The following is a 72,089-nucleotide window of genomic DNA, read 5'->3' as shown; positions in this document are numbered from 1 at the left end:
TCCAAACTTCCTGTTAAGTTATTATTGAGTCTGAGGGTGCTAAACATTGAACAGCTCAAACGTTCCCTGCAAAATGGAAAGTGCTATTGTCTGGGGCCAAAGCAGAGCTATCTGATGGGATTCCTGTCCAACATACATGCAAGCTCCTAGTTCTGCCACTTGCTTACTCCTTTTGATTTGGCATAGTCTCATTAAAGAGAGCCTGGGAAAAAATAATGTAGTTATTTAGAATTTCAGAGTATACATTCCCTGCTAAGAATTGTATTTAACACTGAGAAATTAAAGATGTAATCTAATTATAATATCTTTCAAAAATGAACCTAGACCTTCCCCCTACTAAGATGTTGGTAAATCTGTACTGAAGTACATTGCTGTCAGTGATATGGAGTACCCATAAGTCTACAAGGAAGAACAGTTATTATGACTACTATTGAAATCTATTCACCAAAAATTAAAGCCAACAATGAAGCCATTGACTATTTCTGCCATCTGAAGTTCATCAAACAAGCAATAGAGATGCGATGGTAATTACTGGGATTGGAATGTAAAAGCTGGAAACAAAGAGAATGGATGAGTGTTTAAAAACAACACTAGAGATTGCGTGACAGAATTTTGCAGGACCAACAACTTATTCAGTGCAAATCCTTATTTTCAACAATATGAACAGCAACTATACACATCGATCTCACTACACAGAATACACAACAATGACATCACTACATCTGTGGACAGCTTGAACAAAAAACAAAGTATTATAACAAAAGATACAAATACCTGAAGTCCTGAAAACCCAAATGAAAAAACACGCTTAGCATGTCTCAAACTCGAAAAACAAAACAAACAATGAAAACTTCCATTAGCAATAGTGAAGGATTCATTTGGCAAACCATTGAATGTTGCAGGTAGTAGCAAAAGAAAATAGAAGCAAAGTCTGTACCAAAAATAATCGGTAGATGTTCAAACATTTCAGTAGGTAAGACATCATTTTTAAAATCTGATAATATTGAAAGAAATCTAAGGTGTACTGAAGGCATTGGCAAAAGACAAGTTTCCAGGAATTGACAAAATACTCCAGAAATAGTTCAATAAATGGAGGCAACATTGAAGGTGGTCATTTGTCTGTGTCAAGAAATTTGGGAAAGAGACACTTTACTAACTGATGGGAAGAGGTCGATACCCCTGCCCATCCCAAAGAAAGGTGACCCATCAGGTGGAGAAATTATAGAAAATATCGTATCCAAGTAAACAGCATTTTCAGCAATACATTGATAGGGAGATGACACTAACTGAAACCAAATTCAGATGAGGATATGGAATGAGGGATATCATTGCTGATGTGAGACGGACCTTGGCAGAAATCAGAGGATGCCAGAATGAGATTTCCTGCTCATTGGCGATGCCAAGATCTTCATGTTATGACCTGTGTGGGTCATAACAACTTACGTACAGATAGCATCTCAAAGAAGAAAATTCTGGAACACTGAATCATGCTAGAGAGAAATCTATACATAGACCAAGAGACAAAAAACAAACAATACTGAGTGATTTAAATCAGGAAAAGTATGTATCAGGTTTAAATATATCCACTAAATGTGCTTACTTAGTCTGTGTGTTAAACCAATAATCTAAGAAGCTGGACTACATGCAGGCAAATGCAGCATCATTAACACAATGCAGATGGCTTGTTGACAGTGAAGAGCACTTGACGAAGATCAAAGACTATAGTTGTCAGAATGGATTACACCTCAATGTAGGACAACAACCACACGCCTCACTGCTGTACCACGGAGCCAGATCAGGAAGCACAGAGATCATATAGAAGTTGTCAAGGATTTCATCAAGCTCATGGTAGCAGCGTCAAGAAATAATATAGTTCACAGAGCAAATCTGCAAAAGACCTCTTTAAGGTGTTAATGACCAAAAATGCCACTTTGAAGACTAAGATGTACCCGATCAAAGTCAGGTTATGTTCAATGGCTTCAAACACCTTTAGGAGCTGGGCAACAAATAAGGAAGACTGGATAAATTGACGTCTTTGCATTAGGGTGTTTAGGAGGAATTTTGAATGTACCATAGGCTGCCGGAGATAGAACACACCTGCTGTGGAAGAAGGGTAGCCAGAGGTGGACGTGGTGTCAATAGTGATCAGCCCCTGGAGAGGGGCTTCACGACTGGTGAAGTAGACGGTCAGCAAAGGACCCTCATGGTGTTTGACCCAGTGGCTGAGACAGTGAGTGAAATATAGGAATGAAAGGCAGGTTGTCACAGGATCTGGCCGCATTGCATTCTGTTGAGCACAGGGTCATTATGAATGGAAAATGTCTCAATGGTACCTGTCAAGAGCACAACACTAGTTTGAGGTGAACTTTAAACTAAATATACTAGAATTAAGTTAGTGTGTCTGAGATTGGTTTGAAAGACAGGAATTCATTCCCCCCCCTCCCCTTTCAGTCCCCCCCCCTCGGCCTGTCTATTCCCTGAGATGTTTACTTCTTCAGAAACTACACAGGGTTGTTACGAGCCAAAAATGATTCAATGGCAGCTTGATTTGTTTGTGGTGGGCAGTTAAGAGAATGAAGCATACCTAATAAAACTATAGGTTGTGTGACCAGTTGGTTCCAACAGGAAATAAATCTGTGTACAACAGAGTGAAGCCCTGCTCAGTCCTACACCATCCTCACAACTGATGTTTGACTTCAATTGTTATGTTTGTTGCCGTGTTGAGAATCTTCCTCATTTTCTTTTCTTCTTTTTAATTAAAAGATCATTTTATTGGGGGCTCTTACAGCTCTTATAACAATCCATAACTCAATTGTATCAAGCACCTTTGTACATATGTTGCCCTCATTTTCTAAACATTTACTTTCTATTGAGCCCTTAGTATCAGCTCCTCTTGTTTTCCTTCCTTTGCCCCACCCTGACCCTCATGACCACTTGATAAATTATAAATTCTTATTATTTTCATATCTTACACAGACTTCTATCTCCCTTCCCTCACAGTTTCTGTTGTTGGCCCCCCATGGTGTGAGGTGAGGGGCTGGTTTTCAATGACCCCTCTACTTTACCAAGCATAATGTGCTTTTCTAACTGTGGTCCCTATTGATAACATGTCCTAACTGTACGATACAGTTTCATTATCTCTGCTTCTAAGAAGAATTCTGGCTGTACTTCTTTCCAGATAGCTTTTGAAAAAGTTTGAAATCTTGTGAGAATCCACAAAATGTGACCCAGTGAGCACAGGCTGCTGTGAGTATGGTACTTACATGGGTGGCCACCATTTATAATGTATATATTATACATTACATATATATATTGTCTATATAACATCTGTGAAGTATAATTAAGAAAACAATCATAAAATGAGTTATGTCTGTAATTTTAGGATTATTTTGAGGAATAAATAAATGATTGGTGAAATATATTGCCTGGTCACTGGTTAATGACTTGATTGCTTGTTTTACAGTAATTTCATGTGCTATATTCTGTTATGGATTGAATTGTGTCTCCCCCAAATATGACCTGGGCTCCTAACCTCTGTACCAATGATTGCAAGCCTGTTTGACAATAGGTGTGCCTTCGTATATGAATAAGAACTGTTGTTGTTTCCCTTGGAGTGTTGACTCTTCTCAACCCCATGGGATAGAGTAGACCAGCAGCCTGGGGTTTCCTGGGCTGTAATCTTTTTGGCACCACATCACCAAGTCTCTTCTTCACTGATGAGTTTAAACCACTGACCTTGTATTTAGCAACTGAACACTGAGCAGGGTGGGGTGGGTCCCAAATCAAATCACTCCTGAGTTACGAGACGCAGTGTTGACAAAGAGACAGTGGAGCGCAAACACAGGGAAATGGATCCCATAGGAAGATCCTCAAAAAGCTGAGGAACACCCTGAACAGAAACTCAGGCAGACAAGGATCTTTTCCCAGAAGGGACACAGGGAGACGTTTCCTAGGAACAAGGCCCTGAATCCAGCTCCTAGGCTCCTAGGTTTCAGGAAAATCAATATCTCTGATTGAAAGCCACTCCCTAGTAGTATTTCTGTTGTGACCAGCACGAAGAACCTAGAGAGACATCATCTCTCTTGGCTCCCTCAAACTAAACTCAGGGCCATGGAGTCAATGCGGACTCAGTGACACCCCACCTCACCCCTGAGCTTCCGAGATGGTAACTCTTTTTCAGGATTAGAAAGCCCAGTCTTTCTCCACGGAGCTGCTGGTGGTTTCATATTGCTGTCATGTGGTTTACAGCCCAATGAGCAATGAGGGCTTTTCTTGGATCCCAGACAGCAGTAAATTTTTGTCTTAATAATAACAATAAACCACTTATTGAGCTACTATTATGTGTCATGGAATGCTAGGCTTCTACATACATTAATTTATTATCTCATTGATCTTGTGAGGAAGTAACTTTAATCCCTGTGCTGAAGTGAAATTGCTTAAATATGGCTCTTTTATCTATAATTTTGTAACTCTCACCAAAGAATTGGCCAGGGCCAGGCAAATATAGTGTAGAAACATTAACATGAAACACTATCCCTAACCCTAGCCCCAGTCCCAAACCCACACTTAACCCTAACCCAAACCCTAACCCCACCCCTAGCCTCAGGCCCCTCTGCAGCCCTCATCTCTAGCCCTGACCCCAGTCCCAGCCTCAGCCCCAAGCACAACCCTAACACTAACCCTAATCCCAATCCTAAAACTAACACTAATCCTAGCCCTAGCCCTAGCCCTAGCCCTAGTTCTATCCCTGCCCCAACCCCAGCTTCAGCCACAATCCTAATCCTAATCCTAACCACAGCCCCATCATTAGCACCAGTCCCAGCTCTAGCCCCACCCCAGCCCCCAAACCAGCCCTAATCTTAGCTCCAAACCCGAACCCAACCACAACCACCGCCTAGCCCTAAACCTAACCCAAATTCTAAAGCTAAACCTAATTGTAGCCCTAAACACATGCCTAGCCCCAGCCCCAAGCTCAGCGCCAACCCCAACCCTAACCCTAACACTAGCCCCTGCTCTAGACCCAGTCCCAACCCCATGCTGAAATACAATGCATTTCTTGAGAAATGAATGTGAATTTTCACATACAGAGTTTGTACACATAAAGGTTGTGTGCAATGAATGTCACGCATTTCTTGAAAAGAAGTAAAATTCACTGTGGTTTGAGTGCTGTCATTGAGGAGGGTGTACTACACTTTCCGCTTCTCAGTGTGTATTTGAGACACACCCAGTCTTCCCACCCTTCCTCTACTTCATTCACCCAATGTTTGGAGAAGTGGGGTCTTTCAGTTTTCTGTTTTTGTTTTTTGAGAACAGAAAGTTGTTTCTTGTTTTCTGTGTTTTTTTCTAACTCATCTCCAGATAATTTTTTAAAATCATTTTATGAGGGGCTCATACAATTCATCACAATCCATACATCCATTGTGTAAAGCACATTTGTACATTCATTGCCCTCATCATTCTCAAAACATTTGCTCTCCATATAAGCCCCTGGCATCAGCTCCTGATTTTACCCCTCCCTGCATCACCCTACCCTCATGAACCCTTGATAATTCATAAATTATTTTGTCATATCTTACACTATCCGACATCTCCCTTCACACATTTTTCTGCTGTCCGTCCCCCAGGGAGAAGTTTATATGTAGAGCTGTGTAATGGGTTCCCCCTTTCCACCCCACCCTCCCTTTACCCTCCCAGTATTGCCACTCACACCACTGGTCCTGAAGGGATCATCTGCCCTGGAATCCCTGTGTTTCCAGTTCCTATCTCTACCACTGTACATCCTCTGGTCTAGCCAGATTTGTAAGGTAGAATTGGGATCATGATAGGGCATGATAGGAGAGTGGGGGGGGGGGGGAGAATTTAGGAACTAGAGGAAAGTTGTATGTTTTATCGTTGCTACTTTACACCCTGACTGGCTCATCTCCCCAAGACCCTTCCATAACGGAATGTCCAATTGCCTACAGATGGGCTTTGGGTCTCCACTCCGCACCCAATGCATTCCCAATGATATTTTTGTTCTGATGCTGCCTGATACCTGATCCCTTTGACATCTCCTGGTCACGCAGGCTGGTGTGCTTCTTCCATGTGGGCTTTGTTGCTTCTCAGCTAGAAGGCTGCTTATTTACTTTTAAACCTTTAAGACCCCAGATGCTATATCTTTTGATAGCCGGGCACCATCAGCTTTCTTCACCACATTTGCTTATGCACCCATTTGTCTTCAGTGATCATATCATGGAGATGAGCACACAATGATATGAGTTTTTGTTCTTTGATGCCTGATAACTGATCCCTTCAGCACCTCATAATCACACAGGGTGGTGTGCTTCTTCCATGTGGACTTTGTTTCTTCTGAGTTACATGGCTGCTGGTTTACCTTCAAGCATTTATGACCCCAGACACTATATCTTTTGATAGCCAGCACCATCAGCTTTCTTCACCACATTTGCTTATGCACCCACTTTGTCTTCAGCAATTTTGTCGGGAAGATGAGATCATGGAATGTCAGTTTAATAGAACAAAATATTCTTACACTGAAGGAGTACTTGAGTGGAGGCCCAATGTCCTTCGGCTACCTTAATACTAAACCTATACATATATGCACATAGATCTATATCCCCATCTTCAAAAATAAATATATTTACATATGTACATGCCTTTATTTAGACCTCTATAAATGCCCTTTGCCTCCTAGTCCTTTCCTCTATTTCCTTTGACTTTCTTCTTGTCCCACTAATTTGTTCAGGCTTCATTTGAGTGTCAGCAATTCCTCTTTGTTACTTTACCATTGGTCATGACCTGCCAGGCCTCCTACACCCCCCTCAACACCGATTTAGATCACTTGTTGTTCCCTTGTCCCTGGACACCACTTCCTTTCCCCTCACCTCCCCCTCTCCCATGCCCCCCTGGTACCATCGGTCCCATTGTTTTCTCCTCCAGATTATTCATCCAGCCTACCTTATACAGACAAACCTGAAGAGATAATAACATGCAAAAAACAAGACCGAGCAAAATCAAGCAACAATATACAACAAAAACAATAACATACTGTGGCTGTATACAATGTGCTAAAGTCAGGTAAAGCAAGCCCTCTCACTGTGTCCTTTTTCTTGATGAGTCTCTGCTAATTCTGGGCTTCTTCCCTCTCCATATGAAGTTGGTAATCAATTTTTCCATTTCTTTGAAGAAAGATGAGGGTAATTGTATCAGAATTGCATTAAACTTATATAGTGCTTTTGGCAGAACTGACATCTGTGCAGTATTGAGTCTTCCAATCCAGGAGCATGGGATATTCTTCCATTTGTTGAGGTTACTCTTGGTTTCTTGTAATATTGTTCTGTTGTTTTCCCCGTACAGATCTTTTGTTCTTTTAGTCAGGTATATCCCTAGATATTTAAATTAGTGCTTGGCTCTTGTGAAGGCTACTACATTTTTTATCTCCACGTCTGTGGTCTCAACTGATGTGTATAACAGTCCAATGGACTTCTGTTTGTTGATCTTATATCCTGCCACTCTGCGAAACTCCATTTTTGCTTTCAGTACTCCCCTAGTAGTACCTTTGGGAGTTTCCATATATAAAATCATATCATGTGCAAATAACGATAGTTTCACCTCTTCCTTCCCCAAACAAATACCTTTGATGTCTTTTCTTTGCCTTCTGCTGTTAGCTAAAACTTCCAGTACGATATTAAATAAGCATAGGAACAAGCGGCATCCTTGTCTGTTCCCCTTTTTCAGTGGGATTGTGTTAGTCTTTTCTCCATTGGCTACCAGGTTGGCTGTTGGTTTTTCATATATACCTTGTAGTGTCTTGAGGAATTTTCCTTCCATTCCTAGCTCCTCAAGTGTCTTAAACAGGAATTGGTGTTGGATGTTGTCGAATGCTTTTTCTGCATCTATTGATATTATCACGTGGTTCTTGTAGTTTTTCATGTCAATGTGGCAAATGATATTAATGGTCCTTCATATGTTGAACCATCCCTACATCCCTGGTATGAATCCCACTTGGTCATGGTGAATTATTTGTTTTGTATACGTTTGTATTCTATTGGCCAGTATTTTGTTACGGATTTTTACATTGATGTTCATTATGGATATTGGTCTGTAGTTCTCAATTCTCGTGGGATCCTTGCCCCGTTTGGGTATCAGAGTTATACTTGTGTCATAGGAGGCTTTTGCTCTCTTTTTCTGTGTTGTAGAAGAGTTTGCATAGGAATGGTGATAGTTCTTCCCTAAATGCTTAGTAGAATTCTCCTGTGAAGCCATCTGATCCAGGAGATTTTTTTGTTGCTAATATATTTCTTCTATTGCTATGGGTGTGTTGAGATTCTTGATGTCCTTTAGAGATAGTCTAGGGAGAAATTATTTTTCCAAGAATTTGTCCATGTCTTCCAAGTTGTTGAATTCATTGGAGTAGTACTGTGTAATTATTCTTTTTATTTCATTAGGGTCTATTGCAATGTGCCCTCTTTCATCCCTCATTCTTGTAATTGAAATTCATTTCCTCCTTTCTTTGGTTAGGTTTGCCAGCAGTCTGTTGATTTTGTTTATCTTTTCAAAGAACCAACTTTTAGCAGCATTAATTTTTTCCATAGTTTTCTTATTTTCCCTCTCCTGAATCTCAGCCTTGATTTTTAATATTTATTTTCTTTTTCTATTAGTGGAATTGTCCTGCTGACTCTGCTCTACTTGTTGTAAAGTTTGTGCCAGCATATCAATCACAAGTCTCTCTTTCTTTTTCAGCTGCGTATATATTGCTATGAAACTTCCTCTAATAACGTCCTTTGCTGTGTCCCTTAAGGTTCGGTACTTCGTGTTCTCATTCTCTTTGGTTTCTAGAAATTTCCTAATTTCATCTCTGACCTGTGCCAGTACGCACTCCTTTTGCAGTAGAGAGTTATTCGTCCTCCAATTGTTTGCTCTTGCTTTCTTCGTCTTCCTTTTGTTGATTTCCAGCCTTATGGCACAGTGGTCAGAGAAAGAGGTCTGCCTGATATCAATGTGTTTTAATTTATGTAGGTTCACCTTATGCCCCAGCATGTGGTCTGTCTTCAGATATGTGCCTCGCGGGCTTGAAAAGAATGTGATTTTTTTTGTGTGTATTTGGATGAAAAGCTCTGTAAATATCTATCAGGTCAAATTGTCTAATTGTAGTGTTTAGATCTCTAGCCGCCTTGTTGAGTTTCTTTCCCTGTGATCTATCTTTCTCAGCGAGCCGTGTATTGAAGTCACCCACTATAATTGTTGAGGTTGTGATTTCTTTTTTCATCTTTTGGCAGGTTTGGTGCTTGTAGTCAGTGGGTCTCTCATTCAGAGAATATATGCTTACAATGCTTATGGTTCTTTGTTCCCTTGAGCATTATATTGTGTCCCTCCTTATCTCTTTTTATGGGTTGCACTTTGAAGTCAATTTTATCCAAAATTGCAACCGCTGCTTTTTTTTAATTGCTGTTTGCTTGGTATGACTTTCTCCAGCCTTTTATTCTCAGCCTATTTTTGTCTGTAGCCTTGAGATGTGTCTTCTGTAGGCAGCAGATTGATGCATAGTATTTTCTAAGCCAGTCTGTTAGCCTCAGTCTTTTAATGCCTGAGTTCAGGCCATTGATATTCAGAGTTATTATCTCCATTTGTGGACTCTGTGATACCATTTTTTCTGGTTGTTTTCCTACCTTCTTATCAGTGTGTTGTGCTTGTGTGTGTGTGTCATTCTTGACTTCTTTCCACCCTTATGCTAATGCCATCTTGGGGTCTGTTTTCTCCTTGTTGCCCTTTGGGTGAGATTGTTTTATGTGGCGGTCTCTTATTTATGCTTGGTGAGTGTTGTTCTTCTTTCCATACTGGGTCAGCAAGGATGTTTTGTAGGGTTCCTTCTAACATATTCTTTGAGTTTTTCCTTGTCTGGGAAGACTCTTACTTCTCCATCTATCTTTATCAATAATTTGTCTGGGTAGAGTATTCTTGAGTTTGCTTTGTTTTCCTTCAATTTTTGGAATGTTACTCCACTCTCTCCGCTTCATAGATTCTGCTGATAGGTTTGAGCATATTCTTATTTTTGGAACCTTTATATGTAATTGCTTATTTTTCCCTAGCTGCTCTCATGATTTTCTCCTTTTCCTCAAAGTTGGATTGTTTAACTATTGAGGTAGTTACTTTATTGTGCCAACCTGGCTGATAAATACATGTGGGGTTAATTGTAGGTGGAGGGATAAATGGCTCATTGACTCTTGCCTTTCTAGTTCTCGAGTCTCTTGTTTTGTAGTGGCCGGACCAAGGTGCAACTGCCTTAGCCAGTTCCCTGCTTTAGCTGGCAAGGCTCACTTCCTACAAGACATCCCTGAGAGAAGCCACATGGACCTACCCTGATGCAGCCCTGGATGCTGGAGCAGCCATATGGAGACCCCTGCCAGTGCTGAGATGCAGTGTAGTTCACTGATTCAGCTTTCCTCCTGCAGGCAGCATCATAGTGTGTCTTTTGTGAGATGAAGGAGGACTTTGTGGATTGATGTCGGACATATGGGTTAATGGGTTAATGTTGGACTTGTGGGCTTGGGAAGCACTGGGCTGGGATGTTTTCTTGACGTGCACTTAACTTTTATATAAAACTCTCTCTTACACATGAGTTTATGTGGATTTGTTTCTCTAAAGTACCCAGACTGGCACTACTATTATGTGTGTTGGTGACTTCTTGTGATTCAGTCTAGCTGGTGTTCTTTCAGACTCCTGAATGGTTGCCTGGTTTTCATTCATTAAGCCGGGGAATTTTTCCTGCAAGAATTTTCTCATATTGTTGCACAACTATTGTTGTGTCTTCCTCTGTTAATCTAACTATTCTGATGTCTTCCTCTTCATAGCATTAAACATAGCTCTTAGGTTTTTTTTTTTTCAGCCTCTCTGATGATCTTATTAGATTTTTGTTCACATTAGTTAAAGTCTGCTTGACTGTCCGCCAAGTTACTGGTGCGGTTCTCTGATTCCTTCGGTCAATTCTTGAGGCCCGTGAGTCTGCTACTGGTTTTTGTTATCTCCTCCATAATCTCTTCTATTTCTCTCTGGTATATGGACTTTATCTCCTCTATCATTTCCTCCTTTTTCTGTATTATTTCCCTCATACCCTGTATGACTCCAAGCAGCATTCTGAAAATTTCTTTTTCTATGCATGTTGTTAGGTTCAGGACATCTTCTGCCATTGTCTTTTGTTTCTCCTGTTTTTTCATTGAGGTCATTGGGGCTGATGGCTGTTTGTGTTGCATTGTTTTAGAGGATCAAGGTGCCATTTTCCAGGGAATTGAAGAGCGCTGGACTCATAGGAATGCTTCTTCAAACTGCCTGTAGCTAATTTCACTATGGAATTAGCCTACCACTTTATCCTCCTGTGGCTTCACTCTCAAGGGAAGTGGCCCAGAAGGCTGGTGGGTTGCCTGCTTTGGTAAAGAACACTGTGAATTATGGAAAGAATTTCCCTGGTCAGTTAGATCACTGCAGAGGTTGGGCAGAGGTTCCTGTAGCAACTTGGAACATTGGTGAGTGTTGGCCAAGATGCCTTAGGCCGTGTGAGGCACTAAGGTAGATGGGAGGAAGTTCCCTCAGTCACGTGGGGCCACAGAGGACAAATAAGAGCTCCTCCAGCCACACAGGCAGAAATTCTCTGGGAATAAGTTGGGCATAATATCTCCTGGTGGAAGGTGGGTGGGCTTTCCCCAGCCTCAGGCTATGCTGCACAGGGTGTAGCTCACCTAACTGGGTGGAGTTCAGTCATAAATGGCCTAGGCTAAGGGGAGTGGTCTGGAGGTCAGCAGTGGCATGTGAGAGAACAGGGAATAGACAAAGAAGGGAAAAAACTAAGCCCGTGGAAACTCGGGGGGGGGGGGGGAGGTAAAGAGAAGAGAGAGAGGGCGGGGGGGTGGAATTAACAATATAACTGACCCCTGATTCATGCCCATGGGGCTGCCAGGGTTTAATACCAGCCCCGAAGCAGCATCAAACTGTGGCTGTGTTGAGATAGAGTCCCTGCGTTGCCTCCAAATGGTCCTGGCTCCAGGCGAGACAGTGGTGGGGCTAAGGTCAAACTCTAGCTGACCTCCACTGTGGTAAGACGAAAGCCCCCAGCCCCTAAAAATCTTGTGGATCTGTTGCTATTTATCTTTTGGCTGCTCTTCCTGTGATCCAGCAGTGTTGAATTTCCCTCTTAGTAACTCTCCTGGGCTGACTTCTGGGGAGTCCCTCTGGTATGTGTTAATCAGTCGTCATCTTCCCAGAAGTCAACCGGAAAGTTGTCTCTTTAAAAGAAGCAAAATGTGTTGTTCTTTAAATGCTGTCCTCGCTCACAGGGTGAGCTGGAAAGGTTACAGTGCAAGTGACATCAAGTGTCTGAGTTCCTTCACTGAAAGTAAATCAGAGTCTCTGGGGATTGGATAAAACATTTTAACCCTTGTGTTCCTTAAACTGAGAATGCCATGGATTTTTTCAACTTTGGTACACAAACTCTAAGCTTAAACATCTCATGACCTTACTCCTTTTTGATTCAAAGGATGTTTCCTTATCTATGTGAAAGTTTCTTGAAATATGTGAGGAAGCCAATTTTTTCAAAGAAGTACAATTTATTTTTCTTGGATGTGTTAGTCCTGGTAGTCTAGAGAAACAAATCCATAGAAACTCATATGTGTATAAGAGAGAGTTTTATATAATGGGTAGTTGAATATTGAGGGAAAAAACCCCAGTCCAGTTCAAGCCCACCAGTCTGATCCTAGCCCATATGTCCAATACCAATCTCTAAAGTCCTCTTCAGACTCACAAAACCCATGCAATGACGCTGAATGCAGGACAATCACAGCCTAGTAGCTAGAAAGGCATAAGATCCAATGACATGAGCATCTCAGCACAGGCAGAGGTCTCTACATGGCTCTCTGGCTTCAAAGGTCTGGTTGCATCAGGGTAGATCCATGTGGCGTCTCCAGCTCAGGGGACTAGCATAGTTCCATGTGTCTTGTCAGCTGCAATGTCTCTCAGGGAGTGAGCAGAGAGAGTGAGGTGTCTCCCACCTCCAAGGAAGAATTCTCAGGAGAAGACCATGCCCTCACAGAGGCCAATTGGCTATGACTTGATTGACAAACTAGACCCCACCCCTGCACTCTTAGTCCTTTTAAGTCCCAAATTGATGCCAGATTATGTAACTACCACATTGGAAGATACTGTGTTCTCAATAAGTATGTATTGCAACATTCCCAAGGTGCTCCATTGTTCTATCAGTACAACACAATGTATATTATTTTAACATGTAGCCTCATTTCAACTTAATGTGCTTGAAAACAATAGTTTTCCCACACTCGAATGTGTTGGGCACATTCTCAACTTTGAAACTGCAAGTACGCACTGACCTCTTCATTGACATCACAGGATATGTACAGAATGGTAACGTGTGGAATCAAATGCATTTCTGGAAGGGTACGTGACATGGTACTTTAACTAGTGTCATGGAAAGGATGCACATTATTTTCCCCTTCGCAGTATACATTTGGGAACATTAGGGTGGAGATCACTGATGGTGCTGTGATAGTAAATCCAGTGTCTTTGAAGAAATAACATTTTGTATCTTCGTGTTTTTGAAAAGGATCACTGGCTCAACAGGCTAACTTGTGCACTTAGCCGAGTTTCTATCATAAAGTAGACCCTTAAATGCCTTTAGACATCGCTCCTTCCTTATTCAAAGGATGTATTGATAAGAATCGGTGTGAAGAAAGCAATGTGTTTCTTCAGAAATGTAACTGATAGTTTTCTCATTCAGGGTTTGTCTGGATAACTATTACTTATGAGGAAGGAAATGCATTTCTTGGAAAGAATTAAAGCTCCTTGTGCCTATAGTGTCTTCCTTGAGGAAAAGACACAGTGCTCTCTCTTTCTTAGTGTGGTTTGGGATCATAGCTGTGCCTGTCAACACAAAGTGCTTCTGTTTTATTTCCATGATACGAAAACAAAGTGTGTTTGGATAACATACAAAATCCTAGTAACTTGATATGTTTGAATGGGAGGAACACAAGATTGTTTTCTCGAATCAGGAAAGTTTTCCAAATCTTCTCAGCCCTGTGTGTGTGCGCACACAGCGAGTTCTCCTGGCGCTCCTCCTTTTCAGTCACACAATGTTGGGAGAACTGCTATTTGTGGAGAACTTTTGAAAGGCGTTTCTTGAAAAGAAGCAGAACGCATAGGCCTTTAATTACTGTCCTTACTCACAGAATGTACTGGGTACATTGCAGTGTGAGCAACACTAGATTCCTCTTGAGTTCCCTCACTGACAGGGAGTCAAAGGGCCTTTGAAGAGCATGTAAAACGTGTTGACCATTACATTCTTTAAACTGAGAAGGTGTGCTGGATTTGTTCAACTGTGCACTCAAGCTCAATGGTTTAATATCAGATGACATCATTCCTTTCTGATTGTAAGGGGGTTTTCATAACTGGAACGTTTCTTGGACTCTGGGAGGAATCCACTTCTTGCAAGGAAGTAAAACTCACTGTGCTGGAAACTGTTGGTTGCATCCTCTCCCCATGCTTGGATCAAACTCCTGGTTTGTGGAACTGGGAAACTCTACCACTCTGTGGAGTGGAGAGGCCTGAGATAAGAAAAGGTGAGTGCAATCAACTTTTCAAAGCCTACTTGTATTTTTCGAGTGATATTTAAACTTGTTCTAGGGGTCTGAGCAGCTGTTTCTCAAGAGAGGGCCTTCATGAAAGAAGCACACCAGCCAAGGAGTGTAGATAATATAATTCAAATCTAAAGGAAGGAATGGTATCAGAGCTGAAACTGTGAATGCCTGGTTTGCAGGAAGCTATGGGTGACGGTGGAAGCCCCAAATCCATTTGCAGGATCCACACATGGATTAACCCGCTGGTGAAATTCCCCCGGGTCCTAGTTAAAGGATCTGAATGGCCTTGTTTTCACACAGAGAGCATGGTAAAGTCGATCATGGCAGACAAAGTGAGGTCAAAATGTCATATCTTGTCACTTGTTCTCCTTTTCCGCTCATTTTAAAGAAGTGCTTAAAGAAGTTTTTTTTTTAATGAAGTGAAGAGGAAATACACGTGGATTAAGCCTCTGGTGAATCCCCTCTGACCGTGGACCAGGACGTGTATGGCCTTGCTATCAGGCAGAGGGCATCGGAAAGCAGACTGCTGCACATGTGCTTAGGTTTAAGTTAAGCACCCTGCCCTGTAATCTCCCTTATGATCCATTTAAATTTGTTCTGGTTTTTAATATTTTCTGCTTTCTTTGTGATTGAGATTTGTATCTGTTTTACTTTGTTAGGTTTCCTTTTGTTTTTTAATGTTTCTCTGCATATGAAATCCAGAATTGGTAAATCTATAGAGACAATAACTGGATAAGTGGTTCCTTGGGAGTATGGCAGGGAGGCTGAGGGGGAGGGGGCGGGGTGAGGAACTAATAATGATGAGTACAAGAATGTTTAGAAAATGTCCTAAAACTGAAGGTAATAATGATTGTACAACTCTTCTTGATATGATTGAACTATTAAAGTATATGCTATGTGAATTATATATGAATAAAACTGTCGAGAAAAAATAACTCCCCCCAAATATTTTTCTCAAAGAAAATGAAGCTGTTTCCCAAGACTAAAAAGAGAGAACACAGCACGGGAAGATTTTATGTGTCAGCCCTCACATTTTACTCTTCCTGTGAGTTCTCAAGTTGTGCCAACAGGAAGTGATCCCCAGGAAGGAAAGGGAAGGGGCACAGGTTGTGCTACTTATGACCTGCTGGTAACAGCAGTGGATAGAAGACACAGCATGCACAGCATGGGACCAGTGTCCTACAGTGAAGGCAGCTACAGGTCTATGGATGCGGCCCAGGGAAGCGCTATGCTCTGACACCGCGAGGACTCTGGAAGAAAGAATCCAGCCAGCCACACACCCTCTATTTTCCCATTGTGGGCCCACTCAGCATTCCTGGCTCTCTGAAGGATGGGCATGGCCACCTAACTTCTCTGAGTAAGAGCAGGGGCACAGAAGAAAAGAGAATCCTGTAAGTGATAGGCAGCAAGCCTTGGGGGAAAGGAGTTGTCCTCCAAATACCCATCAGAGAGCAAGGAATAGCAAGCCAAGTCCCTCCAAAAAGAGGAATTTCCTAAGAGATTGGGCATGTGCTAGAAGACTATAAGAAGCACAAGAACCAGTGATGTCACACATCACATACACATTTGAGCACATCCACCCAGACCACCAGAATACAACCATGCCCTTTCAGTGGAAGTGGGAAGAGGCCAGTTGGGGAGGTCAACCAAAATCCAACTCACTACCATCAAGTCGATTTTGACGCAGAGGAACCCTACAGGACAGGGTAGAACTGCCCCTCTGGAATTCCTCCTTCCTTACAGGAGTAGAAAGCCTAGTGTTTCTCCTCCTGAGGAGTTGTTGGTTTTGAACTACTGACCTTGAGGTTAACAGCCCCACAAGTAAGTGCATCACTGTGTTAGCCTGGGTACTTTAGAGATACAAATCCACAGAAACTCAGTATAAGAGATAAATGGCTTGGTGAGGCAGTCTCTTCGAGGAGGCTATATTAAGTTAAACCGATAAACACAGGTGGGGTTAATTGAAGGGCAGAGAGATATATGGCTCGGTGAGGCTTGCCTTTCTAGTTCGCAGGTATCTTGCTTTGTGATGGTCGGACCAGGGTGAAGCTGCCTTAGCCAGTTCCCTGCTTCAGCTGGCAAGGCTTACTTCCTGAAAGACATCCCTGAGGAGAAGCCACATGGACCTACCCCAATGAAGCCCTAGGTGCTGGACCAGCCATGTGGAGACCCCTGCAAGTGGGGAGATGCTTACACGTTCATTGACTTAGCTTTCCTCTTGCAGCTGGCATCATTGGATGTGTTTTGTGAGATGGAGGAGGACTTTGTGTATTGGTGTCGGACATATGGGCTAATGTTGGACTTATGGACTTGGGCAGCACTGGGTTGGGATGTTTCCTTGACGTGCATTTACTCTTTATATAAAACCCTCTCTTACACATATTTTTTGTGCATTTATTTCTCTAATGTACCCAGACTGATAAAATCATCACGAGGGCTCCTGAATCAGAGAGAAAGGGTATTTAATATCAAAGATTAGGTCCACACTGCCTTTTCCACCCTCCCTCTCTGGAAACAGCTCATTCTTATTGGTGAGGGCTTACTATCAAAAGCTTTGCTTTCGCACCTGAAGCCTTACTTTCACTCATGTCCATACTTCTGCTGTGTGAATTCTTCCTGTGCTGAGAAGCAAAAGCAGAGGACAAGCATCTCATACCCTAACAGGGGAAGCTCGTTGGAAATGTTACTTTGGAAGGGGTGCTAACACATTCCCAAGTACAAGCTGGAACTGTCGGCTCCTAGGAGTGATTTTCTGAACTATGAAGTCTGAGAATCGGGCCTTAGGACTTAGGCATCTAGAGGTCACCAGGAAAGGCATTGGTACCCTGGGAAGGTATGTCCGCAACATACAGACCTGAGGGGTTTGTTCAGAGCCGTCATTCTGTGATGCTTTGTTTGTTTTTTAATGTTTTATGGGCATATAATTCACATGTCATAAAATTTAATTCTTCATTCACACTAAGAACAGTTGTGTAATCATCACCACAACAATTTCAGAACATTTTCTTCTCATACTCGTTCTTGTTAGCTCCTCGCTTCGTCCCAAACACCCTACATCAATCCACTTACTGTCCACATTGTTTCACCCATCCTGGATTTCAGACACAGAAAAACATAGGAACAACAACAAGTTGCAAACAAACAAAAAACATAACAGTGACTAAACAAAACAGAAAGACCTCAATAAAAAAAAAACAGAAACTATTAAAAATGGAAACAACTTGAGAATGGGTCAAACGAGAGCTCAAATGACAAGGTGTTACGTTTTAACGTAATGCCCTCTGCCATAATCAACACTATCCGGATCTCTGTCGGATAACACAGCTATTCACACCCATGGACCAAGGTCAGAGAGAATCCACGGAAGGCCTCACCCATGTGGGGGCCCGGCGGATGGATTTTGGGTTTCACTGTTCTCCGCAGCCTTCTGTAAACTGGGTGTTCACAATTCAAGCTCTGATACTAGTCCCTATTTCAGATTTGGATTTTATTCTCACCCTGTGGTGGGTTTTTTTGTTGTTTGTTTGTTTGGTTGGTTGGTTTTGGTTTTTTGCTCCCTCACCCCATCTCACCCTGTGTTTTTTAAAACACCTGTTTTCTTTTTTAGGATGAACTCGGTGAACATATACAGCAAATTCGTTTTCAATTCAATAACTCATGCACAATTTGTTTCCGGCCGTTGATTGAAATCCATATAACATCCGGTCTGCCACTTCCTCCATTTGTGTCCTCTTCCCATTCCACCTCTTTGCTTTTGGAACTTTGTCTTTGGGCAAATACCTTTTCTTTCTCTCAAATGATTGATTATTTTAAGGTGTGTGTGGAATTCCCTGTTGTGTGTTGATGTACCCAAGAGGAGACTGGAAGTTCAAGCCCCTGCTTTCTCAGTTCTTGTCCTGCTCACAAGAAGTATATTCAGATAAGGGACAACATTCAAACCACAGAGAAAACTTTTGAACAGAAAGAGTAAATTTAATAAAGGTTGCTTCTTTGGGTTACTCTCTGGCCTGCCAACCCCAAGGCAAGTAGTTCAAAACCACTAGCTGCTCCTCAGGAGGAACAATGACACTTTCTACTCTCATAAAGAGTGACAGCCTCAGAAACCCACAGGAGCAGTTCTACCCTGTCCTACAGGGTGGCCATGAGGCAGAATCAACTGGATGGCAGTTAGGATGTTTGCATGTGTGTTTGTGTGTTTCCTGCACATCTCCTCTCGCTCAGAATGGAGCCCTGGTGGAGTAGTAGTTACATAATGGGCTACGATCTGCTGGATTAGCAGTTCAAAACCACCAGCTGTTAGGCGGAGAAACACGGGACTTTTTACTCCAATAGATTCACAATCTCGGAAGCCCACGGGGCAGTTCCACTCTCTCCTGTAGCATCGCTGTGCGTCCGCATGACTCCATAGCAGTGAGTTTGGCTTTGTACAGAACATTGACTGGCCCTCAGCCGGGGGATGAAAATTCACCTTTTTGTATTTATACTGTGTCCATTCAACCATCGTAGGTGTGACATTCAGTCCCCGCAGGGGAGGGCCCGATTCTGCTAGCCGATCTGGGTTGTCCGCAGGAACTAGCAAGTTCCACCCCTTGTGGTGTGTAAGGACTCAGAGATCACTCAAGTGCACACCCCCACACTGCAGCAGAGTTAAGCGTAACGTCATTGCACAAGAGATGGAGAGGCCCCCTCACAAGATGAGGACACTTTAAGCATAGATAAGATACCCCAGCTTTAACAGCGGAGAGGAAAGCGAGTCCCCCTCAGTGAGGTGCGTGAAAAGGAGGATGTGTATGTGGTGGGGGGAGGAAGCCTGGAGATTTTGTCTAGGAGAACAAGCCTTGTTTCCAAAGGGGAGGCGATTCACAGCCCCGGAGCAGCCACTTTTTTTTTCTTTTTTTAAAATTTATTTTTTTAAACAATTTATTAGTGGTTCATACAGCTCTTATCACTGTCCATACATATACATACATCAATTGTATAAAGCACATCTGTACATTTTTTGCCCTAATCATTTTCTTTTTTTTCTCCTCTTTTTTTTACATTTTATTAGGAACTCATACAACTCTTATCACAATCCATACATATACATACATCAATTGTATAAATCACATCCATACATTCCCTGCCCGAATCATTCTCAAAGCATTTGCTCTCCACTTAAGCCCTTTGCATCAGGTCCTCTTTTTTTTCCCCCTCCCTCCCCGCTCCCCACTCCCTCATGTGCCCTTGGTAATTTATACATCGTTATTTTGTCATATCTTGCCCTATCCGGAGTCTCCCTCCCCCCCCTTCTCTGCCATCCATCTTCCAGGGAGGAGGTCACATGTGGATCCTTGTAATCAGTTCCCCCTTTCCAACCCACTCGCCCTCCACTCTCCCAGCATCGCCCCTCACACCCTTGGTCCTGAAGGTATCATCCACCCTGGATTCCCTGTGCCTCCAGCCCTCATATGTACCAGTGTACAACCTCTGCCCTATCCAGCCCTGCAAGGTAGAATTCGGATCATGGTAGTTAGGGGGAGGAAGTATCCAGGATCTGGGGGAAAGCTGTGTTCTTCATCGGTACTACCTCGCACCCTCATTGACCCATCTCCTCTCCTGAACCCCTCTGTGAGGGGATCTCCATTGGGAGGAGCCACTTTTTAATTAGTTACTACGTTCCTCTCTGAGTCCTCTGCAAAGCATTATGCATCGGGCTATGATCCTCATGGCCGGCAGTTCTAAACCACCTGAAGCTTCATGGGAGGAAGACTGAGCTTTCTACTCCGGTTAAACAGTTACAAAACGGAAAACCCACAACGAGTCCTGAGTCAGTCTTGACTCCGTGGCAGTGAGTTTATTTCAGGCTACAAGTCTAAGCCAGGATGTCTCAAGTCTCTGGGTAAGATGTTTCAGGATGCCCAGCCAGTCTGACCTCAGTGGTGAGACATTTACCAGATTTGGTATCTCTGGGGCCACTGCTTGATTTTCTAGCCAAGGAAATGTTTACTCCCTTAATAAACAGAATGTCCATTCATTCCTAGCAAGCGCCCGTCCATTTCTTCAGCAAACAGAGCATTCATTCTTAGTAAGCAGAGTATCCATTCCCTTGGCAGGCAGAAGCCCCTGTCCTGGCCCTGTCCGTGGTGGGGGGTGGTGCATAGCTGACCTTGGGGTGGGCGCGCGTGCACGCACGCACACACACACACACACACACACACACACACCTTTGCCCTGTCTCTATCTTTTTTTTTTTAATTTTAACAATTTATTAGGGGCTCATACAATTCTTATCACAGTTCATACATATACATACATCAATTGTATAAAGCACATCTGTACAGTCCCTGCCCTAATCATTTTTTTCTCCTCTTTTCTTTTTTTACATTTTATTAGGGACCAATACAACTCTTATCACCATCCATACATATACATACATCAATTGTATAAAGCACATCCATACATTCCCTGCCCCAATCATTCTCAAAGCATTTGCTCTCCACTTAAGCCCCTTGCATCAGGTCCTCTTTTTTTTCCCCTTCCTCCCCTTTCCCCCCTCCCTCATGTGTCCTTGGTAATTTATACCTCGTTATTTTGTCATATCTTGCCCTATCCGGAATCTCCCTTCCCCCCTTCTCTGCTGTCCCTCTCCCAGGGAAGAGGTCACATGTGGATCCTTGCAATCAGTTCCCCCCTTCCAACCCACTCACCCTCCACTCTCCCAGCATCGTCCCTCACACCCTTGGTCCTGAAGGTATCATCCACCCTGGATTCCCTGTACCTCCAGCCCTCATATGCACCAGTGTACAGCCTCTGTCCTATCCAGGCCTGCAAGGTAGAATTCGGATCATGGTAGTTGGGGGGAGGAAGCATCCAGGATCTGGGGGAAAGCTGTGTTCCCCATCGGTACTACCTCGCACCCTAATTAACCCATCTCCTCTCCTAAACGCCTCTATGAGGGGCTCTCCATTGGCCGACACTTGGGCCTTGGGTCTCCACTCTGCACTTCCCCCTTCATTTAATATGGTATATATATACATATACACATATATACTCACACATATCGTTGTTGTTTTTTTTGCATGATGCCTTATACCTGGTCCCTTGGCACCTCGTGATCGCACTGGCCGGTGTGCTTCTTCCATGTGGGCTTTTTTGCTTCTGAGCTAGATGGCCGCTTGTTCACCTTTCAATAAGGACAACTATCTTCTCTGCCCTCCCCTCTCCCGTGTGCCAGCCAGTTATACATTAGCCATGAAAGGAATGTCCCCGCACCTCTCCTGGTCCTAGAAATTCCTTCCGTTGTTTGACTCTGGGCTTGCCTGGCTGTCGGCCTAGAATGACCGTTCCCCTTGCACTAAAACAAACAAGCCCACTGCAGGCGGGGCAATTCCGACTTAGTGTTTCGCCTAAAGGACAAGGTAGAACTTCCTCTGTGCGTTCGGGACACCTTAAATCTTTACAGGAGTGTTACGTCTCCCCTTCTCTTGCAGAGCAGCGCAAGGTTTCCAATACCGACCTACTGGAGCTTAGCGTTCCCGTGAGTTACCAGCCACCAGCGCTCCTGTTCACCATAAAGTTCGTCCATTTGGGTGAAGTTCAGTCCCAGGCCTGAGTCTGAGTGGTTCTAACGTTGTCCTATCAGGCCAGTAAGCCTGGTCTTTCTTTACAGTGTCGAGTTTTGTGGCACATCTTTCTCCTGTCTTTGATGAAAGCCACTGACATAGCAGTGAGCCATGTCAGAGCCAGAGTCAGTGGTGGGCTGGCCATCATCTAGTTGTTCTGGTCTCAGGAGCTTTCCCAGAGTCTTGAGACCACTAACAACCAGAAGACAAGCTGCATGCTGGTAACCAGGGGCAACAATTTCTTTCTCTGAGCCAGTGGGGCTCGCGGTGTGATATGGAAAACGCCACCAACATGCCAGTCACTCAGCAGAACCAGGCACGGGCGATCCTGGCTGTCAGTCTCTTTGACCGAACAAACAAACAACAAACTCGCTGCCATTGTGTCAATGCTGACTCACAGTGACCCCCGGTGGGTTTCTGAGATGGTAACTGTTCACCGGAGTCCAAAGCTCGGTCTGTCTCCTGCAGAGACCCTGGTGGTCTCGAACTGCAGACCCTGCGGATGCGGCCCAGTGCTGAATCACTTACACTGCCAGGCCTCCTGCAGACCCATTGGCGGTGTTGGATCCTTAAGCAAGATAAGAGGGGGGTTCATCTGCTTACTGACTGGTAGGGAACACAGATTTTCCCCACTTCCTGTGGTGGAACCTGCGTGAAAGGGTCCGCTAAAGACTAGTCTCCGGCTCACCTTGATGATTGGATATTCTTCCGCTGCTCCTCGAAAAAGCTCCCCAACCTCCAGGTACAAGGGACCTTCTATTCTCCAAGCCCCTTCCAGAGAGGAGGAAAAGGCTCTTCTGGTTCCAGCAGCCTCCCCCTCCCCACCCACCCCCACCCTGGCTTCCCTCACATCTCCCCCATCGCACACTCCGTCTTCTTGGAAAAGCTCGCACCTCCTGGGGGCAGAGGGCAGCGCCAGCAGGGGCCCCCGGAAAAGCCCTGTTTGGGAAGTCAGGCACGTGGGAACCCTTGCACAGAGAGGGTGGGGCCTCAGCGTAGGTGACTGAGCTCCAGTCCCCTGCTTGTCACCATGCCTTTGAAAACGCCCTCCGTTTGTATAGGACTCTGCAATACAAACAGGAAGGCAGTGCGGGCAACAAGGCACTTTCCCCCTCCGTTCCTGAAGAGGCGCCTGTATGGAAGAATGCCACCTGATTCCCTTTCCTTTACGTTTCCTCTGGGCGTTCGGGCACTGCATTTTACAGCCCAGTTCCCTGACCAGATCCTAAAGGAGATGCCCTTAACAGGAAGAGTGGGCTGTGGGCAGGAGTACACTTCTGGGTGTAGGGGAAGGAGTTTGGGTAGGCAGGATCCGCAAATAGGGTGCAGGGATTCTGTTAGTCTAGTGCAGCGATTCTCAACCTGTGGGTCACGGACCCCTTTGCAGGTCCAAAGACCCCTTCACAGGGTCGCCCGATTCATACCAGTAGCAAAATTACAGTTATGAAGTAGCAACAAAAATAATGTTATGGTTGGGGGGGTCACCACAACATGAGGAAGTGTATTCAAGTGTCGCAGCATTAGGAGGGTTGAGAACCACTGGTCTAGTGCTTCAGGATACCCAGTCATGTCTGACTGTCAGTTGAGAAAGCAGAAAGGTCCCCACTTGGGCAACAGCTTTTAGTACGAAAATCTAAAGCTGCTCACAGTTTGGTTTGTCTCCCAGCATCTAGCCCACTGTGTGCCGGTGTGCTCTGTATAGATGCTACACCGTTCAGACAGCCAGGCTTGTCCTGCCTTGTCTTCAGGACTGTTACCTCCACTGTAAGTGTGGCCTTGGGGTCCAGCCCCAGAACTTACTGTGGTGGGGGCTGTAGACTAAAACCTCGCTTCCCTGCAAGGAAAGTCATTCTGAAAATGAAGCCAGCTCAGAAGAAGGTAGACAAAGAAATGGGAACCTCAGGGAATGTGTGGTAAGGGGAGGGAAATCTCAGACTTACATTTAATCAAAATTTGTATTGGGCCAAGCCTAAGACAGTAGTTTAAATGAGAACTCTACCAGCATGCACCAGGGACAAGAGACAGGCAGAATCAACTGAGACACAATCCGAGGTAGAACTGTATATTGCTAATAGACAATTACAGAGGGAAATGAGCTGGAGAAAAATCTTGATTACGCATGTATTAATCCATCATTTCCAAAAGGGGCAAGCAGGAAAAGAACCGTGATATGGATACACACATAATTATTGGATTTCAAAAGTTGCAGGCTTGGTTCTGAGGCCTTATGTGGTGGCTAGGACAGATTCATGACTATCAGACCTTGAGTCATAGTCTTAAGGTGCTTATTAAGATAATACCAGGATCCCAACTCTTAACTTAAAGCAAGTAATGTGTCATGGAACGTTTTTTTTTTTCTTTGTTCTACTTAGGTTTGCTTATTTCCTAGCCAGAGGAGTGTGATATTTGGTCCTGCAGAGGAGTGTCAAGGTCAACTTCTCAGCACTGGGTTGTCGTCCATGTGGGGAAACTGTTGAGCTCCACACCCATGTAGTCTGAACGGGGCCAGGGATAAGCCTAGTTTATACACACTCACAAGCACACTGCAACCAAGAGGTAAGCCAAATTCTATTGAAGCTAGGGTCATATCTAAAGACATGAATTGGGTCTCTGTGGATGTGAGAAGGACAGACGAAGCAAAGATAAAGTACACTCCACTCTTGAGAACGAAGCAAGGCAAGGGAGGAGGAAGACTTTGTCTAGGGGAAGGCTTCTTTTGTGTTCTTTGTAAATCACTTTAGTAGGGCCTCATACAACTTTTATCACAATCCATGCGTACATCAATTGTGTAAAGCACATTTGTACATTCATTGCCCTCATCATTCTCAAAACATCCGCTCTCCACCCAAGCCCCTGGCATCAGCTCCTCATTTTTACCCCTACGTCCCAGCTCCCGCCACCCTCAGGAGCCCTTGATAATTTACAAATTATTATTATTTAGTCATATCTTGCACTGTCCGACATCTCCCTTCACCCACTTTTCTGTTGTCTATCCCCCATGGAGGAGGTTATATGTAGATCGTTATAATCAGTTCCCCCTTTCCAAGCTACCCTCCCTCCATCCTCCCAGTATCGACACTCATACCACTGATCCTGAAGGGATCATCTGCCCTGGATTACCTGTGCTTCCACTTCCTATCTGTACCAGTGTACATCCTCTGGTCTAGCCAGATTTGTAAGGTAGAATAGGGATCATGATAGTGGTGGGGAGGAAGCATTTAGAAACTAGAGGAAAGTTGTATGTTTCATCGTTGCTACATCTCATCCTGACTGGCTCATCTCCTCCCCGAGACCCTTCCGTAAGGGGATGTCCAGTGGCTTACAGATGGGCTTTGGTTCTCCACTTCGCACTCCGCCCACTCATTCACAGTCATATGACTTTTTGTTCTGATGATGCCTGATACCTGATCCCTTCGACACCTCGTGATCGCACAGGCTGGTGTGATTCTTCCATGTGGGCTTTGTTGCTTCTGAGCTAAGTGTCTGTTTGTTTACTTTCAAGCCTTTAAGACCCCAGATGCTATATCTTTTGATAGCCGGGCACTATCAGGTTTCTTCACTATATTTGCCTATGCATCCGCTTTGTCTTCAGCGATTGTGTCAGGAAGGTGAACATCATAGAATGCCAATTTAATAGAAGAAAGTATTCTTGCATTGTGGCAGTACTTGAGTAGAAGCCCAGTGTCCATCTGCTACCTTAATACTAAACCTATACATATATGCATATAGATCTATTTCCCCATCCTCATATATAAATATATATACATATGTACATGCCTTTATTTAGACCTCTATAAATGCCCTTTGCCTCCTAGCTCTTTCCTCTATTTCCTTTGACTTTCCTCCTGTCCCACTATCATGCTCAGTCTTCATTTGGGTTTCAGTAATTCCTCTCGCTTACATGACCTTTGATCATGCCTTACCAGGCCTCCTACACCCTCCTCACCAATTTGGATCACTTGTTATTCCCTTGTCCCTGGGTTTGTTAACACCATTCCCTTTCCCTCACCTCCTTCTCTCCCATGTGTTGGTCCCATTGTTTTCTTCTCCAGATAGTTCATCCAGCCTATTTATTTAGACAGACCTGCGGAGATAATAACATGCACAAAAAACAAGACAGAGCAAAACCAAGCCACAATATACAATAAAAAAACAACAAACCACTGATAAAGAACAAAACAAAACAAGAAAGAAAAGCTTGTAGTTAGTTCAAGTATTGTTTGATGGCCTTTAGGAGTGTTTTCCAGTCCAGTCTGTTGGGCCATCAAGCTCTGACCCCAAAGTCCACGTTAGGCATTCCCTGGGGACCTCGCAGCTCTGTTCCCTTGCTGTTCTGTTGCACCCCCTTAGTGTTTTGCCTAGGTGTGGCGGGATCAGATCGGGCGTAATTCTCACACTGTATCTCCGGTATTGTCCTCTGCAAGGCTATGGGTCAGCAAGGGACGTTGTGTCTCATAGTGGGCTTATAGTTTCAAAGAGTGTCTTCAGCGAGGAAGGATGGCAGCTCCCCCAATGATCAGGCTGCTTTCTAATGCGTGCCTGAGTTCCTTCTGTCTGCCCTTGCAGGAGCAAACTTAGGGTTTCTCCAATCTACCTGGTCTCTGTCTTTGTCTGTACAATGACAGGCTCTTCTGATCCACTTGCAACTGGCAACAAGGCTAGTCGTCCAGCGACATCAGGGACCTTGACGGCTGAGTCAGGGTTTATGGATGGCCTAAGTCCCCTTAGAAACTGAATATGTTGTTTCCTAATACTATGGCTTCTTTTCCACCGAGGCTAGTTTACTTATACAAAGGCTGAAAGTATGGCTTGAACGCAAACCCACAGTGAGATACCACTTGACACTCATTATAAAAGAATGAAAAATAAGAGCAGACAACATGAAACCCTCAAATACTGCTGGTGGGGATGTAAAATCGTACAGTTCCTGTGAAAACAGTGTGGTAGCTCCTCAAAAGTTCAACGACAACAACCAAAAAGTTAAATATAGAATTACTATGACTTAAAATGTCTACTTCAATGTCTACTCAGGAGAACTGGAAACATCAACTTAGACACTAGCACACCAATGTTCATTGCAATATTCCTCAGAAGTGCCAAAAAGATGGAAAGGGCCTAAGGTTAGAGCTTAAATACTGAGCACCCCGTTTTCAGGAGCCTATGGATGGCAATAAGAACCCAGCATCCATTTCAGGAGTCCCCATGTAGCTGCCATTGAACTCCTTCTGCTCATTAACCAAGGATATAGATAATCTGACTTCCTTCAGGCAGAGTGCATGGATGACCTCCAACCATCTGCAGCCAGCCCAAGGAGAGTAGTCTCTTGTAGGAGCTTGCTTGGTGTGTCCTTAATGGAGAGCACTGTAGGGGGACAGGACAGGACGTTGCATGTTCCTGAGTGAGTCATGCCCTATGTCATACCCTGACAGCCTTGGTCTGAAAGGCCCTGGACCGATCTTATAAGCGTTTGTATCTAACATAATGTACATGTCCCAATCTTGGTCCAGCTCCCATTTCTGTAATCCTGCCGGTGATCGTGATGTATTGATCTGCCACCAATCATGATTTTGCTCCATGCCTTATTTAACTGGTGGCCTGACAGTGACTCTGTGGTTGCCGTTATGAACTGACGTTGACGGCCTCCCTTACCCAGATGATATTTCCATGTCTTTGTGTTGTCTGTGTCCCTTTTAAGAGTTAATTAATATTCTTCTTAAATTATATTTGAGATTGGGGTCTCTTTTGTACCCTAAAATAGTGTCCATCAACAGATGAAAGAATAAATAGAATGTAGTGTGTCATACAGTGGGAAATTGTTCAGATATCAACAAAAACAAAGTCCTGATAGATGCTAAGACATGGAGAAATCTTGAAAAAAAATTATAAAGAATTTAATTAGTCAGACATAAAAGGATAAGTACTGTATTATCTTATTTATATGTAATATCTAAATTATACAAACACATGGAAACAAAGTAGATTAGCAGTTAATAGAACCTGGAGGTAGGGAGGGAAATAGAGAGTTATTGCTTTAAAATTATTGTTAAAATAAAATTTTATCATATAATTTTTTTAAAACTAAACCAAAAAAATATTTCTACAGAGGAAATTCCAGATCCAGGGGATTCCATTGAAGAAAAAGTAAATGTACTATTATACACACAAACAAAAGCAAGAGAGAGAGAGAGAGAGAGAAAGAGAGAGAGAGAGAGAGAGAGAGAGAACAGAAGGATGAGAAAACAAGTGAACAGGAAGTGCCACTTGAAGACCTCTGAGAGTTCAACTCCTTTAGGGCTCCAGTCCCTTTGGGCTCATGAAGGACCCTCACTGAAAACAAAACGAAATAAATACACACACAGTCCCTTACGACAGCGCTTTATTTTGGGGGTATCAAGTGCTAATAGATTTAAAAGTGATTACATCAGTTAGAACATAAAAGCATTGGCCTGTGTGTGTGTGTGTGTGTGAGAGAGAGAGAGAGAGAGAGAGAGAGAGAGAGAGAGAGAGAGAGAGAGAGAGAGAGAGAGAGAGGAGTGTGATACAAGGAAGTAATTCTGGGGATGACATTTTGGCAATAGGCCTAGACCATGGGCTGTCACTCCTCAGCCACTCCAGGATACACCTGCTGCTTGATGACATACCAAGTTCCACAAGCCCCCTGCCCACCTCCCTCCTTCTTCTAGGGCACCTTGCAGCAAAGGTCCCCTTTCAAAGAACATGCCACCTCTTTTCTTTCATCTGGAGACCAGGCCTGAGTCGCAGTGTCCAGCTGCGTGCAAGCAGCCCCTGACACCAAGCACAAGTATTTTCGGACTTAGTTATTTACAAGTGAAGAATTGGATGTAGAGGCCCGTGATGCTCTCCAGGTGCAGCGTTATCTGAACATGCTCTTTCCTTTGAAATATGACCTGGGAGAAGGTTGCGCTTCGGGGTTATCCAGCACACTCAGCATGTAGGAGCCCATGTAGACGAGAAATTGCCCAGTCACCTGGGCGACATAGGACAGGAACCGCAGCATGCTCCTGGGAGGAGGGAACAAGAAGACAGGTCAGGTGGAGGGTAAGCTCTCTGAGCCCTACAAGCACGTGGGCTCTGGGCTCAGGCTGTGCAGCCACCCACAGTGCTCCCGCTTGGAGGAAGACGGCTCTTGTGCCCTGATGTCACCTGAGGCCCTGCTGCGGCACAGGTGCCCATTGACCAGATGATCCAATGCTTCTACTCCAGAGTCATGCTGTGAACAGCATGGCTTTTCCCATCCACTTTCAAATATGGTGTGGCTATTTATTCATGACATGAGGGGAGAGAGACAGAGACAGGCTTTCTGCTCCCGGAGAGTGACAGTCTCAGGAAACCACGGGGCACTTCTCTCCTGTCCTTTGGGGTAGCTTTGAATTGACCTAGGCTTGATGGCAGTGAGTACTCATTTATTCATGAGCCAGGAAGCTCTGGGGGAGGTCGAATCGAATGTGCACACCGTGTCTAGTACTTTGGCTAGTCGAATCAAGCTTACCAACCAACTAGGGTCACAGCTCTGTTAGTCGTATCAAGCTTATCAGTGAACTCAGCAAAGTTGCTGTGAAAGGAAACGCCAAGCTAAAAGGCCGAAGGTCTTTACAAAACCTGGGACCAGGGCCCTTTAACCCATTAGTTCATTTCCAGAGGCCAAGTGAGCGTGAAGCCTGCCCTTGTCACGTCGTGCAAGTTTCGGGGTTGAGATTGGCAAGAGCGGTTAAAGAAACAAGAACAGTTTCTACTCAAATTTGCATCCTCCACCTGGTCCGTAGCTAAAAGCATTTTGTGGTTGTGATGATTTTTAAGGTTCTGTCCCTCGTCGATGAGTGGTGGGGTGGCAACCCAGCGAGCTCCAGCAGCAGAAGCTCGCCCTGGACCACTGGGAAGCTGGTCCCCGAGGGGCACACCTCCCGGGTCGCTGGCCTGGGGATGGGCACCTCGGTGGTCATCTGTCCTTTGAGAACTAAGCCCTTCCACAGACATTTTTTGTCAAGGCCGGTTTTTGTGTGAGGTTTACATCCCTCATTCCATTAGATTCTAATTTGTGGAACTCATGCCTCACTTTTCTCTTTTTTTTTATTAAAAGATCATTTTATTGGGGGCTCTTAAACAATCCATACATCAATTGTATCAAGCATATTTGTAAACATGTTGCCATCATTAATTTCTAAACATCTAATTACTATTTGAGCCCTTGGTATCAGCTCCCCTTTTTTCCCTCCCTTCCCTTCTCCCCACCCTTGTGACCCCTGGATTAATTATAAACTATTATTTCTTATCTTACACCCACTGCTGTCTCCCTTCCCCTCTGGGTTCTGTTGTTCGTCCCCCCGGAAAGCGGTGGTGGTTGGTTAATAAAGATATTTTATACCATTTTAGCAAAATTAATAAACATTTTAATACTATAAGTATAATCAATGGCACTGAATTATACATATAAAAATTGTTGAATTGGAGAATGTTTTGTTGTGTTTTGCCAAAATTTAAAAAGTAATCATTATACTAATAACCACAAGGGAGAAGAAAATGTTCTAAAATCGATTGTGATAGTGATTGCACAGCTCTCCTGGATATGATTAAACTCTTGACTTGTATGATGTAAGGAAGAAGTGCCAATAAAATGGGTTTTTAAAAATTATTTCAATACTACATAAGTAATAGTTTTAGGAGCATCAGCACCTAGTGCTGAAGTAAACAGAAGACAGAGGCTACGCAGAAGTCAAACACGCAGTCATACTCCTGTACGCATGAGCCATAGAGCAGCCTCAATCCCCAAAAGCATTTTATCTCTTGTGTGCTCAGGGCAGTCCTTACGGGGATAGCAGAGCCCTAGGAGATAAACATTTACAGACAAATCTTGCCCAGAAGAGATTTGCAGAGAGTGCTCGAATAAAATAGTTGCAAACGTTATATAGTATCTTCAGAGACCATTCTGTGCTGCCAGCCTCTTTCCTTCCATCAATTCTCACTACACAGAGTTCGTTCTTTAGAGAATCAAGGACACTGTGATTAAAGAACTGGAAGCAGATGTATTTAGAGTCTACACCGCCATGCAGAATTTGGAAGTAAATTCGCTTTAAAGATGATAAGTGACGTAGAGCCACATGGCAGAGTTCGCCTGGCAGGTTGCTCAGGGGTGAAGCAGTTGTCCCTCTAAGAACAGGTCTCGTGGGCAAAGCAGGGTCTGTGGCAGAGGCTCTCCAGGGTGGGTTTGCAACAAGGACTGCCAGGGAGCTCTCGAATACCCAGAACTGTTCCAGGAGGTCTTGGTACCAACTGGGAGTCTGTTTTCTAAAGACTCCTGAGTGAAGCCCTGCAGACAACCTGGCGCTTGTCTAAGGGGCTGATGGGCGATGGCACTGTGCGGAGAAGGAGTACATCAGGCTATGGGGCCAGGAGACGCCCGTTAACAATGTTCCTGGAAAGACACATTAAAGACGCTGCCCGTGCTCCGATTTTAGCTACTGCCGTTCAGAGTTCGTGTTTTAAAAAACTCTAGTTTTCAAAAGAAATTTGTTCTTCCCAATCGTTATGTAGTTTTTTACTTCGGTGGAAAAATAAAAGACGGTATTTTGGCTCAAGATCAGTCCATGTTTTTATTTTGTAAATAAGTCTTTTGAAAAATAAGTTTGGGGCATAACATTAAGCTGTTATAAGGCAACATAAAATAGAGTGTGTTCGAACAATAACAAATTAGGCTGAAAGCTCAGGCTCTGTGCCCAGGAAGCAAAGAAGTAAGCTAGCCGCAGTTGCTCTGGTCTGTGACCTTGAACATTCTTGTGACGGACCCCTTTGATGTCCCTTACCTCACCACGGCCTTGGCACTGGTACACCGGATGTCATAGGACACAGAGTACATCTCATACATGGTAGCCTTCACATTGAGGCAGCCAATGAAGTCCTTGGGGTTCAACTTATACAAGTCGAAGGTGACGCGTGCTATTCCAGATTTTTTCGGCTGCTGGGAAACTGGAGTATATTTACTGCCCTGTTGTAATGAAGTTACAAAGAAACATTAAGACTATTCCTTGATTTGGCATTTACATATTGTACCCTTGGTTTTACATTCGTTTCAGACTCTTATAGAAGTCAGGCTAAAATCCCTTGGCAAGTAAGCTAATTATTCAAGTAATGTGTTTAGCAGAAAAGTAGGCCTCTATTACTTTGATATTCAAAACATCCCAAGATAGTGTAAATAGTTCACTCCTGGCCACCGATCAAAAGGTTGGCCATTGGATCCACCCACAGGTACTGTGGAAGAAAGGCCTGGGGATCACTATCGACTGCAGCAACTCTGGAGTCATTTGGCCTGTGACACCTAAGTTCATAACCGATCATCAGTACTACAGGATGGAGTTTGATTTGGTTTAGTATGCCCACATAAATAACAAACATATCTGCTCCTTCCTTGAAGAGAATTGTTCCTTGATGGGAAGAGTTAATCAGTCTCTCATCTTATGACTGCAATACAGTCGCAGCTGCAGCGAAGTGGTTTCCATTGCACAAGAAGAACTAGACCAAACATATCACAATCATGAGGCTAAAATAAGGGGTAAAATTAGAAATTGCTCAGGGTTTTCTCAAGCCCAAGTGTTCTATAGTCTACCAACTATCACCTCCCTGCCCCACCCCACCCCCAACCCATGGCATCTGAATTCTTGGAAACACTAAAAGCCATTTATTTACAATATTCACTCATAGTCTACCTAAAATATTAGTTGACTTTTAACATTGGAAATGATAAGGTGGAGATCCCTGAAAATTTCACGATTTATAAATAGCCCTCTGATACAATCTTTTACACACACACACACACCAAAAAAAAGGCTTTTAAAAATATAAGTTAATAAAACTGTCTCAACATGCTGGAGCTGCTCTTCCAAAAGATTTGGAATAGTCAGGATTCAAATTCAAACCATTGATTCCTACATCTCAGGAATCTCTGGGGTTGGAAGCACTGGACACTGTGAATATTAAATTCATTCATAACAATAATAAAATATAATTGAAATTTAAGTGTAAGTTATCTTTTAAAAATACAAGCCTTTCTCAATACCTTTGTTTCTGTATTTCTACCACATAGAACATAAATAATTAGAAGTACAGATGTTTCTTGAGTCATTTTGGTCCTTTGTCTAATGTGCATGAGGCTCCGCTCCATCTTTAGGCATACATGTATCCAACACTTAGGAAACACTATTATTAAAAATTCAGAAGACCAATCCCTATGGAAAATATTTTGGTAGTTCCTCAAAATATTAAACATAGAATTATCATATAATTCAGCAATTGCACATCTAGATATAGACCCCAAAGACTTGAAAATAGGAAATCATGGGGGCTTGAAGATAAATAAGCGGTCATCTAGCTGAGAAGCAAAAGAGCCCACATGGAAGAAGCACACCAGCCTGCGTGATCACGAGGTGTCTATAGGATCAGGTACTAGGCATCAAAGAACAAAAAAATCATATCATTGTGAATGAAGGGTGCAGAATGGAGACCCAAAACCCATCTGTTAGCAACTGGACATCCCCTTACAAAAGGATCTTGGGGAGATGAGCCAGGCAGGGTACAGTATAGCACCAATGAAACCTACAACTTTCCTCTCGCTCGTTAAGGCTTCCTCCCCTGCTCCAACTATCATGATCCCAATTCTGCCTTACAAGGCTGACTAGACCAGAGGATGTACACTGGTACAGATAAGAGCTGGGATCCAGGGGATCCAGAACAGATAAACCCCTCAGTACCAATAATGAGAGCAGAGATACCAGGAGGAGAAGGGGAAGGTGAGGGAGAAAGGGGGAATCAATCACAATGATCTATATATAACCCCCTCCCTGGGGGACAGACAACAGAAAAGTGGGTAAAGGGAGATATCAGACAATGTAAGACATGAAAAAATAATAATTTATAAATGATCAAGGTTTTGTGAGAGAGGGAAGGTGGGGACAGGAGGGATATGAGGAGCTGATACTAAGGGCTCAAGTAGAAAGAAAATGTTTTGAGAATGATGATGGCAACAAATGTGAAAATGTGCTTGACACAATGTATGGATGTATGGATTGTGATAAGAGTTGTACAAACCCTCAATAAAATGATTTTTTTAAAAGAAAGGAAGAAAATCACACAGATTCTTGTACCCCAATATTCACTGTGGCACTGTTCACAACAAGCAAAAGGTGAGAACACCTCAAGACTCCATTAATAGTTGAATGCATACATAGAAATGTGGTGTATCCATAAAATGGCATATTACTCTGCCACAATGGGAATAAAGTTCTTAAATATGCTACAACATAGAAGAAACTTAAAATAAGTCAGACACACAGAGGGAGAGAACAGATATTTGATTATTACATTTATATACAGGATCTACAATAAGGATATTCATAGAGATAGAAAGCCAAATAGAAGTTTCCAGGGACAAAGGGGAAAGGAAAATGGAGCGTCATCACTTAATGAGAGAGTCTCTGACTGGGATGATGACAAAGCTCTGGAAATAGATAATGGATGGGGGTGATTATACACCATTGTGATTGTCGATGGACTTTTCACTTCAAAAGATGACAAATTTTATGGTCACTCTATTTCAGTTAAGATGACAAGAATCTAAATGGGTTTTCACCTATATGCCTGCCTTGTGCAATTCTTTTTCATTGTCTCATATTTCTTTCTAGCATTTACAGTGTGATTTACTCTCCCTAAGTGGAGCCCTGGTGGTGTAGTGATTACACAGGCTACAGTCCTCATGGTTGGCCATTCAAAACCACCAACAACTCTGAGAGGAGAAAGACTGGGCTTTCTACTCCAGTAAATGTTTAGGCAGGGTGTTCTTTATGAGTCAGCCTTTGCTCCATGACAGTGAGAGGGTCTTCATTGTTTTTCTCTTAAACCAACATCAAGAAACCATCACAAAAGTAATCTACTCATGACCTGAGCATCTTGATTTCCATAATCCAATAGTAATTAAAGAAGAAATAGACTCCTCTCCCACATTCTTCCTTAAGTCTCCAATAGCTACTTTCTTGGAGGCTTTTTAAAAAAATATTTTATTAGGGGCTCATATAACTATTATCAAAATCCATACATACATCAATTGTGTAAAGCACATCTGCACATGCTTTGCCCTCATCATTTTCAAAGCATTTGCTCTCCACTTAAGCCCTTTGCATCAGGTAGTCTTTTTCCCCCTCCTTCCCCACTCCCCCCTCCCTCATGAGCCCTTGATAATTTATAAATTATTATTTTGTCATATTTTGCCCTGTCTGACATCTCCCTTCACCTCCTTTTCTGTTGTCCGTCCTCCAGGGAAGAGGTCACATGTAGATCCTTGTTATTGGTTCCCTCTTTCCCACCCCCTCTCCCTCTACCCTCCCAGTGTGGCCACTCACACCCTAGGTCCTGAAGGTATCATCTGCCCTGGATTCCCTGTGCCTCCAGCTCCTATCTGCACCAGTTTACATCCTCTGGTCTATCCAGACTTGCAAGGTAGAATTCGTATCATGATAGTTGGGGGTGGGAGGTGGGGGGGAGGAAGAAGCATTTAGGAACTGGAGGAAAGTTGTATTCTTCATCGGTACTACATGGCACCCTGACTGACCCATCTCCTCCCCTAGACCCCTCTGCAAGGGGATCTCCAGTGGCCGACAAATGGGCTTTGGGTCTCCACTCTGCACTTTCCCCTTCATTCACTATGGTAAGATTTTTTTTTGTTCTGACGATGCCTTATACCTGATCCCTTCGACACCTCCTGATTGCACTGGCTGGTGTGCTTCTTCCATTTGGGCTTTGTTGCTGCTGAGCTAGATGGCCACTTATTTACCTTCAAGCCTTTAAGACCCCAGACACTATCTCTTTTGATGGCCAGGCACCACCAGCTTTCTTCGCCACATTTACTTATGCACCCATTTGTCTTCAGCGATCATATCCTGGAGGTGTGCACCCAATGATATGATTTTTTGTTCTTTGATGCCTGATAACTGATCCCTTCGGAACCTCGTGATCACACAGGCTGGTGTGTTCTTCCATGTGGGCTTTGTTGCTTCTGAGATAGATGGCCACTTGTTTACCTTCAAGCCTTTAAGACCCCAAATGCTATATCTTTTGGTAGCCGGGCACGATCAGCTTTCTTCACCACATTTGCTTGTTCACCCACTTTGTCTTTAGAGGTTGTGTCAGGAGGGTGATCATCATAGAATGCCAATTTAATAGAAGAAAGTATTCTTGCATTGAGGGAGTACTTGAGTAGAGGCCCATTGTCCATTTACCACCTTAATACTAAACCTATAAATATAGGCACATAGATCTATTTCCCCATCCATATATATATGTACATGTGCAAATATTTGCATATGTACATGTCTTTGTCTAGACCTCTATAAATGCCCTTTGCCTCCAAGCTCTTTCCTCTATTTCCCTTGACTTTCCTCCTGTCCCACTATCTTGCTCTGTCCCCACCTGGGTTTCAGCAATACCTCTTCGTTACATTACCCTTGATCATGCCCTATCAGGCCTGCCACACCCACCTCACCACCAACTTGGATCACTTGTTGTTCCCTTGTCCCTGGGTTTGTTAACACCACTTCCTTTCCCCCCACCTCCCCTGGTCCCCCATCCCCTTGAAACTGTTGGTCCTGCTGTTTTTCCTCCAGCTTGTTCATCCAGCCTATCTTATTTAGACAGACTTGCAGAGATAATAACATGCACAAAAACAAGACAGAGTAAAACCAAGCAACAATATAAAACAACAACAATAAACCACTGACAAAAAAACAAAACACATCAAGAAAGAAAAGCTTGTAGTTAGTTCAAGGATCGTTTGTTGGCCTTTAGGAGTGTTTTCCAGTCCAGTCTGTTGGGGTACCATGCCCTGGCCCCAAAGTCCACCTTCAGCATTCCCTGGGGACTGCTCCATCCCCTTGCTGTTCCGCTGCACTCCCCCAGTGCTTTGCCTAGGTGTGGTGGGATCAGGTCTGGTGCAATTCCCACACTGTGTCTCCAGTGCTGTCCCTGCAGGGCTATGGGTTAGTCAGGGACGTCATGTCTCATAGTGGGGCTGGCCATGTGGTCCTCTCTGTGGACTGGCTGCTCTAATTGGGGGTCATCGACCTCAGGACCTGGTGGGCCAGGATATGCTCCACTCTCTCCTACTCCCCCTTCATCTGCTCCCTTGTGCTCTGATCAGATATGTCCCTTTCCTGGAGCTGCAGATTTAATGCCTTCCTTTGAAATAAATTCTTCTGGGGGGAGGGGCTGGCATCCACTTAGTATTTGGCACTGAGGCCAGCCTCCCAGACCTCTCCACTGGTTCTCTACTCCACGCCGCCGGAACGTTGCATTCACACCTTGCGGCACTGGGTTGCAGTCTGGTCCCTCTTGGAGGCTTCTAAGGACTTAAAGCTGAGGATGTGAGACATCTGATGGCTATTCCTTGGTGGAAGTTCTTGTCTAAGTCAAATTCATTGGGCCTCACTGATCAAAGTACCTGCCATTTGCACTCAAGAAGTAAGTGTGAAAAGCATAAAACAGAGAAGATTCCCTCAACAGGTTTGATCTGCTGACCAGTTAGGAAGTAGGCAGCTTTAAGAGGCTCTTCTGGCAAGTCTGGAAACACAGCCTCGAATCCCAACCAGGTTGCTGTCAGAGCTGCGGGGGTTCTGGGACTGTAAGTATTTGCTGGAGTCCACAGTCTCATCTTTCTCCTGTGAGGCTGCCGGTGTGTTTGCAGCACCTACCTGTGCTTCAGGATAATGCCTAAGCCCGAGTGCCAGGACTCCTTATGGAAATACCAGCCGTTGAGTTTTTGATGCAGTATCAAAAAAGGAAATCCACAATTATCTGAAAAGGCCAGTAAGTTATTCCTTTGCCTACAATTTACATATCTAGTTGAGTCGGATTTGTTTCATATACTTCACCAAAGAGATCAAATCTGGAAACAGAGAATTTGTCTTCTGTTACATTAGGCAGTGAAGAGATTTTTAAAATGTAAAACTATGTCACTACAGTGTGGGAATTGTGCCCAATCTGACCCCAATACACCAAAGCAAAACACTAAGGGCATGAACAGAACAGCAAAGGGAGCAGAGCAAGGAAGTGCTCAGGAAATACCAAAAATAGACTTTGGGGTCTGGGCATGGCACTCCATCAGATTAGACCAGAAAACACTCCTAAGGGTCAACAAAGAGACCTCCCTCAATGCAAGAAGACTTTGTTCTATTAAACTGGCATTCCATACACTCACCTTCCTGACAAGATAACTGAAGACAAAGTGGGTGCATAAGTAAATGTGGTGAAGAAAGCTGATGGTGGCCAGCTGTTAAAAGATACAGCATCTGGAGTCTTAAAGGCTTGTAGACAAATAAGCAGCCATCTAGCTCAGAAGCAACAAAGCCCACATGAAAGAAGCACACCATCCTGTGTGATCACAAGGTGTCGATGGGATCAGTTATCAGTCATCAAAGAACAAAAAAAATCATATCATTGTGAATGAGGGGGAGTGTGGAGTGGAGAGCCAAAGCCCATCTGTAGGCAACTAGACATCCCTTTACAGAAGGGTCTCAGGGAGGAGATGAGCCAGTCAGGGTGCAATGTTGCAATGATGAACCATACAACTTTCCTTTAGTTCTTAAATGCTCTATCCGCCCCCTCCCCCAACCCCCAACTATCATGATCTCAATTCTACCTTACAAATCTGGCTAGACCAGAGGATGTACACTGGTACAGATAGAAACTGGAAACACAGGAAATCCAGAACAGATGAACCCCTCAGGACCAGTGGTGAGAGTGGCAATACCAAGAGAGTGGAGGGAAGGTGGAGTAGAAAGGGAAACTGATTACAAGGATCTACATATAACCCCCTCCCTGGGGAGGGATAAGAGAAAAGTGGGTGAAGGGAGACATAGGACAATGTAAGACATGACATGTAGGATTGTAAAGAGACTTTCCTCCAGCTTTGTCTCCCCCAAATACATGCCAAATATTAGGGGCTTTTTGTCAGCATATGGTAGGAGGTCAAATGCTTAGAGACAACCTCCCTGAAAGTATTCAATTGCCAGAAAGGTAGGCCCCCACTCCCTGCTGTTAAGGACAATGGGCTACTCCCTAAAGATTTGCTGACCATTAGCTTGGTTCCTGTAGGTGGGGTTCACACCCTACTGATAATGGTTTCTATGGAGATCCAGAGAACAGATCAAACTGGCTCAGTGACATCCATTATTTAGGCTGCCATCCATTATTTAGGATCCGCCCATCTTGTCCATTATTTAGGATCCGCCCATCTTGTCACATGTATACCCCCAATCCCTCCTCTTCTTATTGCATGTATATCCCTAGATTGTCCTCCTCTTGTTGCTGTATAACCTATATAACCCTTTCCAGTGACATATGTCTTTACCTGTAATTAGTGGGCTTACATGGCCCCAAAGATATATAGGCCTGGGTTAGCAATAAAGAGCACTCTCTCGGCTCCTCCCTGACCTCTCATCCCCTCCTCCTCTCTCCACGTGGACCACCAAGCTTGGCTGAGGTGAGCATGCTACTATGAAATGTGTCTGACTCCATTATTTCATCTCTTTTATCTCTCATGCTCTCAATGACTTTAATGTAATATTTATATGTCTGAACTGTACAACTGTGCCTATTGAACCCATGATTAGTTGTGGGGGGCTGGCCCCCCTTCCAACCACAATGACAAAATAATAATAATTTATAATTTATCAAGGGTTGATGGGGGGATGAAGAGCTGACACCAAGGGCTCAAATAGAAAGGAAATGTTTTGAGAATGATGCTGGCAACAAATGTACAAATGTGCTTGACACAATGGATGGATGGATGGATGGATGGATGGATGGATTGTGCTAAGAGTTATATGAACCCCCCTAAAAATGATTTTTTTTAACAAAAAACTATGTCACTGTTTTAGTGATTTTTTAGATAGTAATATTCATATGTATGTTATCCTGTATTATGTTATTATTTTCATTAATGTATATTTTAATTTTTCTCATTTTTAACTTCTTTACAATAGATATTCATATTATAGCAGAATTTCTGCATCTCAGCCTATTGACATTTGGGACCAGGTAATTGTTGTGGTAGCTGGCCTGTGGATTGTAGTATCTTTAGTAGAATTTTTGATTTAAGGCTTAAATCAGAATTTAAGGTTTGTCCAGCCTCTATGATCAAAGAAAATCTAGATTCCAAAATAATTTAAAGTTTTGTGGCTTTTTTCTCCTTGTGGTAAGATTTCTTCTAAAGAAATGTTGACCACAATATTCACTAATGAATCTAGGAATCTTCCAGTTTTTCTGGTTTCACAACAAAGGGGGCAGTGTTCCTGGAGTCACTTAGTCACATATTTTATTTCCTCTTCCTGTTCTTGTCTCTCTTTTTTTCTGTTTCTCTCTGCCAACAGAGATCAATTTTTGTACTGTAGATAGCTATATACAAGCTCTTAAGACCCCTGGCACTACATAAGAAAAAGCACTAAACACAGTAGTTGCCCAATTCACTAACTGGAAATTCTCTGGAAACAACAATAAAAAATTAAAAAAATAAAAACCCCACCAAACTCACTGCCATAGAGTTGATTCTAACTCACAGTCAGCCCATAGTACAGGACAGAACCACCTCTGGGTTTCCAAAACTGGAACTCTTTGTTACTCTTGCTGTTGTTGCTGTGTGTCAAGTTGCTTCTGACCTACAGTGACACAACAACACATTGCCTGGTACTGTGCCATTCTCACAATTGTTCCTGCTCGTGAGCCCATTGTTGCAGCCACCATGTAAATCCATCGTGAGGACCTTCCTCTTTTTCACCGCCCCTCCACTTTACCAAACAGGATGGCCTCCTCCAGGGACTGGTCTCTCCTGACAACATGTCCAAAGTATGTAAGACTAAGTCTTGTCATCCTTGTCTCTAAGGAGCACTCAAGTTGTACTTCTTTCAAACAGATTTATTTGTCCTTTTACTAGTCCATGGTACTTTGAGCATTCTACTACAACTCAATGCATTGATTCTTCTTTGGTCTTCTTTATCTAATATTCACATGCACTTGATGCAAATGAAAATACTATGGCTTAGGTAGGGTGCATCCTTGCTTTTAAATACTCTAACAAGACCTGTGTGGCAGATTTACCTAATTAATTATGTCTGTGGGTTTCTTGACTGCTGTTTCCATGAGCACTGATTGTGGATCTAAGCAGGACAAAATTCTCAACAATTTCAACATTCTCTCCCTATATCATGACATTACCTATTGGCCCAATTGTAAGGATTTTCATCTTGTTTACATTGAGTTGCAACCATATGGAAGACCACAATCCTTGATTTTCATGAGCAAGTATTTCAAGTCCTCCTTAATTTCAGCTAGCAAGGTTGGGTTCAGCAAGACTTCCTGCAATCCAGATGTCACATCTTCTTCATATAAGCCAAGTTGTCTGAGTATTTACCCAGCATACAGACTGAATAGGTTTGATAAACCCTCTCGCATACCTTTCCTGATTTTACACCATGCAGTATTCCTTTGCTCTGTTCACACAACTGCCTCTTGATCCATGTACAAGTTCTGCATGAGCACAATTAAATGTTCTGAATTTCCCATTCTTCTCAAGGTTATCCATAATTTGTTAGGATCAACACCATCAGTTGTCTTGGCATAGTCAATAAAAAACAAGTAAACATGTTTCTGATTTTCTCCGCTTTCAGCCACGATACATCGACATCAGTCATGATACTCCTTGTTCCACATCTTCTGCATCCAGCCTACACTTCTGATAGCTTCCTGTCGATGTACTGCTGCAACCTTTGGATGATCTTCAACAAAAATTTTGCTTTCTCTTTATGGGAATAGGAAACTTCGTCTTTCTCCTGCACACTGGTTGGTGGCATTGAACTGCTGATGTTGTGGACAGCAGCCCAATGTGTGACCACAATGCCATCAGAGCTCTGTCTCATGAAAACATGATGAAATCTCCAAATCAAAACCCATAAGATGTTTGGTTGCACATCAGCAGCCTTGGCAGCTACTCTTTGTTGTTCTTACTGTAAATATGTCATCTATCACACTTTGTTCAATTCAACTGTTTTTCACATGTTTGACTTACTGCAGCCTGTAAGATAATTGGCTGCGCATCTCCACCTTTTGAGATGACTTACTGTACTCAGCCCATGTCTTCAAGCTCCATCACATGCTATATTCATAGTGCAGCATGCAGGAAGACTCCATTTCTCTTCCTGGCTGACCAATATTCCATTATATGTCTGCATCCCCTTTTGTTTATCCATTCACTTGAGTATTATGGTCTTAACTTTTACTTCCCTAATCACCGAAAAGTTATCCATCTTCCCCTTGTTTCATTCTCTGTTCTTCAGATGTTTGTCCCTGTCTTTTTAATTTTATTATACTACAGGTAAAAGTTTATAGAGCAAATCAGTTTGGCAATCAACAATTCATACACAGATTGTTTGATGGCCTTAAGTCCTCTCAAATCATCTCCACTTTCTCCATTTCCTCGTTAGGCCCTCTATTTACAGTCATCTAGTTTATTTGTCCCTCCTGCTTTTGAGCCAACGCTGCCCTTTTGGTTTATCCTTGACTTTTGTTCAGTTTCTTGTTGGTTGTTCAATTGTATCTTGTTTCCATCGCTAACTTAAAATTTTCCATATATGAAACCTTTGTCAGGCTTTGGTGCAAATACTTCCTCTCATTTGGAGGCTGATTGTTTTACTTTCCATATGGTGTCTATGTGTATGTGTGATGTTGTCTTCTAGTTTTTAAAGACATTCTACTGAATATAATCTACATCATGTAATTTAATGGTTTAAACATATTTAAAAGAGTTGTACAATCCCCCTCCCCCCAGAAGAATGTATTTCAAAGGACGGCATTGAATCTGCAGCTCCAGGAGAGGGACATACCTGACTGGAACACAAGGGAGCAGATGAAGGGGGAGGAGGAGAGAGTGGAGCACATCATGGCCCACCAGGCCTTGAGGACGATGTTCCCAATTAGAGCAGCCAGTCCACAGAGAGGACCACATGACCAGCCCCACTATGAGACATGACGCCCCTCACTGACCCATAGACCTACAGGGGACAACACCAAAGACAGTGTGGGAATTGTATCCGATCTGATCCTGCCACACCGAGGCAAAACACTAAGGGGGTGCAACAGTACAGCAAGGGAACAGAGCAGCAAGATCCCCATGGAATGTTGAAGGTAGACTTTGAGGCCAGGGTGTGGTGCCCCAACAGACAGGACAGGAAAACACCCCTAAAGGCTAACAAACAATCCTTGAACTAACTACAGGCTTTTTTTCCCTTGTTTTGTTTTGGGGTTTTTTTTGTCATTGGTATGTTGTTGTTTTGTTGTATATTGTTGCTTGGTTTTGCTCTGTCTTGTTTTTGTGCATGTTATTATCTCCGCTGGTCTGTCTAAATAAGATAGGCTGGATAAACAATCTAGAGGAGAAAACAACGGGACCGACAGCTCGCGGGGGGACATGGGAGAGGAGGAGGTGGGGGAAAGGTAGTGGTGTTAACAAACCCAGGGACAAGAGAACAACCAGTTATCCAAATCAGTGGTGACGAGGATGTGGGGGGCTTGGTAGGGTATGATCAAGGGTAATGTAACCAAGAGGAATTGCTGAAACACTGGTGGGGAATGAGCATAATAGTGGGACAGGAGGAAAGTCAAGGGAAATAGAGGAAAGAGCTGGGAGGCAAAGGGCATTTATAGAGGTCTAGACAAAGACATGCACATATGCAAATATATTTATATATGAGGATGGGGAAATAGATCTTTGTGCATATATTTATAGATTTAGTATTAAGGTAGTAGAAGGACATTGGGCCTCCACTCAAATACTCCCTCAATGCAAGAATACTTTGTTCTATTAAATTGGAATTCTATGATGCTCACCTTCCTGACACAACCACTGAAGACAAATGGGTGTATAAGCAAATATGGTGAAGAAGGCTGATGGTGCCCGGCTATCAAAAGATATAGCATCTGGGGTCTTAAAGGCTTGAAGTCAAACAAGCAGCCATCTAGCTCAGAAGCAACAAAGCCCACATGGATGAAACACACCACCCTGTGTGATTATGAGGTGCTGAAGGGATCAGTTATCAGGCATCAAAGAACAAAAAATCATATCATTGTATGCTCATCTCCATGATATGATCGCTGAAGACAAATGGGTGCATAAGCAAATGTGGTGAAGAAAGCTGATGGTAACCAGCTATCTTAAGATATAGTGTCTGGGGTCTTAAAGGCTTGAAGTCAAACAAGCGGCCATCTAGCTCAGAAGCAACAAAGCCCACATAGAAGAAGCACACCAGCCTGTGCGATCATGAGGTGTCGAAGGGATCAGGTATAAGGCATCATCAGAACAAAAAATCATATCATAGTGAATGATGCAGGGAGTGTGGAGTGGAGACACAAAACCCATTTGTAGGCCACTGGATATTCCCTTACAGAGGAGTCTCAGGGAGGAAACAAGCCAGTCAGGGTCCGATGTAGCAACGATGAAAGATACAACTTTCCTCTAGTTTCTAAATGCTTCCTCCCCCTCGCCCCCCGCTATCATGATCCCAATTCTACCTTGCAAGTCTGGCTATCCCAGAGGATGTACGCTGGTCCAGATAGGAACTGGAAACACAGGGAATTCAGGGTGCATTATCCCTTTAGGAGCAGTGGTGTGAGTGGCGATACTGGGAGGATAGAGGAAGGGTGGGTTGAAAAGGGGAACCAATTACAAGGATCTACGTGTGACCTCCTCCCTGGGGGACGGACAACAGAAAAGTGGGTGAAGGGAAGACGTCTGACAAGGCAAGCTATGACAAAATAATAATTTATAAATTATCAAGGGTTCATGAGGGAAAGGGGAGTGGGGAGGGAGGGGAAAAAAGGAGGACCTGATGTCAGGGGCTTAAGTGGAGAGCAAATGTTTTGAGAATGATGAGGGCAATGAATGTACAAATGTGTTTTATACAATTGATGTGTGCATTGACTGTGATAAGTGTTGTATAAGCCCCTAATAAAATGATAAAAAAAGAGTTATACAATTATCACCCCAATCAATTTTAAAATATTTTCTTCGGTCTTGTGATTAGTAGCTCCTGGTTTTCCAATTATCTCACCTACCATAACCCTGGGAAACTATTAATCCAATTACTATCTATACACTTACATATGCTATATCTTATATAAATAAAACATTTTTTTAGAAAACCAATAACAATAAAATAAAAGAGAAAAAGCTCAATCAAAATGAAGGCAGAAAATAATAAAGACTAGAACAAATTTAAAGTGGGTCAAAAGTGGGAACAAATGATAAGGTGTTAAATTTAACCTTACTACATCTACATAAATCTAATTTCAAATGTCTGATAGCAAAGCTAGTCACATCACTAGCCAATGTCAGAGAGGAGTCTACGGAGGCTTAATATACACAAGGAAACTGCAAATGCATTTGGGGCCTTCACAGTCATCCAAAGCCTTCTGAAAACCCGGTGCCCAGATATTAAGTTCTGATGCAGTTCCCCGCTCTGGTCTTGGATTTTATTATTTACAATCCATGGATCAAATAGGCTGGAGCACTCCTTCTGTGTGGGCTTAGCTGACACCTGCCTTGGATGCCTACTTGATTTAAGATGAGCCTTTAAGACCACAGATGCTATTTTGCTGATAGTCAGGTATCATTTGATTTCTTCGCCACATTTTGATACAGCATCCATATCTTCAGTGATCTTTTCAAAGAGGTAAGTATAAGTAGGAGGACATCATAAGAACTAATTTATACTAGATTGGGGCTATGATGAAATGCAAGCTAAAACTCCTTTATGGTGGTAGGTTTGGTTGGTTTTCTAATGATTAAAATTCTTAATAGAGCTGATTTCATACATATTATTTAATGGTTTGTGCACTGTGCCTTATTTAATATAAGCAAAACAAAAAACCTTTCCCTATTCTGTGGATGCCAAGTGGCCAGATAGGAGATATCCCCAGTTATGACTGTGATTTCCATCATGGGCCCCTTCTTCAGACAAACCTTCTAGGCCTGTTGTTATTCCTTCAGTTCTAACTTGTGTCTCCGTTTATTTCAATCGCTGTACTTCTCATTTTCTAAGTATTTTGTTTTATTCCTTAAAACCTGTCTAGTCCTTATTTATTACTTCTTATTTCTTCTTACTTTGGGGTTCTTTGAACATTAAAAAATATGATATATATGTGATTACTTTGTATTCTGTATCTGATCTTTACAAGTCTGGTTTAATTTCTGTTCACTCTTACATATAGTGTCACAAGCCCTTAAAGTTGTGTGTTTGGCATCGCATGTTTGCGTGAACTTGTATAGAAATCCTTTGAGGCCTGGTTGATGTTCATCCGGAGCCCATGGGTGTTTGCTCTTATTGGTTATCTGGGACATTAACAATTCTGGATCCTGAGGACTCGGGGAGGGACTACTTGCATAATGAGATTTCAATGAGTAAAATACTTCAGTCGACACCCCTCCCAGATCTCTTTAAATGACTAAATCCTGAGCTTGTGGCCACACAGTCTCAGGGGAGACTTTGACGATTCCTTGCTTTAGGTAAGCATCTCTAATCTGATCCCCACTGTGTTTCAGCCCCAGCTTGTGTCACCTACGCCCAAGCTGAAGCTAAAATCATAACACTACAGTCACCGTCGGTCAAGGCTCAGTGGGTGCTCAAAGGCAAACTGCAACATCAGTGCTTGTGGACTGTCTCCAAGGACAACATCGGTCTCTGAGAATTTCCCTTTCTTGAAGGCTCAGCTAGACATGTAAAAAATGTTTTAATATTTTTAAGGCTTTATTTTTAAGGCTTTTTCAAGGTATAGAATCTAAAGTTTGCCCCTGACATAGAAGACTTTCTTCTATGTATTTACTTTTTTAAATCGTTGTATTCACACACACACACACACACACACACACACACACACACACACACACACTAACTTCATTGGTTATATTAGCTTCTCTGGTCTCCTAAGGCAAATTAGAATCAGCAAGCCATATCGTCACATTTTAAAAGGATCTGTAGCTACTCATCGGCCAAAGCTTTCCCCACAAAATTATTTGCTTGAAATGATGTAGCCCAAGTTTACAGAGATGCTGTTTCCTAAAAATACTGTAAGACTGACTTAAAGAGTATGGTTACAGTTATTAGATTAACGCCAAGGCACATGTATTTAGTTAGAGTTGGCAAATCAGCACCATCGTCGAGAATGCATTTTTACAGGTTCAATGTAGCTCGTTTGGATAACTGTGTGTTTGCTTACCAGGGTCCACTTCTGTCCTTTTTCCAAGATCATGAAATGCGTGTTGTCTCCTAAAGTCTGAAAGAACTCCTCCGTATCCACCACAGTGCCATCTTCCTCCAGCACCAGAGTGACTAGCCCAGCGGTTATAACTAGGGCATCCAGGGTCTACATTGGCATCAGAGAAACAGAATGAGGCAAAGTACTTCTATTTGACCACTCACTGACAACATTAGGCTAGATATTTCAAAAGCGTTGGCTGATTTTGGTCAAGCATGAAGGTAAAGATATACCTTAGTTGGTCTGTATGGCTTAGAAAAAGGAAACGTTGTTAATGACCTAAGTGATTAAACAGAACATTTTTAAAATTGCTAACTTTACAGATGCAAAGAATCGTTCTGCATGCATGGTTCCTGAAGAGCCTGTGTCTTCTGGGACGTATCGGAATGCTTCTGTCATTGAAGAGACTGTATCTGCATGCTTCCTTCTTTTTTCTTCATGGATTTTTTAAAATTGTGAATTAGGTCAGGAGATGGAAGGCTACATTTCTAACCATTAACTCTGCATTCAGTAATAAAAACTACTCACAAACTCCCCACAGCCCCATAGGTCTTATTTCTCACCCCCTCCACTGATTGCTCTTCTCCCTCCGTGATTCTGCCTCCTCCCTTTCACTCAAATCCGGACATGTTGTGATGGTTATATTTCACGTCAATGTGTTGCACCTGTGGGAAGGTAGGAGTAGAGTCCAACCTATCACTCAGGTCGCAACTTAATGACATCTCCTGGGGCAGGGAGTGGTGGTGGTTATAAAAGATGCTCTCTCTCTCTCTCTAGCCCTTGTCATCTTGTTGACCTGAATTCTGCATTTGGCTCTGGCTCTGTGGGCCCACAAGAAGCACCGACCCTGTGAACTGTCACTGCCCTGCCACATTGCTACTGACCTCGGATCCATGTGACTCTGCATCCACTGGTCTGTGATATCTCCACTTCCCACTTATCTCCCTGCTTGGTCAGCTGGCAGCTGCATGAAGGGGACTCTGGCTAGCATTGAATCCATGGACTTGTGTTGGACTGGGCTACCTCTGTGATATAAATTTTTTTTCTTCATGTAATCTTCATTCATATGTATGAACATGCATAGGAGTATGTATATGTATACATATAACTGTCCTGGTCATTTTTCTAGAAAACTCAGCCTAACACAATTTGGTATTGAGAAAGTGGGGTTTTAGAGAAACAAATCATCAGAGTGGATGGTGGGCATATCTGACATCTGCCTAATGACAATCAGCTGTGGCTGGTTGTACAGCTGGATTCTCCTCTGGGTGAAGCCAGAAGTCACATATAGCCTTCAGGTGGGTGACTCAATCAGTGTATGGAGTGGGATGGGAGCACAAAGGTTTGTGAGAGGAAGAAAAAGTGGGCAGGGGAATGAAGCTTTGACTCACTCATGGTTCAAACAACAGCTGCTGTTGGAGGGCCCAGGACCAAAGTTGAACTATTTAACCAAAATGACTGATAGAAAGGCAGCCCCTGAAGGGAGACATCAGACAGGGCAAGATATGACAAAATAATAATGTATAAATTATCAAGGGCTCATGAGGGAGAGAGGAGCTTGGAGGGAGGGGGAAAAAAGAGGACCTGATGCCAAGGGCTTAAGTGGAGAACAAATGTTTTAAAAATGATGAGGGCAATGAATGTACAGATGTGTTTTACACAATTGATGTATGTATGGATTATGATAAGAGTTGTATGAGCCCCTAATAAAATGTTTAAAAAAAAAAAAGAAAGAAAGCCAGCCCCACTGGATTCACCCTGCCTGCAGTCCAGGGTCATATGCATATAAATACAACAGTCTAAGAGAATTTTGAACTTGAGCATTTTGGGTTTTTTTTAATTGTGTTTTGGATATGGCTATACTAGGATTATATTGATTTTTCCTACCTACTGTTACAGACATAATGTGTGAGAAAAAAATGGATATTGGAAATGGTAATTATAGAAAGCTTATAAACCTGTATGCTTTCAGCCTTTGCAATTAGAATTGCTAAAGGGGAATTAGAAATTGCCCAGGGCTTTCTTTGCTAGGCCAAGGGGATACCTGGGACCTCCCTTGCTGGGTTTCAGGAAACTGAATTCTTACTTAATTTCATAGGTAATTTTACCCAAACCCCCCACCCCCAATTTTTTTCTGTCAGGTTTTATCCTCCTTTATTTGGTGCCCTGGGCACAGTCTTGAATGAAGGATCCTGTGCTTCCTAACCAAAATACAGATTGCTGTATTGTGTGCTGCTTTCCTCCAGTCTCTATGGAGACAAAGCTGCATGACCAAGCTGATGGCTCCTTTGATGGAACACGGATCTGCAGCTGCCTTCAATGGTGCAGAAATGTAATAATGTTTCCTCTAGAGACAGTAGGTCTGACAAGTTAGACATCGTATGTGGGGCAAACATTTCTGTGTTTGCATTAACTTAGTACTCTTGGCCCTCAGAGGTCAGGGGCTTTCTACAGGCCGGCGGTGGGAGCACATACCTTGCTGATGAGCTCCCTCAGGCTGCTTGCCATCACCCCCCTCCTGCTGCTCCTGTCATGGTTGGAGACCCGGAAGGGGCGCGCTGAAGGCCTGAGGGAAGTAAACAGGACTCTTTTTGTCTGTGAACCCATAAAGGTCAAGGGCCTGAAATGGAGGAAAACAATAAAAATCATCTTAGCCGTGTTTTTAGAAAGGGCTAGAAAGATATTGGAAGTATGTAGGAGTAATACAATTTTTAATATTTGCATGTTAAGGAAAGGAATGTAATTGAAGGCGTCTATCGGCCATCTAGTATATATGCCCCTGTGTTCAAAGAACGCTGGTGGGGCTAACTGGTCAGTGTTGGGCTGCGAACTCCAAGGTTGGAGCCCAATCCACCAAGCACCATGTGGGAGAAAGTCGGGGCCGTGTGTCCCCATAAGGATTTCAAGCCTGAGAAACCCCATGTAAGGCCACGCTGTGTCACATTGACTTAGTGACCAGGATTTGGCTTGGCCTTAGGCTTTGGTATACCCAGGGAACAAACAAGCTCATCCATCAAGCTAAAAACCACAGCCACTGCCATTTCTGTTTTCTCCCAGAATTCAAATTCCTCACAAGAAATACTTAAGAAGGGGTGGTAGAAGCATAAAACTCACAGAAGAATCATTTCCTGAAATTTTCCATTTTATAATTAGTGAAATCCAAGAAAATTATTTCTCAAGGCCATGAAATAGGTAAGTAGAGAAAGAAAATTAGATATAAACTCGCAGACACAAACAAGGAATTAGGTAGTTGAACAGTAAGTCTAAGCCTGTAATTAATTCCAAAGCTAGACCTTGGTGATTATAGCAATAAACAAATTCTTGGAAATAAACTGAGAACCGCAGGGAATAAAAAACACAACAACATCCATTGTTACCATAAGGAAATGGGAAAGACATTTAGGGCATGTACTACTGTATGACATTTTGGAGTAAATTGTACATATACAAAAAATAATTTCAAATTTTATTATAGAAAGTATTAACAGGGAAAAACTTGTAGAAAAAATCAAAGCATGATTTAATTTTCAGAGAGAGGGAAAAAATGCCATCTTTCATTATTAAATTCTGGTTGCTTAGTAACTGAAAAGTAAGTACAAAATAAAAGACAAATGAGAAATAGATAACTAGAAACTTAATATTTTAATATTAAAAAGCATATAGTTTACTTTATAAACATCAACTCGCTTAAATTGATTCACTGAATCCTTAAAATGACCCTGGGGCAATAGTCCTATTTTTTTCAAATTTTGGATGAGGGAATTCAGGTCAGTGAGCTGACACACAGCTGGACCCATCAGACCCAGCTGTAGCGGTTTACCTGAGAAAGCTACCTATGTATCATGTGCTTGGAACTAAAGAAAAAGAAAAAAAAGAATACTAATAAATATATGAAGCTTTTGATAGCAATTAAAGAAACACAACCACATGCTTTTTAAATTAACAAGCAAAACTATATCTATATATCTATCTATATATTGAATTCCTTAGAAGAGAAGAGATATACCCCTGAGGTAGCAGTATAAAGAAATTCAATTTCTTTGGAGGTGAATCTAGCAATGTGTATAGAACTATTTTTCAGAGTACTGAATTGTTTAATATTTAATGAAATACATATGTGAATTACTCGGAATTATCTGCACAGAAAATAGCAGTGCTTCATCCCTGTTTACCGTGACAAGTGCAGCTCTTCTAATCCTGACAATGCCACAGGGTGCTATTCCTTGCACACTTTGGTATTCCAACAAGATCGTTACACGTTGGGTTGAGATTTCTATGGACAGCAGTTCTGTCCGCTCTGTGGGAGAAAGAAGGGGCTTTCTACTCCCATAAACAATTGCAGTCTCAGACACTCACTGAATCAGCATCAACTTGAAGGCAATGACTGGTTTGAGGTTTTGGTATTCCCAACACCCAAGGCAGTGTCTACCAATGTAGGTGCTCAGGTAATTTTGGATATTTGGACCATAGTTGTGTAGTAACCTGTAGGAGAATGAAACCGAGGCTTTACTTTTAGAATGAGGCATAAAACCTAGGTACCATGTTACTGGATGCCATGTGCTAAGGAAGTAAAGAAAAAGAAAAAAACTATATATTGGTAAATAAGTCATGCAACAAAAAGAATACAGCCTTATCCTAAGAATAAAGCCTCTGTTTCATTCTCTTATGTAGTGGCTATGCATTGGGCTGCTAGCTTGCAAGGTCAACAGTTCAAAACCGCCAGATGCTCCCGGGAGAAAGACAGGGATTTCAATTAAGTAAAGAGTTAGCCTCGGAAAGTGGCAGGGGCAGTACTGTGCTGTCCAACAGCATCTGTATGAGCCACGGCAGCGAGCTTTTAGATCCACAAGGTTGTTTAAAAATCCAAAATGAAGAGATCTTTCTCTATGACACTCTGAGCATTTGATCCAGATCAACTATGAAGGCTAACTGTTCTGATTTCTAAGGCCTACCACCTACCTGCGTTTGGCACTTTAACTCAAATGCAAATCAATTGTTGCTGACTGAACTCCAAATAATAGCAACCTCCTGTGTGTCAGCCTTTGTTCCATAGGGGTTTTGATGGGTGCTTTGGGGGAGTACATTGCAGACCTTTCTTTTGAGGTGCCTCTAAGGCTTCTATGTGGATTCAAACTTCAATGTTTTCAGTTAGCAACAGTGTAAGTTAACTATATGCACCATCATGAGACTCAGACTAATGTAAACACACACACACAAATGCTTTACTTACATATATGTACATAGGAGGGAGTACCAAAAAAAACCAGAATGTTTTTTCAAAGCTATGTATTTAAATTGTTTTTACAAAACAACCTTATCACCTTCAAAATACTTTCCATGACACTCAATGCATTTATCAAATCTTCAATTCCATTTTTCAAACTCATCTGTTTGGATGGCTGACAGCACCTTCCTTGGTTTTTTTTTTTTCTTCACCTTTGCTACATCCTTAAATCACTGTCCTTTCATGTCCCTCTTCATTTGCAGAAACAAAAAGGAGTCGCACTGAGCGAGGTCAGGTGAATAAGGTACGTAGAGCAGAAAAGGAATGCTGGTTTTATTGCCCCAAACTGGCACACATAGATGGCTGCTCAGGTGCATTTTCATGGTGGCATAACCAGTCCCCAGCCTGCCACAAATTAGACCTTTTTTTTCCCTTTATTTTCTGTTTTATGATTCAATTTTTTAAAACTTTTTTTCTTTTTTTACATTTTATTAGGGACTCATACAACTCTTATCACAATCCATACATATACATACATCAATTGTATAAAGCACATCCATACATTCCCTGCCCCAATCATTCTAAAAAAATTAGACCTTTTTTTGTTTCACACAATTATGCTACCTTTTCAGAACTTTAAATAGAAAGGTCGATGAACAATTTCACCTGGTGGAACGAACTCCAAATACACTACAAGTTGACGTTTTTGTCCATTTGGGAAGTTGTCAAACATCTTGAACGAGGTTTGCCATCAATCAACATTTCACCTTTTTATGAAACAAGAAAACCACTCACTCCAACACTTGAATTTTACCCATAGTGCTGTCCTTGTAAACCAGAGGTTCTCAACCTGTGGGTCATGACCTACTTGGGGGTTAAATGGCCATTTCACAGGGGTCGCCTAAGACCATATGTCCAATGATCTTAGGAACCGAGACACCACTCCTCTATCTGTGCCCACACGGGTCCACCCACATGCAGATATGCCCACATGTGGGGTCACCACAACATGAGGAAGTGTATTAAAGGGTCCCAGCATTTGGAAGGTTGACAAACACTGTACATTACAATTTAAGCTATGCTCAACATCACAACAGTTTCTGTGGCATTTATCCTAAGCAGGAAACAAAATTACACAGCCACTGTTCTCTTAAATAGACCATCACAAAAACACGGTTCAAGCAAAACTCCTTTTATGAAAAAATTTCACTGTGAAAAAAATAAATAAATAAAAAGAAAAAATTTCACTGTGACCAGCGAGAACCTTCCCAGGCGATGACACTGGGTACACTAACGCAGAGCATGATGCTTGATGCTCATCTAGCAGGAAAAATGCATACTACAAAAGCTCTGCTCCACCCAGAGCAATTCTGATTTTTAAGGGTATATATATATATATATATACACACACTTTATTTATCAACTGGATGGAAATGTCCTTATGGACAAAGACTTTATTCTTTTCTTTCCCATAACACCTTTCTCAAGGCTCAGCATGTATGTTTTAAATAGTATCTTCTTTAACTAGAAGCTCTTCAAATGGACACAGTTGAAAATCCAATGGCTTGCCAAGTGCTTTGCTGAATAGAAATCGATGTGGGATAGAAAACAACCAGCTTTCAGAACTTGTCAGTGAGTGCACCCAGACTCATAAACCCATTTTGGAAGGGTCCTCACAGAAGTGAGAGTGCTTGCCTTCTCCCTATGCCGAGCTAACAGATACATTGTAAGCAGTAATCATTAAAAATGTTACAAGTAGGACTGGAAAACACTCCTAAGGGCCAACAAACGATCCTTGAACTAACTAAAAAAAAAAAAATGTTACAAGTAGTTCTCAAAACTCAGTAGAACTCTATCTTCACCTGAGTACAAGAACTTTAAAAAGAAGAGGCAGATGGAAGCAGTCTTTAATTTGATAGTGGTGTATGACCTATGTAGAAGGAAGTTGAGAGGATGTTTTGGAAACAGGACTACTAGACTACTCAGACCAGGGTTCTCCGGAGGCAGAATTTCAGTGAGGTGGTTGAATAACATGAACAAAAGCTTACAAAACGGAAGACTGGAATCTCAGTAAATCTTGATGTCCAAATATCAGAAATATTGATAGTTGAAAGCTTGGGAGGAGTCACAGCTAAATTAGATGAAGAATCACTAATTGATACATTAATAGGTCCATGGTCCATTACTTGAAAATGAATGGAAAAAAATCATGGTATAAAGTTTTAAGAACTAAGCTTTTCTCTAATATCAGGTTATGATCACACTAGTTGAAATTTTCTAAATAAAATTAGCTATCCTGAAGATTCTAGTTTAATGTATACCAGTAAAAAATAAGACTCTCCAGACTATAAATTGAATCTATGTAAAATAAGTTTCAACTTCGAGTGTTTTTCTGAACCAGAGATGGTAAGAGTAAGAAACTCAGATATGAGTGAGTACTCTCCAGGTGTTGTTATTGTTGTTCCGTTCTGACTCAGCCATCTTATGTATAATAGAATGAAACACTGTCCGCTCCTGTGTCATCCCGACAATTATTCTTATTTTTTTAGCCCATTGATGCACCTTATAAAGGTCTTCTTTTTTGTTCCCCAGCTACTTTACCAAGCATGATGTCCTTCTCCAAGGGCTGGTATCTCTTGGCAACATGTCCAAAGTATGTGAGACGAAGTCACCCCATCCTTGCCTCTAGGAGCATTCTGGCTAGACTTCTTCTAAGACAGATTTGTTTGTTCTTTTGACATTTCGTGGTACTTTCAATATTCTTTGCCAACACTATAATTCAAATGCATTTCAATCTTCTTTGGTCCTCCTTATTCATTGTGCTGATGTGCAACTTGTACATGGATCAACAGACAGCTGTGTGACCAGAACAAGGGAACACTGCATGGTTTATAAGCAGGAAAGGTGTATGTCAGGGTTGTATCCTCTCATCCTACTTACTCAATCCGTATGCTGAGAAAATCATCAGAAAAGCTCAATAATAATGCTGAAAGACGTATTAACAACCTGTGAGACACAGGTGATACAACCTTGCTTGCTGAGAATGAGAAGGACTTGAGTCACTTGCTGATGAAGAGCAAGGACTGCAGGTTTCAGTGCGGATTACTGAAGCTTAGATAGCCACCCCTTGCATCCAAACCCTGAGGAAATGATCTAGCATCTGCCAAGAGTAATACCTTCTTATTTCTACAAGTTTAGAAATTAGACGTTTTAGAATTTAGCATTGTCTTGGGTCATGGATTGAATCGTGTCCCTCTAAATATATCAATTATATCAATTTGGCTGGGCCATGATTCCCAGTTGGTTGGCAGTCATGTCATCATGTAACTTGGAGGCTATGTCATGGTGTTATGATTTCCGTGGTGTGACCTGATGTCATATGCTAATCAGCTGTGAGGGACAAAGTGGGAGGCAACACTTTTATACAGGTCACAGCTTCAATGGATGTCATAAGAGTTCCCCTGGCACATGGCTTGTATCACTTTTTATCTTATATATAAAAAAGAGAAAGTAAGCAGAGAGGGGAGGACCAGTAACTACCAAGAAAGAAGATTTGGAGTGGACCACGAGCTTTGGACCCAGGATTGCCGCACTGAGGACCTCCTAAACCCAGGGAAGATTGATGCCAAGAAACAGGGAAACCTCCAGGGAATGCTGAGCCTCCAGATGTGGAGAGGAAAGAAGGACCTGACCCCAGAGCCAACAGAACGGAGAGGGTACACCTTCCCCCTAAATCGGAATTCAGACTGCTAGCCTCCTAAACTGTGAGGGAATACATTTGTTTGTCCCAATCTTCTATGGCTGTCTTTCTGTTATAGCAGCAGGGGATAGGTAAGACATCTAGTACTGGAAAAATATATTGTTGTTCTTATTGTCCAGGTGCTGTTGAATTGGACCCAACCCATAGGAATGCTAAGGAAAGCAGCACAAAACACCAGTGCGTCCTGTGCCACACTCACAGTTACTTTAGAGGGATTTTTCTTTCACCGAAAATAAGATAGTGCCTGACTTTGCAGGTACTCAATGAAAATTAGCTTTCTTAGGAGCCTGCCTATAACACAGTCTAGAAGCAGTGACCAATCCATATTATGGAAACAAAATTTGGCTCTTTAAATATGTTAATTAAGCATCACAACCTTACAAGGATATTATTATTTGAAATGAAAACTGAGGCTCAGATGTGTTTCTCAAAGTCACCCAACTCAAAAGGGAAAGATGTGGGGTATGAGTTCAGGTCTGTGCAAAAGCAGTTTTATTTTTTTATTGTGTTTTGTTTTGAAACAGAGGAGTAAGTTGTTGGTTATTCTGTCCTCTGAAGTTCAAATCTCAAGAACTATACTGAGCATTTTGAGAAAGAGTTGAACTTGAACGTGCAATAACGCTGAGTCACTGCTTCAGTTTCTTTTATATTTTGGGTTAACCAGGGTGCTATGCAATTTCTTTGTAGCGTACTATATGGCCACTAAGGGATTATGGTTAGCCAGTCGTCCCCAGCACTGGCTTGTCATCACATTGACCAAGAGCCTTCGCAAGAGATCCATCAAAGAAGTCAGCCCGCTTAAGTGGAGAGCAAATGCCTTGAGAATGTTTGGGGCAGGGAATGTATGGATGTGCTTTATACAATTGATGTATGTATATGTATGGATGGTGATAAGAGTTGTATGAGTCCCTAATAAAATGTAAAAAAAAGAAAAGAGGAGAAAAAAATGATTAGGGCAAAAACTGTACAGATGTGCTTTATACAATTGATGTATGTATATGTATGGACTGTGATAAGAATAGTATGAGCCCCTAATAAATTGTTAAAATTAAAAAAAAAAATAAAACAAAGCAGAAAAATCAAGAAGACAAGAAAATTATGGCAGGTGCTTATAGTATACCAATATGATAGGTAAAAAATGGTAATTTGTTATAACTGACTTTTCTTAAATTATTGTTGAGGGTGAATATATCTTTTTAAAATTATTAAATCATTTTATTGGGGGCTCTTACAGATATTATAACAACCCATAAATCAATTATATCTAGCAGACTTTTATATATGTTGCCAGCATCATTTTCAAAACATTATCTTCTTGCTTGAGCCCTTTGATATCAGTTCCTCTCTCCCCATCCTACCACATTCGTGAACCCTAAATAAATTATATATTATTATTAAAAAAAAAAAAAGAAGTCAGCCCAGCGCCTACATGGCAATGGGTCAACAAAGCAATAGGATTGACGGGTAGCTACTAACCTTTTGCCTAGATTGCACCAGGCTTCTCAGTTGCACAAGATGAACAAGAGGTTCACAAATGTCTGAGCTAGCACTATAGAGAATTCATTCACAGTTTGATCCCTGCTGACCTGCTAGACAGGACAGCAGAGATTGTTCATATTGTATCTTGTTATTTATCTGTAAGATAAATATTACAGATAAGTAAAACTGAGGCTCAAGTAGTTAAGCTGTAAATAGGTCATAGTTTCAAGTGATAGAGCAGGTGTTTGAATCTAGCACCAACTCCTTGGTGTCAGCTCTACCAAAAGAAACAAGAAGCAAGAGCCCCTCTTCTCCCTGAAAACAAGAGGTCAATATCATTGCCCACGAGGTGTTCTAGAACCTGTGCTCACTGAGGCCAGGGACTATCAGTACAATTTACGTTGACTCATTACCTAGACCACTGTTGGTGCCTGACTTACTTATCGGGGAGAAGATGTGTTTGGAGAGAACTGGAGAAAGCGGGCAATAGAGCTGAAGTCATTTCATCCTCAGTCCAATCCCCAGTGGTTAATGGCATGTCCGCTGGGTTTGAACAGCTCTGCCCTATTTCCTCCCACTTGATGACCCAGCACAGGTGACAAAGTCAGAGTTCATCTTGTCTTTTCATTTCTGATAAACCATATGGCAACCACTTCTGCTTCTCCACTGACCTCAAGCTAGCCATGCTTGATGTCTTGATGAGCAAGGACAGTCATGCCAGCTACTGTTCTTCTTACCCATGACCGATCCAAGGACTACCTTTTCCTATTCAAGATTTGGGGCAAAGTTGGCCAAGAGGCTTATGGACAACTCATAAAAATCCTTTTGAATCTATGAAAATTCTCTCCTTCTTTTCAGTGACCATGATGAGTGACAGAAATGTGTCAAATCATATGAACTCAAGAATTTCCTTCATGTTACATAAAAAGGGATTAGATAAAGTATTATGTACATAAAATCCCATCTAAAATATTTTGTAGATACTTACTCTGCTCCAGCTAAATTACCAGCTAGATGAGCAATCGGGTTTTGTAGTTAGCTAAGTAAACATATTACACCAACTTACCTCCAGTCATTGAGTAGGCAGAACCATTGACCATTAGCATGATTCCAAAACTATTGCTATTCTCATTTCAACATTTTAATGTATTGAAGCTAAAACAGGGCCACTGAGAATTCTTAGGAGTCTTCTTTGAGACACACCATGTGTAAGAGCAGCTACTTTCCCCATTTCTGAGAAAGTCGCTGTAGGTAGGGAAACAGCTCATTATAAGGAAGAAAAGGGTGCTAATAAGGAAACAGGTTGTTTAAGGAAATAATGTCATTTCAGGGAAATCAAGATGATAGCAGAGCTTGGGCTTCTCAGAATGCTCTTGAAAATTGTGAAGTGGCAGATCTCCCAGAAGTGAATAGGAACAGTTGTGCCTGTATTGATTGATTGATTGATTGATTGATTGCTGGGGGAAACAAAGAGCCACCAACTTATAAAAATGTGTGAAAGAAAGCAACAGACTACAGGGGCCATGGACTTTACCCTAACAAAGCTCACCTGCCCTGCGAACATAAAAAGGCCTTCTTTATATGCCATTGGTACCACTTATAGTATATGAGCTGATGCTTATTCTAATTGTGTTTGTGGAGAGACTAGCCCAGGAATATGGTTCTCAGCTGGAAATAAACACAAGGAGGTACTTAAGGGAAAAAACCCGGAATTGCTCTGGGGGGAGTAGAGCTTTCTTAGTACATTTTCCCTGGTAGGCAAGCATCGAGCAACTTGCTCTTAGTTAGTCTACCCAGTGGCGTCACCTGGAAAGGTTCTCTCTGGTCACAGTGAATTTTTTCATAAAAGCAGTTTTGCCTGAGCCTTGTTTATTGTGATGGCCAATTTAAGAGAACAGCATGCGGCTGTGAAATTTTGTTTCTTGCTCAGGAAAAATGCCTGAGAAACTGTTGTGTTGTTAAACACGGCTTACAAGGACAGCGCTTTGGGAAAAACTCAAGTGTATGAGTGGTTTTCTTGTTTCAAAAGAGATGAAATATCGATTGATGACAAACCTCATTCTGGACATCAATCAACTTCCCAAACAGGCAAAAATGCCGACTTGTAGTGCATTTGGAGTTCATTCTACCAGGTCAAACTGTTAATCAGGCTTTCTATTTGGAGGTTCTGAAAAGATTGCTTAACAGTGTGCGACAAAAAGGACCTGTTTTGTGGCAGACGGGGACTGGTTTTGTCACCATGACAGTGCACCAGGTCACGGAGCCATCTCAGTGCACCAGCGATGGCAAAAGCACCATGACTCCCTTGTCCCACATACCTTGCTTACCTGACCTCGCTCCATGTGGCTTCTTTTCATTCCACTAATGAAGAGGGACATGAAAGGACAGTGGTTATAATGATGTAGAACAGGTGAAGGGAAAAATGAGAGGTACTGTCAGCCATCATACAGATGAGTTGCAAAACTGTTTCCTGGCATGGAATCACACATTTGACAAATGTACTAAGTGTAATGGAGAGTACTTTGAAGGTGATAAGGTTGTTTTGTAAAAAAAAAATTAAATTAAATACATAGCTTTGAAAAATAATTCCATGGGGGGGGTTATCCCTCATACTCTGGTATCATGGGTGCAGTTGTAGACTAATTAAGAGAGTGTGAAGGGAACCAGCATAGCGGTCACGGTTGAGTTACAATCCCAAAGGTCAGCAGTTCAAAACCAATAGCTGCTTCATGGGGGGAAAGATGGGGCTTTCTACCCCTGTTAAAAGCTCCAGTCTCAGAAACTCTCAGGAGCGGTTCTCCCCTGTCCTATGTCCACTGGGAGTTACCATCAACCTGATGGCAGTGAGTATTCTGAGTGAGAAGGGAGCATTTCCAGTAAGTGGTGGCTTAAGGAACCCTGCATTTCTTTGTTTAATGGAGAAGGAGGAGGCCACAGCAGAGTAAGTGAAGAACAGGCAGAGTAGGATATAAACACACAGAATAGTGTCACAAAGCCAAGAGGGACAGAGAGCAAGTTAAGAAAGCAAGTGGTGTGGTCAAATGTGGCAACACTCTATGGCTGGGACTGTGTCTACTCCCGTGGGGAGGCATGCCTGGCACATAGAGAGAAGAGTGTGTGTGTGTGTGGGGGGGGGGGGTGCTTAACCAATGGGCAAGAGAACCTTGCCTCCTTGAGCACCCTCCTCCCCAGTGTCCCCACATCCCCAGGAACACCAGAGGGATAAACTCTTCTGACAAGGGTTGCATTGCACAGTCACTTTGGGGATTTTTCCCAACCCATCAGGATACTTGTGTTATGAGCATACTCAAAACATAAACACGGGCATCTTAGGAGATCTTGAAACATGGTTAAAAATAAGAGTTAAACAAGATTTTATACCCATGAAGGATTAGTCGTCTGTGATCTGATAAATTTCCTTGTAGAAAATGAATTCCTTACTTTTATTACTAATGAGACTGTGGTAATATTTGCACTGAAATAGCAGCTACACAAAGAACCCTAAAGAAACTCCAAAGTCAGCAGTTCAAATGCCCCTGCGACTTCAGGGGGGAAAGACGAGGCAGTTGGCTTCCATAAAGATTTACCATCTCAAAGTCCTACAGAGCACTTCTCCTCTGTCCTGTGGGGTTGCTGTGAGCCAGAACTGACGATGCCAGTGGGATGCAGGTGTACAAGGACTAGCGTCTGTGGATCAAGAGGTAAAAAGACGCGCAGCTACACAGGCAGTCCTATGCACAAAGTTGCTATCGGCTCTATAGCCATGTCAGGCTTCGGCATGAATGCCAACACTAACAACATTGAAAAACACAGCCAAGACTAGTTTACGACATCACTTCAGCTCACCCTGGATTTCTAGAGCCTGGCTAAGAGCCCTCAGGCCGCTGCAGGTGTTATGATTCAAAACTTGCTTCCATAGAGTCAATACCAAGCCATGAGTTGGTTTGACCAGGCCAGCTTTGGTTGCAAACCATGCACAAATGAAAGTTCAGTTTAAGGTAGTATTTCAGGCAAAGATCGTTGATCACATCTATTTGATCCATTTGTCTATTTAACAGTTACATATTGATTAAGCTTCTTTCTTGGGAAACTTCAGTTAATTATTCATATAGGACAGGTTGCAATCCATTACACCTACTGGTTTAAGCAAAGAGAAACTGCCAAGAAGCAGGTACATTGCGATACCACAACGATGGAACATGTCCTCACCTTGCCTTTAGCTCCACTGGGTCCTTAGCCTGGCTCTGGTTTTCCAGATAGTTGGGGAAGAAAAGTATTCTCCTTATCATAAGAATGACAGGTTGTCTTCTTCGAGTTCCCTTTAGGAGTTGGTAGATGGCAGTTTGTCAAGAACAAGTATTCCTAGATGCCTAGAGTTTAGAGCTCAAAAGGCATGTGTTGGAGCAGATGAGACATCCTGAGATGCATTGAGTTTGCCCAGGCGTTATCAGTGGGCCAGCTCCCAAACACACCTCATCCAGGGGAGCCTTGCACCCCAGCCCCGCCAGTTTGAGGCACTGAGTGTTCCGCTGCAGGACAGATTCGCCTGTGACTCCCCACATCCTGCTTTCACCTTCCTTCCAGAGGCAGTGCTGGGACCTACTGAGCACAGCTCTGCGCTCCCTTTAACACGCAGTGCTCTGTGGGAGCCTGGGTCACGGAGTGTTGTATATGCTCGAGAAAAAGGATTGCAAGGGTACTTCCAACTGCCAACAGTTCTACCTCCTGGGAGTGGGTGCACCTGCAGCTGCACGGGAGAAAGGCTGGGCCTTCTGTTTCCCTGGAGAGTTGCCGGCTCAGAACCCCACGAGGTGGGGGGGGGGGGCGCTGTGAGTCAGCAGTGAGTCCATCGCAGTGTTTATTTTTTTAGGGGAGAGGTTGCGAGTAGGATGTGGGGTGCCTCCTGGGGTGGAAGAAGAGGCAGAAGAACAAAACAACAGATGTCCCTATGCTGAACTAGGTGAATGCTGGTCCTCCAAAGAACATATTCCCTGCCTTCCTGGGGCGGACTTCAGAGTTTTCTGTGCATTTGTTTTTAAAAACGCAAGCCACTCAGAAAGGCTGCGGGAACATCCTGCCAGCAGTCTTTCCAGCCCTATTTCTACACAGCTCCCCACTGGGGGGTGTGGGGGTGTCGAAGGGCAGCAACAACTGTGAGGCATGGGGGCTCGGGGCTGGGTGGAGTCAACCACCACCAGATCTAGGACACTCCTAGTTCCTAGGCAAAGGTCATGCCTTTCCCTTCCATGTGCCACCCCTCTGGGCCCCGTGGTTTGTCACAGGTAAGGCCATTCTCTCCTGGCCATTCTCTCCACGTCCAAGCTTCCTCCTGAAAAACCTCAGGGGTCAATGATCTTTGCCTGAAATACTACCTTAAAGCGCCAGCACCCCGACATGCCCTCCCCGAACGGAGCATACCAGCCTCCCCAGGGGAGGCTCAGCGGTGGGGGTGGGGGACTGCGCACTGGCTGAAGCACCCAGAGGTGATTGTCAGCCGGCTGCTGCCCATGGGGCCACCCTCCACTGGCCACCCGCCGTGTCTCGCACCCACACTCCCGCGCCGCACAAGTCACCCACAGCCAGAAGAAAGGGGGCAGGCTGCACCTGGTCGGGCTCATTGAGGATTGGGGAGCCCTGGACGCCAGGGGAGGCAGGGACCCCCGGGGCGCAGGGATCGCGGACAGGGGGCGGGCATCCAGGGGCAGGATGCACAGAGCCTCGGGCGTCGCAGAGCGGCCGGCGCAGTACTCGCCTGAGCAGGGCTCCCGTGTAGTCCCGGGCTGTCTCCATATCACCAGCAGTGTCACCTCACGGGGCCGGCTCAGCCCCTGTCGCCTCCTTTTAAGGAGCGCCCACGGGTCCGCCCAGGCGCTCCCCAGGCCAGACCGGCCGGCCGGCACGCGCTGGCCTTGGGAGGAGGGGGTGGGGGGAGGGGTTACTTGGAAGTGCCCGACCTGCCTGCCAATGCCGTGCCTGGCACTTGCCAGGTTGGGGGCTCCAGGCCTGTGGGTGATTGTATCACTTCCGCAGCATCTCTTGGGCTGTGGCAGGGTGGGCGGCTTCTCCGGAGCCCCACGCCCCTGGTGGGGAGAGGGTTTCCGAAGTAGAAATGGGGGGGGCGGTGGGGGGACCATCTTGTACAGGCAGGGCCTTCTCTGAGGACCAAGAAGGAGAGAGCGGCCGGGCGGGGAGGTGCGTGGGGGAGCTTTTACCTAGGATCTGGGGACAGAAGCTTCTCTGGGGCTGCGGTTGGGAATGTCTTCACGCCTAGGGAGTAGGGGGAGGGAATTCAGGAGATTCAGGAGAGCTCTGGATCACGACAGGGATGCGGATGGCTCTTGAGTGAAGGCAGGAGAGAGCAGCCTTTAAGAACAAGGGAAGTTTCCTGGGACATACAGAAGTCCCAGTGCACTCTCCCCTGCCCACCTGCAAGTGAGTCGGTACCTAATCATTCCTAACAGCGCGCTGTGCTGAAATGCTTCTTTCTCCTTCCCTTGGTTTTGTAACGTCCACTGGATGGTTTCCCATTTGGCTGCTTTGCCTTGCCCTCGTTCCGAATTTGGCTCAAAGGACAGATATTGCCTCTCCTTCAAAGTCTCTGGTGTAAAACTCATTTAGTTTGCAGAAGAATTGGGAGCCCAACGCATCAGAAATGGCATGCATCACCTGGGCTGTGGGGGGGGGTGGGCATCTGAGGGGGCCATTAGCTGCCCGTCCCATTGATACCCCACATCTGATAGATGAGAAAATGGTGCCAATCAAGTCAACTTATCTTGGTGGCACCGTGGATTAAGCATTAGGCTGCCAATCGCAAGATCAGCCCTTCAAACGCCCAGCCAGCCAGCCGCCCCGCAGGAGAAGGGGGTTGGGGGGGCTGTGTGCACCTGTGAAGACTGACAACCTCAGGAAGTGGCTGGAGCGGTCCTGCTCTGCCCTGGAGGGTTGCTACGAGGAACTGAGGTAGGGACTGCAGGCGGTGAAGTCCTTAGCTCCTGTTTTTCAGAAGAACAAACGCATGAAGAGCGACATGGTACACAGGCAGTCTGGGAGCTGGGACATGAGGCTTTGGGGAAGGGTGGGCACAGATGCAGGCAGCCAGGCTGGCCCTTGAGTCCAGAGTAGGTGTTTCTTGTGCCAGTATATGGTGACTTGGTGGTGTACAAACTCTGGTGGGGTGAGGGGTGGCAGTGAGGTTGCATTGGGCTGGAGCGTGACTTGGTGATCTTAGGAAGGCAGGAACTGTGGGAGGGAGAGGAGAGGGGTGAGGGGACATTTCAGGGGACTTGAGATGAATGACAAAGGGAAAGGTGCCTGGAGAGACAGTAGAGGCCCTAGCTGAGAGGAGAACCCCCAGGGCAGTACTGGAGTTAAAATTGCGCTGTTGATATACTCAGTCACACTGATGAAAGGATGCTGCCTGCAGCGAAGTCAGAGTGAGCACAGTTGTCAGCAGGGAGTAGGGAAAGGTTGGACCAGGGGTATGTGCATTGCTCTCCAAAGGGCTTGACCACACAGTGCAACTGATGGCCAAAAAGAAACCGGTATTGACCTTGAATGTGCCCAGTCGGGGCAGTGAGACTTCCGGCCTGTGCTGGAAGAAATGCCAAAGGGTTTCATCTTCTCTCTCATACACAAACCTTGATCTCATTGAACACGGTTTCACACATCTTCGTTAAGCAACTACTATTTTCCAGTGCAAGTCAGAGCAGAAGCCCAGTGCTTCTTGTACTCACTCAACAGACTGTTGTTGACACGTACTCTGTATGTCTACGGGCAGGGTCTTCTCCCCGGTGCCCAGGACGTCCGTGGCCTCGTTCTGCTGCCTCGGACTGGGTTGCAGTGGATGGAGTCTCTACTTCTTCGCTTCTTCCCCCTCCCCCTTTCTGGCCTGCAGTCGGCAGGGTGTCATGGTCACCAACGCACCCGTGAGATCTTGGAGACTTGGGTTCCTGATCTGTCCTTCCCTCCTTCTACCTGGGAGACCCCAAATGACTATTGTGGCTTTTCCTTAAGCCTAAGTTCCTCACCTGAAAAAGATACAGAGTCTGTCTTTCGGAGGGTGTTTAAGAGGAAGATCAAGCGAGGAAAGAGTTGATTGGGCCCAGTGCCTGAACACAGTGCTGCGGCCGTGTGAATAGCAAAGGGGCATGATGATGTGACTGGCATCCCAGTGTCTACACCCAGCCATGTGTGGGCCTCTGATGCAGAAGTCCCTTCGCCTGTGTGGCGAATGCGAATACTGCAAGCACATTCCCGTTTTCTGAATGGTCTTACTGGCTTATAAGTCACATATACAATCCAGTAGTTCGATTCTATGAAGAAGAGTTGTACAATCATCACCACAACCACATTTAGAACATTTTCCCCTTTCTGGTGCCCACTTCTCTTAGCTCCCCACTCGCCCTCAACACCCCCTGCCAGACTCCCAGGAAAACATTAATCCGGTTACTATCTTTAAAGAGTTGCTTTTCCTTCATAGACGCGCCTCTTCAGATTTGGAAAGACATTAAAAATACCAGTAAAAAGACAAGAACAAAAACAAAGTAAAACAGAGAAAAGCCTCAATTTAAAAAAGCATAAACTGTTAAAAACTGGAACAAATAGGTCAGAAGAAAGAGCAAATGACACGAGCTAAATTATAACCTAGCTGCATCTACAACGGTCCACTTTCCAGTGCACTCTGCATGACAGCAAGGCTATTTGCCCCCTGGTCTGTGATCAGAGGGGATTCACCAGAGGCTTCATCCACATGTACCTCCCCTCTTGTAACTGAAACAATGTTAAAATGGGTTGAAAGGATCAAATGATAAGGTGGTACATTTTAACCAAGATTTACAATGTAAGGCACATTTCTTAATAACTGTGAATGAGTTGCAATGAGGATTAAAGGAGATAATGCATTTTAAATGCAATGGATGCTCTCACATGGGAACCCCGGTGGTGTAGAGTCACTTGTTGAGCTGCTATCTAGGGGTTGCAGTTGGAAACCACCAGTTACTCCCTGGGAGAAAGATGAGGCTCACTACTCCTGTGAAGAGTTACAGCCTCAAAAACCCAAGGGCAGTTAGTTCTGCCCTGTCCTATAGGGTCACTGTGAATTGGAATCAACGTGATGGCAGTAAGTATGGTGCAAGTCATTAACAAACATTAGGTTGCATTATTGTATTGATAAGGAAATCAAGCCCTGAGAAAAGATGACCTCAAATACTGTTGGCCACACAAGTGGGACATCTTCAGCAGAAGATGCCAGCGTTTCTTTCCATTTCCTCCACCATTTACATAGATACTCTTTCTAGTGTGCTTTTATGACCACACTGCTTTCTAACAATACCTTAGCGCTTAGAAAATAAAATGCCATGCATTCATTTATACTAGGGTGTAAATGATTGCTAGCCCAATTCAGCAGATAGTGACAGCTATTTCATGCCAGTTACTCTCCTCTCAAATCAAGGCTCTTTCCTTCTCTGCCAAGACGTGTGCCACAAGAGGCTGACCTTACAACTTCACCACAGACTCCCTGTCCATTTGCTATCCAAACATTCTATTAGAGAGAGGTATATATATCCCACACTCCAAAATATCAAATCAAACCCATTATCATTGAATTGATTCCTACTCAGACCCTATAAAGGCATGCAGGGTTATAAATCTTTAAGGAAGCAAACAGCCTTTTGTGACTGGCTGGTGGATTTGGACCACTGACCTTCTGGATCGCAACCCAAATGCTTAGCCCACAGCACTATCAGGTGCACCCTCACTGGCCCCACCAAGCCAATCCCATGGTCACGGAAATTCTGGCTCATGACAACTCTACATTTCTGTCTATAGGTCAGCAAGCAGCATTGTGGCATTGTGGCTGCAAACCAGCAGGTCAGCAGTCAGAACCCACCAGCCTCTCCAGGGGAGAAAGATAAGGCTTTCTGCTCTAACCAAGATTTATAGCCTGAAAAACCCAAAGGGACACGTCAGCTCGGTCCTATAGGTCACTTCAAGTCAGAATTGACTTGCACCAGAGAAAGTGGGCAGGGTAAGAGTATAGGTAGACAGTCAAAGCCGCCAGCCTCTCCATGAGGGAAAGATGTACAGCTTTAAAAATGCTAAAGAGGGTCACTATGAGGTGACATTGACTTGATGGCAGTGAGCAGGTCATATATATGCAGGCTCACTCTGTTCCCTCCACCACTCACCGAGAGAACCACTGTTGTGACTTCTAACACCGAGATGATGGAACCTCACATACATGCAACCATACAGTGAGGACTCCCCGGGCTTGGGTTTCACTTCTCTTGCCTGTGGCATTCACCCACATCATTGCGTGTCTTAGCGGTGTGCACACTTGTACTGCTGAGCAGTATTTCATTGTGTGACCCAGCATATGTGTGCATCCTTTCTACTGTGGATAGGTATTTGACTATTAGGAATGGGCTACTGTGGCCATTTTTGTACTTGTCTTCTAGCGCACATGCATGCTACGTTCTCTTGGTTAAGACCTGGGAATGGGATTGCTAGTTAATGTTAATAGACAAGAGGAAGGAATAATGCCTGATACTGTGCCATCCTCCAAATTAGTGTTATTTGGAGCTCATTTTGCAGTCGCTGTGTCAATGCATCTAGTCTTTTTCACTTTCCTTCTACTGACTCCAGCATAATGTCCTTTTCTAAGGACATCTCTCCTGAGAACCTGTCCAAAGCACCTGAGTCTCCCCATTCTGGCTATATTTGTTCTATTTTTAAAAATCACTTTATTGGAGGCTCATGCAACACTTATCACAATCCATCCATCCACCCATCCATCCATCCATCCATTATGTCAAGCACATTTGTACATTTTTTGCCATCATCATTCTCAAAACATTTTCTTTCTACTTGAACCCTTGGTATCAGCTTCTCATTTTCCCTTCCCTCCCTCACCCTCCCTCCCTCATGAACCCTTGATAATTTATATATATTTTTTCATGTCTTACACTAACTGATGTCTCCTTTCACCCACTTTTCTGTTGCCCATCCCCCAGGGAGGGGATTATATATAGGTCACTGTGAAAGGTTTCCCCTTTCTCCCTCTACATTTTCCTTACCCTCCTGGTATTGCTACTCTCAGGATTGGTCCCGAGGGGTTCATCTGTTCTGGATTCCCCTTCTTCCAGCTCTTAACTGTGCCAGTGTACATGCTCTGGTCCAGCATGACTGGTAAGGTAGAATTGGGGTCATGATAGTGGTATATTTGTTCTTTGGGCAGTCCTTGGTACTTTCAATATTCTTCACAAGCACCACAATTCAAATTTATCCATTTAGTCTTGAGTCTTCCTTATTCAATGTACAACATTCGCGTGTATTTGAGGTCACTGAAAATATCATGGCTTCGGCCAGGCACAACTTAGTCCTCAAAATGGCATCCGTGTTCTTCAACACTTTAAACTTCAACATCACAACTCTTTAAAGGGGCCGTGGACTGCCTATTTTCCTAATGCTGTTTGATTTCTTGACTGCTGCTTCCATGAACATTCATTGCGGATCCAATCAAGATGAAACCTTCGACAACTTTAATCTTTTTTTTTTCATTTACCATGATGTTATCTATGGTTCAGTTGGGAGGATTTTGGTTTTCTTTCTTTTTTCATTTTCTTTATATATTTTTTCAATGTAAAGAAAGACCCCACTTCTCGGCCAACAATCTATGGGTTCCATGAGCTCCAAGCTAAGAAGCCTTGTTTGGAAGGGAGGGGCAGCTCATAAATGTACCTTTGTCCTTCCATTCAGGGAGCGTCTGAGCTGGCCACTGGCAACCTCTGGACAGCTTCCCAGAAGTGATGTTTATTGGCGACCAATGTTGCTGGGTTGGATGTTTATCTTCCTTTCAAATATAGGAATAAAGGTGACGGGGTTTTTTCTGCTGAGTTCAATCTAGATTTTTTTTTTTCCTTAAAAGAAAGTGAACAAAGTAACCAATTCCCGGCTCATTTCGGGCCCCTGTTTGATCGGAAGGGTAGCAGAATCCCACCTCTGACAGTAAGCTGTGTCCATGTCAACAACGACAACTCTCCTTTAAGGAGTGCCTTGGTCATTTAAAAATGTTTTAATATGCTCTTACCTGTATAAGTAATCCATTTGAGGGCATTACTGGTTCAGTGATCAAATTCTTGGCTTCCATATATGAGATCTGGGTTCAATTCCCAGCTAACACCCCCTATGTCCAACTGTCTGTTCGTGATAGAATCTGAACAGGTTTCAAAAGAGGAACCAGATTAAGATGAAGTAGGCCTGGCAATCTTATTCTCAAAAATCAGTGAAAATTAGCACAATTCTATTCTGATATATCTAACATTGCTAAGAGTTGCGTTAATGTCAGTGTATTTTGTTTAATACTCTCCTTCTTCAAAATTTGTTTCAAGGTATTAAAAGCTTGTAAGACATCATCCACAGTACAAGCATTGTTCTCTGTTTACCTGGAAATGCAAATCAAGAGGGAAAGTCAGGTTTTCCATGCCTGATTGCTACCATGAAAAAATTCCTCCATTGCCAAGAGACCAGAACTGAATGGTACCTCATTTCCATTTTGATCAAAGATTATATGTCAGAATCCATTATCAAAAGATGGGAGAATTTAAAACAAATTTTCAAATTCTCATGGAATCTAGATTTTCTGGATCCATTGTAGCTAGTTAAACCCCTTCAGATAACCTTTAAACCTTAAACCAAAAATCTCTTCATATATCTTTTTTAAAATAAAGCAAAAGTTTAGCTTAATTAGGGGAGGATACCTGCCTGGAACATCACACACTTTTGAAGATCTACCACGTAGATGGGCTCAAACTTACAGCAAGTGCACAGTCAGAGAGCAAGCTTGCGGGCTGGGAGTTTCTGTTACTGGGAGACAAGGGAAGACTGGCCACACAACCTGCAGGATGGAATCGGGCTCGTTGGCTTGCAAGTGTAGTAATTGCCACACTGGTGTATGTTTATACTTTTAATGACCTTTTAGAAGAAGCTTGTTTCTAAACTCATCTTCACAACACATAAAGACATAGTGTTCCAAAATGGTAAGACACGTGGTTTGTGGCAAAATGTCCAAGCTAGCAAATGAGTAAAGGAAAATAAATGAAAACCAATGTGACTCTGGTGCATTCCCAGACTGGAACACTATACATCCCTAGAAAACAGCGGAGGAGTCATGAAACACTTCATGACATAGAGGGACCTGGAAACCGTTATGCTGAGTGAAGTTAGTCAGTCACCAAAGGACAAATATTGTATGACTCCACTACTGTAAGGATAAAGGCAAGCCGTGTCCCGCCATCTTCTACACCAGTCTCCCAAGCAACAAAGAGGAAAGCCTCCCTGTGTGCATGAACCATCGTATCCCCTCCTCTGTATGTACTCCTCTAAAACCACGTCCACAGGGGACGCCTCACCTCAGCTCCAGTCAGGTTCCAAGAAGCAATGAGAGGGATAGGGCCTTTCCGTTGCTGTGATACAACACCATGATAACGCCATCCCAAATCGACACCTCTACAAGAGTGCATACTTTACTGGAAATTCAAACCAAGAAGAGGACAGAGGGGCCTATATGTCTCAGAGAAGGCCATTACATTTCTGTGGTGGGTCAATGGGGTGTATCCGACTCCCTTAAGGGAAAATGCTTACTAACACACAAGGGGAGACCTCCAAGGGCTGAATATGCCCAGTAATATGTTCCTAATTGGACAATTTTGACCTACTTTCTGTCCAGCCATTGGTAACCCAGACCATGTGCTACAGACTAGGGGGATTTTGGGGTGTGTGTGTGTGTGTGTGTGTGTGTGTGTGTGTGTGTGTGTTTGAGGCAACACCACAGACACAATATGAAAACCTCACTAAGTGAAACTCAAACGCACCTTTAACCTTTGGTTGAAACTCCCATGTGTGAGAAGAAGCAGATGACTGTCATCCCAAGGTTATAGAACTGGCATTCCTCGATACAATATCAAACGATCAAATATACTCCCTAAGAAAAGAGAAAAGGAACCGAATCAAAATTAAGACTTGTTCTTTGAAGT

At 43.3% G+C, this 72,089-nt stretch overlaps 1 protein-coding gene across 1 annotated transcript; it reads right to left on the bottom strand.

Annotated features, from left to right (window-relative positions):
- Nucleotides 1-28,467: 28,467 nt before the first annotated feature.
- Nucleotides 28,468-63,846, bottom strand: CIDEA (cell death inducing DFFA like effector a). Its single transcript, XM_075529150.1, has 5 exons — nucleotides 63,608-63,846; nucleotides 50,069-50,213; nucleotides 47,555-47,701; nucleotides 32,056-32,237; nucleotides 28,468-29,259 (listed from the first exon to the last, which is right to left on the bottom strand). The coding sequence occupies exons 1-5, from the start codon at nucleotides 63,844-63,846 to the stop codon at nucleotides 29,112-29,114; spliced, it is 861 nt and encodes a 286-aa protein (XP_075385265.1). The 3' UTR covers nucleotides 28,468-29,111.
- Nucleotides 63,847-72,089: the final 8,243 nt, after the last annotated feature.

Source organism: Tenrec ecaudatus, chromosome 13 (assembly GCF_050624435.1).
Source record: "Tenrec ecaudatus isolate mTenEca1 chromosome 13, mTenEca1.hap1, whole genome shotgun sequence".
Taxonomy (NCBI): Eukaryota; Metazoa; Chordata; class Mammalia; order Afrosoricida; family Tenrecidae; genus Tenrec; species Tenrec ecaudatus.
The sequence above is the reverse complement of the archived record's forward strand: the minus strand, read 5'-3'. Positions and strand labels throughout refer to the sequence as shown.

Bases quoted from the DNA above. Each gene is read 5' to 3' on its own strand.
- CIDEA (XM_075529150.1), bottom strand. From the start codon at position 63,846: ATGGAGACAGCCCGGGACTACACGGGAGCCCTGCTCAGGCGAGTACTG. The intron at 50,214-63,607 runs GTGGGTGCGAGA...CCTCCATTTCAG, and splicing joins GACTTGTGCGGCGCGGGAGT to GCCCTTGACCTTTATGGGTT. The intron at 32,238-47,554 runs GTAAGCAAACAC...TCATTACAACAG, and splicing joins AAGGACAGAAGTGGACCCTG to GGCAGTAAATATACTCCAGT.